Source organism: Furipterus horrens, unplaced genomic scaffold (genome assembly GCF_987537825.1).
Source record: "Furipterus horrens unplaced genomic scaffold, mFurHor1.1.pri manual_scaffold_4, whole genome shotgun sequence".
Lineage (NCBI taxonomy): Eukaryota > Metazoa > Chordata > Mammalia > Chiroptera > Furipteridae > Furipterus > Furipterus horrens.
This window is the reverse complement of record NW_028327174.1, coordinates 164,689,812-164,761,900: the sequence shown is the minus strand read 5'-3', so window position 1 is coordinate 164,761,900 and position 72,089 is coordinate 164,689,812.

Genomic DNA, 72,089 nt, shown 5'->3' with positions numbered 1-72,089 from the left:
AGGGCTGATCCAGGCCTCATGAAACTCAGATTCTACTTATAGATTTAAAACATGCTTGCTAAAAGACAATTACTCAAATACAGTCATTAAGCACAGAACTTAAGGGGAAATAAAACCATAACATCACAGAGTGGAGAGGAGGCAGCACATACTTAAAGCTGGGGAGGAAGAGCTGCCAAATAAAATGTAGGATACCCAGTTGAAATTGAATTTCAGATTTAAAAATGAATAATTTTAGTATATATTTAGTATATAAATATATAAAAATATATATTTAGTATATATTCCAAGTATCGCATTGGACACATTTATATTCACAAAAATTATTTGCGTGTTTAAAAATTGGAGTCCCAAATTTAACCTAAAATCTAAATTTCAGTTGTCTAGAATATTGCATGAAATATACTATAAATTATGATTTTTCTGCAATTCAGATTTAATCAGGACCTCCTGTATTTTTATTTGCCTAACCTGGCAACCCTTAGCTACTAGCTTCTGTGCCGTCTTCACAGAAGAGGTGGGAACTGAAGTGGAATCACTGGAGAGCCAGGCGCAGGGCCACGCTCTTCAAAGTATGGTGCACTGCCCTGGGCCAGAGCCCAGGCTGGGACATCAGCAAAACATGATCCCATTTTCCTTCAATGGCAAGTTTACGAAAAACAAAAAAAAGGAAAGAAAAGAAAATGTAAAATAACATGCCCTACATTGAGTAGAATGCAAACTTTGCAGAAATTTTAATATAAAGCTGGGCTTCTCAACCTCAGCACTTCTGACTTTTTGGGATAATGGATAATTTCTTGTTGTGGGGACCTGTCCTGTATGTTGCACAGGGTTTTGTAGTGGTGCTGGCCACTACCAACCACATGCACACCAAAAATGTTGCCAAATGTCCTCTGGGAGTGGGGGTCGAAGTCACACTTGGTAAAAACCACTCACACTTCCAAAAAAATTTGTGGTTGTGATGGACCATTTGGGGCATTGTATCCTAAGTGTCAGTAATGAGCATGAATTCTCCTCAGCACCGAGGGCCTTCTGTGGACAACTTTGAGATATACCCAAAGAGGGCATTTCCGATGGGGAGAGAGATAAGCACCTGACTGCCAATTCCAGTCAGGATGTTACTTTTCTTTCTAATGTACTAGTTTTTCCTTCCCTCTAATTTTCCAGATCGTACACTCCTTGGGGCAGGCACAATTCATTCCCCAAAGCATGCTATGCACAGCACCTGACGGCTACTCCCTCTGTGTGAACTGAATTATAGAATAAGTTTTTAGTTTCTGTTTTGAAAATCCTGGAGATCAGTGAATGAGAGAGGAAGGGAGAACAGCTTTTAAAATGACCTTAGGTAAATTGCTAAGTGTGGGCAGCACAGTCAATATTAGCAACATAGAGGATTAATTTTGCAGTAGGACTTTAACATTAAGCAACCTTGCAAATAGATTCCCCCGGCACTTGCTGTTTGGAATCATTGACATAGTCTCCTTATTTCCACAAGGAAATTTCTTGCCTCTCTTCACCTAGTCAGGAGCAATAGTCCCCTAGGCTTTGTGCCACTGTGGTTGCACCAGCCGTCGATTACCACTGCCGAAGGCCCCCTTTTGTAATCTGCTGCCCACTCTGCTCTTCTGGCAACAAACACACCTCAAATGAAAATAAGCCTCTAGGTTAGTGCAGCATGCTGATAAGAAAACAGCCAAGCTTTCAGCTCCAGGGCTGTGCAACCAATTCCTACATGGTGACAGGAGCATCCGAGAGAAGGATAATGTTTGCAAGAAGTGTGAAGATCCATGCGGAAGCAACTCGAGTGGGGAAGAAAGACTAAGCCTTCATGTGTGCGTGCACTTCCGTGTGTGTGCGTGCGTGTGCATCTGTGTATGTGTAGAGCTGTTCTCACATTGAGAGACCAGTGCAGCCACTAGATATTTTTTTTTCTTAGACCTAGTTTAGTTAAGAGCTGTTTCCCATAAAGGTCATGGGCACAGAGAATGGATTTTACAGGCATGAGATGTGCCTGACGGCAGCTTCCCCTGCTTAAATGGATTTCTCATTCTTTCCTCTTCTGTTTCTTTCTCACGTCTGTCCCCATGCTTATTTTCAACTCCGTCTTTGGCCATCCTCTCTCTTTCTTGGGCAGACTGGAAGGATGTTTTTGCTGACCTGGGCCACTGCCATCTCACATCCTTGGTGCTTGCTATCTTAAGTTCTTCAGTGGCTGTGGCACTGAGGGTAGGTCTCAGGAATGGGAAAGATCAAACTATACCTTCTTAGAACCACTGAAATGAGGGAAGGCAGATGCCTGACTCTCTTGATGTCCCAGACCCAGAGTAGACATTGCTCACAATTTTTCTAAACACAGGTCCTCTATCAGCCGGTTTATAGATCTAGTTGGAGTAGGCACCCAAGATCAAACTCCTTTGTAATTTCTGTCTGAGGCCATAGAAAATGGGAAAGAGTGGAAAGTGGGGAAGAAGTCCTCAAGCATACAGGGGGTGTGTGGAAAAAGGGGCTTCAACCCTGAGGCTAAGAGGGTGAAGCACACAGAAACCTCTAGCTATGAGGGAGGCACACCTCAGAATTTTTCTGTAAACAAACATGTGTGATTCTTGGTATGGATTGGGCTGTGTGAGCACATGTGTAGTTATGTGTGATGGGAATAAAACTACATAAAATGTTAGCAAAGGCTATAAACATTGACATGATTGTAGATAAGGGTAAACTAATAAAGAAAAGATAAATTGTGAAACTTTGGCTTTGCTACATAAGATTAGTAATAACTATAGCCAGGTACACGAACTGCGTACTGTCATAGTCTTTTTATTAGGCAGCATGACAAATGAGCATATTATTGATGGTGTAATACATTAACTTTGTGGTATATCTCATTGGATCTCAAAACTTAGAAACAAAAGGCATTTATTGTTCTCTTTGTTTTTCTAGAGACAGCGCTTTGCTTACCTAGCTTACTGAGGTCTTACCATTTGCTCAGAGAACATGGCCACCAATTTACAAGTTAGAAGAGACTATAACACATGATAATACATCTTTCATAAAACTAGGGAACAGAAGATGTAAAACCTGATTTTCTACTCTTGGAATCTAGCCTCCAATTGTTACTGGTGAAGTACTCCTGTTACGAGTCTGTCTTCTCATTTTTACTGAAATCTCTTCTAAATTTATTCAGATTTTCCTTGGTCCTGTCCCAGTGGGACACTGGTAACTATTTTGGCTAACTCCCTGTAATGCAAAAACACTAGGTTTAGTTCTCTTCACTCCACTGAGGGAGAAAAGCAGGCATTGCTGCTGGATTGGCTTGGCTTTTTCACAGGTATAATGAACAGTTAAGGTCATACAAGCTTCAGTTCATGAACATTCCTCTTTCTTAATTCTATTTCTTTTCTTTCTCTCTGATTCAAACTCTCATTTAAAAAAAAAATTATTGGAAGTTTTCTTTAACTCTGTCTACAAGGTCTAATATTTCAATTCAAGTATTTGCAAAGCCTACTGATTTCAGACATGTGCCAGACATGCAGAACACCCTAGTAAATAAGACATGGTGCTGGCCCTCAATAATCTTATGGTCAAATTAGAAACTAGAAGAATTTATTGATACTTTCCATATTACATGACATGTGTTAAAATAGAGGATTTTGAGAAAATACAGAGATTTCTTTCTATCCCAACTTGGCTTCTAGCTCAATTTCCCATAAAACACTGCTTCTTTCATTAATGGGCAGCTCCTGTCAAAGGCATATCCAACAGTTATCACCCCACTTCCTCTTTGTTAATAGAATCTTAATTTTATTTAGACAAATATGATAAATGATTACTATGGACTGAATGTGTCCCACCCAAATTTATATGTTGAAACTTAAATTCCCACTGTGATGGTTCGGAGGTGGAGCCTTTGGGAAGTCATGAGCATGGAGCCCTCACTAATGGAACTAGTGCCCCTGGAAGAAAAAACACAACAGAGGCGATCGCTCTCTATTTTACAACATCTGAGGACACAGAAGAAGATGAATGTCTGAAAACCAGAAAGAGGATTCTCCCCAGACATTGGATCTGCTGGTGCCTTTATCTTGGACTTTTTAGACTTCCAAACAGAGAAATAAATTTCTACTATTTATGCCACCCAATCTGTGGTATTCTGTTATAGCAGCCCAATGTGACTAACGCAAATGATCTAAGCCAATAATGACAATTGCATTATCCTTTGCAGTGCAATGATGAGGCCATGTGGCCCAATTTTAGCCAATGGCTAGTCTGCTGAAGAGCTTCTGAGAAGCTTTTGCTTCCTGACAAAACATTACTGATATGGAGAGAGAGTTTGTTGGTAAAGAGCCTTTCCCTTCTTTTATAATGAGGATGCTGTTAGGAGGACAGGATGCTTGGGGCCATAGGAGCAATCTTAACACTATGAAGTAACAAACATAAATATGGGAAGCCAGTGTGCTAAGATTGGAGGAGCCAAAGTATGGAATGAGTCTGGCTCACTGATGAGATTGTTAAACTTCTGAATGGATCTTGAAATCTCCACATTCAGGTACCTTGTTAACTATTCTATGAGATTCCTTATAGTTCAAGCTGATATTCATCAGCTTTTTGGGTTCCACATAGTCCAAAGTACTTCAAACTAATACAGTCTGTAATCCTCTTGGTAACAAACTTTAGTGACATTGTGTTGTCTAGTAAATATTATCCAAATGAGTCAGCCACTTTATCAGTTTTCATTGCTCTGGAGGAAATCTCCAAACTATGCCCAGTGGGTCCACTGCCTGTTTTTAGATGGCTTGTGGCTTAAAAATGGTTAAAAAAACATTTTTTTAATAATTGAAATAAAAATAAAAACAAGAACAATATTTTGTGATAAGTGAAAATTAAATGAAATTCAAATGTTAGTGTCCATCAGTCACATTTTATAGAATTAAGCGACTCTCTTTTATTTACATATCTTCCATCATTGCTTTCATGGATGCGGAGAACAAGTGGGCCACAAAGCCTTAAAATATTTACTCTCTGGCCCTTACAAAAAAATTAGCTGACTGCCGCTCTGCCACATGATCCCCACTAAAGTCAGTTTGATCCTAACTGTGTTTTACGTACTATATCACTCTCTCTTCCCATGCACGTGGTCTCCTCAATTGGAATTATCCTTTATCTCTCTAAAAATTTCATATTCATTTATTATTATCTTAAATTTATAAGTCACTTTTACAAATATTAGTTCATTGATTTTTATAAGAACTTCTTTGAGAAGGTAAAGCAGAGGTTATCACTACTATTTTATGGAACAAAAACTGATGCCAGAATGCAGTTCAGTATGAAGAATTTTGGAACTAGATTGATCTAACTCTGATGTTCAGAATTCACTCAGTAGCTGTGTGACTTAATTTCCCTGAGTCTCAGATTTTCATCTCTTAAATGTAGATAAAATACTAACGTGTTCTATGCTAAACCATTATGTGGCTGGCACAAATTTCCAGAACTGGAAAGATCTAAGGCTAGAAGTTAGAATCCAGTTGATAATCTCAAGATATGTATAAATTCGCAGTTGGCTTTGAGAAATAGCATTAGGAAGATAAATGTTAGTCCAAACATGAATAGGAAAATATGCCAAAATTTCCATTTCTTAGACTGGAACTAATAAAGCAGTTAGGAAGCTAACCTGCTTCCCTGGAAAAATAGCATCTTAAGAAAAAGAGAAAAAGGGAGAGAGGAGAGGAAATGTAGTGTACTCTCAGATCCAAAGTATACATGCTTTATATTAATTAATCAGTGGTCTTTCAAAATGGCGTGCATGCAAGACCCTCCAAGCTTCTAACATTCTCTCTTACATGGTATTCTAGTTAAAAATACCACAAAGTAAAAGACTGAATTCTTTCACTGAACTCCTTAGCTCTGAATCCCCGTTTTTCTTGCCCAAACTGCCTTTACCTCAGCCCCTGGCTCTCTCCTAACTCCCGTGGTGTATTTTGAAATAGCATATTTCAATCACCTATATGTGCTAACCAAAGCTGAGTAATGAGGGTCTGGAAAGTTTGCATAAGGTTATTAAAAGTTTCTTAATCTGCCACCAACTTCTCTTTTAATATTATTTGTAGATTTCCTAAAGCACAGAAATAAATTCCCTTGACCCTTTTACTCATTAACTTTGAGAGGATGGCAGAAAATCAAAGGTTCAAGGCTGTTAGGGTATTTGGTCTTTTTTAATTAATAACCTCGTGACTGTAGCATCCAAAAGATAAGTCTGTCTTGATCAAAAAGACAAGAAAAGGCAACTACAGTAACACATACATCATTATGCAAATAGCAGTTTTAAAATCACTGCCTTTCAATTCATTTTCCTAACAGTATCTTATAATTAGGAGGGATATGAATTACAAAATAAGGGATAGAGAAAATGGCAGCTCTAAGAATGTCCTTAGACTAGTAGGGACTTTGAGTTGATCAGCCACCTAAGAAAGGGTGACAAAAGATGGATTCATCTTCAAGTGTGGGTATAGCAAGCACAGAGTTTTTACTTAGATTGCTCTTATTATATGAAGAAAATAGGAAGAGGTGAAGTTCAAGGTGAAAGAATAAGGTTTGTTTCTAAATTCCACCATTCATTAAGTCATTTAATTTCATTGGGATCTGATTTCCTCATTTACAAGTTGAAAATAACAATGCCACAAATAAAAATAATATCCATCTTCATTTGAAAGATACCTACGGTGTATGTTAAAAATTTAATCGTAAGACTTTGAGCTACTACCCCGTTTTACAGGAGGAAAGTGAAGCTCAGATAATTTAGCTGTTGAGTCAAAATGTATTTGGCCAGTAAGTGCTGGGGTGAAGACAAAACTTCTGTGCCTGTACAACAGAGCTGTGGTGAGGGTCTAGTGGAGGGGAAAAAAAGTGTGCTTTTCCAAATTGAAATTGCCAGCCTGTTGTCCTTTTTCAGAAGCACCCTCCAGAGGATTTTGCCTAGAATGTTCAAAGAGAAGGTGGTTCAAAAAGACGTTCTAAACACATTCATATTTGGGGGAGTGAGAGAAGGGAGGTCTGTGTGTTCTTTTCAATGTGTAAGTAATAAAGAATAAATAGAACATGTCCTTTTGGTTTGTTTAGTTTTCAAATCATTCCAGCGCAATTTGCAGTAAAAACTGCTTTCAGTTTTAAGTGATCAAAGCAGTGCGTGATCCAATCAGGTCAACAACTGCAACAAGCCAGAACAATGCAAACATGCCTAAGCTCCCTGTTTACTAAAGATGTCCACAGAAGATAATGATGTGTGCGTCCCTGGATATTTAAAGACAAATAAATACATACCGAGGAAACCAGTTTGAAGATGACATGAGGCTGGCGAACATCCGAAATGAGCAATTGTCATTTTACTCTGCTCGTTTTAAAAATCATACTTGAGAAAAGTAGTTGAAATTTATTCTTCCTTTCTTTCCTTTCCTCCTCTGGAATTTCTTTTCTTTTTCCCCAAAGGGCAGTTTACTGCTGAAGAACCTAATTTCCTTTGAGTCATGGAGGCCTTTCATGGCCCCTGGAGGAAACTCCTGCACATTAACAAAACCCTCTGGCTTCCTACGTCCATTTGGGTGTTGGCAGGGCAATAGGACTCAGCCAAAAGGTTAAGTAGGCCACCAAGAGCTTAGCTTTAAGCATTTTATTTCTTAGTCACACCTAATCCATTGGTGGATGCGGTGGGACAAGGATAATGGCTGCGGTGTGTAGGCTGGCCAAGTGCAAACAATGCTGCCCTGTGAAGAGCAAAAGTCAAAATTAACTTTGTGGGCACTGTATTATTTGGAATTTTTAATCCAATTTTTTCAAGCAGTTGCATTCTTGTATTCTCACTTGTCCCTTCCAAAAATATTTAAATCCATAGAGAAAGTTTAGACCTAGAGAGGCATGAGCAATTGCTTAGAGCCAATTGGTGGGTGTCAAATGCCCGTATAATGCCTACCACACAGTAGGCCCTCAGCCAGTGGACACCATTGTCATGATGAGCGACACTAGTCTCTTCTATTTACAGTGGAGGAACTGAGACTGAGGAAGTTAAGTGGTTACAGACTGATAATGTGTCTTCACATGGGCATCACATTCCCTACTATATTTTTTACCTGTACGTTTTTTATTTTAAAATTGTGCTCTGTAGATGTCATAAAGGGAATCAATTTGTGAATGAATTTCCTGGGAAAGGTGAGTAAGAGGGACCGTCACTGCTTCCATCCTTGACCACTTTGAAACCTTGTTAAGAGTACCCATTAGCAGATATTCTTGCGATGTAAGAAAGAACTGGTGGTTTGGGCCACAGGGTCTGGAGTCTGATTGGATTCTCAATACTGCCATTTGCTGCTAGCTTGGTAACCTCTGGCAAGCTGTTGAACCTCTCTGTCCCTGATTCCTCCTGTGTAAAGTGGAAAAATAAAATACATTACAGGGTTGGTGGGAGCATTAAATGAGATAATACAGAGGGCACTTTACATAGTATGTGAAAAGCAGGAATGTGCTAATCAAGGGTAAGTGCCATTAATATTAGTTTTGTTGTTGTTTTAGTCATCATTATAGAATAACATTGTTTAAGGTGGGTTTTCCCAGGATTCGCTCAGGTAAGTACCAAGATCACTTCTTCATAGGGTATTTCACCTACACCATGTTCAGGGTATTCATTTATTCATGGTTATCAGACTGTCCAGTGACCAACAGGAAATATTTTCAAGTGTGACCAAAGTAGTTAAACAAATGAAATCAAGGGAGGAATCAAGAATATATAACTTGGTAAAGGAATGAGCATGTAAGTATCCAGAAGTAGGAGGAATTGTTTTACGCGTAGTTAGGGACATATTGAGATGCTAAGTCCGAAGTTGATGTTTCTATTATTCAAGACTCTCTCTATTGTAAAGTTTTTTGTTTTTCTCAAAAGATGATGTGGTAGAATTTATGGCTCATGTAACTGAGGAATCCAAGATTTAGGCATGACTGCTTCTCAGTGATCAAATGATTCCATTACATCCTGAATTTTTTCTTTTCATCTCTTGGTTTATTTTATTCTGTATATTGGTTTCTATTTTATGGAAGCTCAGGCTAACATGCTCATAGACCCAAGTCTAGCAGAAATAAAGATTGTCTCTCTTCTGTTTGTTCCAGCAAAATCTTGTCATTTGTTTGTCTCTAACTGGGCACGTGCCTATTGCTGATCCATTTACTGAGGCCCAGGGAAATTAAGGCTGTCATGGGCCAGGTCTGTGTTTCATGCCTACCCCTAGAGCCAGTTATGGTATTGGCCCACATGAATCAAGCATTTAAGAAATGTGGTTCCCCAAGGAAAATATAGGTTTTGTTCTGAAAAGTTGTTTTCTGGAGAGACAAAAATAACACATGTCCACTCTAGCATCCAAGTTGGGCGAAGTTATATTTTGTGGGCATATCCCAAATGGGTACCATGTCTACATATATTGTTTCCATTCATAGTCATTCTTTCATCTTTAAATAAATGAGATCTTTAGCTTTCCTACTTCTATAGGACTTTAATTTTTCTAATTGTCATGCCTTTAGCATCCATTGCTGAAACCATTCCTTTTTACCTGTTAGCAGAGCTGGCTTGAGGAGAGATGCTACTCAGTGAACCCAGCTGGCCATTAGACATCCATATCTCACACTGTCTTCATTATATATAAAATTGGAGCTTGAGGGATCCCTCCGAAGAGTAACCTTGCTCACCCAAGTTTAGGAAAAACTGAGAGAGAGAGAGAGAGAGAAAGAGAGAGAGAGAGAGAGAGAGAGAGAGAGAGAGAGAGAGAGAGAGAGAGAGATATTCAGGCTTCAATAAAGAAGATTAAATAGATAAAAATTTCCCTTTTTTTTTTTTTAAATTAATAAGGTTTGGGGAATGCAGATATATGGGCTCGCTATCCCTCCCCTGAATTGAATGAATACTCTCAAACTGCAGGTCTGATCTGTGGGTGGTAGGACCTGCCCCACTAAACTTACCCTACAGAAGAGTGCAAACTAATAGACATCTGTGTTCTCTGTAAGCAGGGAAATCACAAAAAGGAAAAGAAAGGTCAAGGGACTGATTTAAGAATCCTCAACCACTCCTAAATTTAACACTACTCTAACTCCGTCTAGATCAGGTTACTCAGACTTGACATGATTGATATGTTGGGCCAGATAATTCTTTGTTACAAGGCAGTGATTGTCAACTTTTTCATCTCATAGCACACATAAACTGATTACTAAAAAATATTAGATTTTTTGCTGATCTGACAAAAATAGGTATAATTTTGATTCTTTCACATGGGACAGTTATTGTTGTGTTGGCTGTTGTCATTTTTTTTTTTTTTAATTTGACAATCTAAGAGAAAAGAGGTCAGTGCCCTAACTAAATAGCCAGGTATTGCATGTTTTTAAAAATCGTTCTTTATTTTTTATTTTACTGATTGATTTTAGAGAGAGAGAGGAAGATAAAGAGAGAGAGAAAAACATAGATTTGTTTTTCCATTTATTTATGCATCCATTGGTTGATTCTTGTTATGTGCCCTGACCAGGGATTGAACCCGCAGCTGCAAACTTGGTGTATTGGGAAGAAGCTCTAACCAACTGAGCTACCTGGCCAGGATAGGTATTGTATGTTTCAAAAATTCTTGTGGCACACCAGTTGAAAATCACTGTTGTAAGGGGTCATCCTGTGCATTGTAAGATGTTTTAGGTGCATCCAAGAAGAAAAGGAAAGAAGGAAGGAAAGAAGGAAGGAAGGAAGGAAGGAAGGAAGGAAGGAAGGAAGGAAGGGAGGAAGGAAGGAAGGAGGGAAGGAAGGAAGGAAAAGGAAGAAATAATGGGTTCTTGAACTACGGTTAAAAGTTTTAGGAAAGTAAGTGCAATATTTATTTGTCAGGAGACTTAAGTAAATAAAATAAATGAGACCATAATAAACTATATGGAAACCAGGAAATTAGATTCATAAAACTGTTCAGAAAAATGTGCCAGCCACTGCCAAAATTACTGGGAAAGCTCTAAATGTCAAAATTTGAAACAATGTTTAATTTGATATGAAGATATGTCCAAGAAATGTATGACTCTTAACAGGAATGTCTGTATTAATATTTCTGAATTCACAAATTTGGAGATTCCAAATATCTTAGTCAGTAGCTCTCCTAAATATCAAGTGCCTATTCTAATTACATATAATTAACCACTGCATTTTTGTTAATTCATTATTTAGGTCTGCAACACTGCTGTTATTTTGCCTTCACCTTTATTCATGTTGCCTTTTAATCATGTTTCAAAGCATTTCACAAAATCACATCTGATTAAATTCCAATAAAACTAGTATCAGGAAAAAGTCTAGGATAAAAGCGATACCATATAATTCCAGTTGTCAACAATGTATTTTTTTAAGTTAGCAAATTACTCTGAGGTTTGTTCCTTCTGGCAACTTCTGAAGAATCTGGAAACCCCAGCGAGAGAGTTGTTCTTTTGGGGGAAAATGCTGGTGCTGTCTTTATGCTTGCCACCTGCAGGAAAATGAATGCCTAGGGCTTCCGTTACCTTTTCTCTTTCATCTACAAACTCCTAACACTCCATTTTCCAGATTTTCTCACTCTTTGGAACGGGTACTATAGAGTTGGTAAAAATAATAATTATACCACATATTTTCAATGTGGTATTAACTTTTCAAAGTGCTTTTGCATCTACTTGAGCTTACAGGTAACCAGGAAAGGGAGTTATGTCTTATTTTGTATATGAAGAAATACACTCAGAGAGGTTTAAAATTTGTTGAAGCGCTCCCAAGGCCTGCTGTTTATATCACCCTTTCGATAGGCATTTTTGAGTACCTTGGCCATTTCCTGTGATGCATACTTAAGTTCTACGGCAAACTTGGGTCTTCCATGGTTTAGAGCATTGGCTAAGTGCTCAGTGGTGAGGCCCAAGGTGAGGGGGTAATGAGTGAAATAAGGGGTATCTCAAGATAGCTGGTTATAAGAAAATATTTTCTTGGTATGCATTCATACATTTAATCATTCTTTCACTTAGTAAATATTTACCCACATACACCATGTATCAGAAATCTAAGTATTTCAACAATGCAACACCATCATCTTCAGCCTCTTTATGAACAGTACAAAATAATCTCTCCTTACAGTCTTAGTGTGTGATAGAAGTAGGTAGCTCACTTTGCAGCTCATAAAATCAAGAAGTCTCACAGGGCACATATGTCAGGAGACTAATTGTATGTGCACCTAAGGCAGTATAGAAATATACTGTGGATTGTCTGTTGGTTGGCTTTGTCAGTCACACTCAAATACAAGAGCAGCAGTGCTTGTCCCTAGAATCATAAATGACTCTATGGGATTATGTTATATTTGTCAAAAGGATATTTAATGCACTGGTAAAGCAATATGGAAACAAATTTGGCTATGTGTACCAAAAACCTTAAAAATACATAAATTTTTTCACTTTCTAAAAAAATTTTCTGGAAATATAGCCTCAGAAAGTTATTCTAAGTGTAAAAAAATCTGTTTACATGAGATGCTAAATTCTTAATTATTTATTCCAGTGAAAAATTTCCTACAACCTAGCTATCTAAAAATAATAAAATTATTAAACCATTATTTTTCAAAGTGTGCTCTGGGGAACACCAATGTTGTAGAATGCTCCATGGTGAAATGGTTCCATGTTTAATTAAGTTTGAGAAATGAGCACACTAAGCTCCTCTCCTGGAGTGTCACAGTGCATAGTAGTAAGGGGGGATGTTATAAAGGAACATTTTAAAATTTTACAATTAGGTGTATTTCAATCTATTTTTGGATCCCAATTATTGAAATAATATATTTTAATTTTATATGGACTTAATGCTATATTAAATGAATTATAATCCACTAAGAAATAATAGTCAGTCATTAAATTTTATTTTTAAAGCAAATAATAATGTGAGAATGATAAAATATAATTTTACAGAGGAAAAATAAGATAGAAAATCTGTATATGTATATAATTTATAAATATGTGACTATATATATGAATGATTACAATATAATGTAAAAATGCAAAGTAATCAGAAAAGAACAAAAAGGGCAAAAGGCCATACTAACATTCTTAAGGTGGTCATAGAATTATGTTTTAGGTACTTACTGGTTCTCGTTTCACTGCTTTCCAAGTTTTTAGCAGCACAGTTATATTACTTTTATGAAAAAACCTTTCTTTTAGACTCAGAAATAAAGGAAAATATGCACCTACAATAAATACCCTGGTCAAGCTCAAAAACACAACTTTGTGAAGTTAACATATTCCAGTATGTGTGGACAATGAACAAACCAGTAGACTAAAACTTAAATGACTATATAGGTATAATCTATAATTTTGCTTATCCCTGATTGAAGATCAGCTAATTTCAACAAATGAAATTTAGTATGATGTATGCAGAGAGCCTAGTTGACCAGCTCTCTAAGTTGAGCTGATAGTCACTCCCACATAAAAAACTGTGTCTTTAAGTGTTTATTTTATTCTTTTCTCTCTCTCCCCTCCCCCTCTCCTTTATCCATCTCTCTTTACTTCTTACAGAATCAGCAAGCATTTGTTACCGAATGCCCATACCACGGCATTCCTGTTAGAGTACACTTGACTGTACTTATCTAGTATCTTGGAAATGTGCACCCTTTGTTTTAATTTTGCACATGCTTAGTACTTATAATAGAAGGAGGCAGGAAGCAAGATGTTTGCTTTTTCTAGTGAGAGAAAATAAAACAAGAAGATAATCCAAAGGAAGCCATAGTGAGATCGCCAGTAGATAAACATTTCACAAGAGAAATGATAACCACTATTATGAGAAGCAAATGCAGCTTTTTTTTCTTGGCCATAGAACTTTAAAACAGTCTCTGAAAACATCCCGTTATCCCTCAGCTAGCAGACACACATCTTCCAATATTTGACAAATACCATCTTGAATCTTTCTTAGTGCAGGTGGTTCTAACTATGTCATGCTGTTACTCTCTTCTCAGTTGAAGTTTCATTTCTTTTTCACATTCCTTCTGCACAGCAGAAGAAAACCTTAGCAGATGGATTAGGGTAAAGGAAATAGTACATAATGAATCACATTTGAAACCCCAGCATGCAGATCAATATAGAAATATATGTAGCTCTCTTCCTCTCTCTGTTTAGTGAATCTGAGTATGTCAGAGTCTCAAGAGGCCAGAATCCTGCTCTATGCTGAGAAAGATTCTCAGTGCAGCTGTGCCTCTTTCTTTCAGGCTGACTTCTTTACGCCCCCTGCCCTTGTGCTAGAAAGGCAGTGGTATTTCCTAGACGAAGCCCTCTGTAAATTCAATGTTTGTGTCCTCCTCATTCTGACCCCCCAAAGAATTCATATGTTGAAAGCTAATTTCCAGGGTGATGGTGTTGGGAGGTGGGGACTTCTGGGAAGTAATTAGGTTATGAGGGTGGGTTCCTCGTGAATGGAATTAGTGCCCTTAGAAAAGAAACATATTGGATTTAAACATTTTGACTTACTGGAGATTGTCATTACCAAGCCTATGTGAGGTCTAAACTTGCATTTTAGTGTTACCAGGGCTAACTTTTAGGTGGGAGCATCTGTTTAATTGGCCAATTTGTAGAATCCCACAACTTTTGAAGCCAACCAGTGGACTAGTGTTTTTGAGCAATTACTCTTTGAAAAATAATTTATCCTTAGTCCAACTGAGGAGAATAATGTATACATATATAGGGAAAAACAAGTGCTGCAGTAAATTTTTTAAATGAGAGAATTAAAAAACCCCAACAATTTACAACAATTTTGTGATAAGCAGCCTATAGTTCTTTAATTTTTAGGTTTTATTTTAACTAAATGCGCTCTTTTGCTTTCTTCTCTTGATATTACTTTTGTGTAAAATGTATTGTAAAGAGTTTTGCTATCATTTTTTCCTCTTCCATTTGATAACAAAGCTTTTTAGAAAGTTAGAGTGTAATCTGTATCCAATTGCAATACACCAAACAATTTCCATTATGAGTTATCATCTATGGGCCTCTTTGAGTCAAAACTGAGGCAGAAGTTACCAAGTAGACAAAGATGTGGATGATGGTACACACGAGGAAAGTATTTGCTGTGACTAATAATTTTGAAGAAATAATCTTCATGCCATAGTAGATAAAGCTGTGAGAAAGCCATGACTCCCAGGGTCAAGGGTAAAGCTGAAGGTAATTCTTGCTGCATATGGTACCAATAATGAACAGAAAGACCGAATTGTGTCAGGAGGTCAGGTTTTTGGATTACCATTTAAAGAGCTTTGGGGGTGTGGATGGGATAAAATATCCCATTAGAGAAGGTCCACTCATACAACATGTACACATTTCATCCTTACTTTCACACAAAAATTAAGAGCAGACAAAGCTGGTAAGATGTTTGAAAATACACGCACACACACAGTGACTTAGTGCTTCTTTTATGAGTGTTTTCATAAATAATGCTAAGAAAATTTGCAACAGAAGTGTGTGGGCCACTTATAATTTCATTATACTTGTAGTCAGTCTCCTCCACTACCACTCCAGTTGGTTCCTTCACTCTACACCAGCAAGGTAGTATTTGGTGGAAAGGTTACCCTGAGCTTCCCATTGAGAGGCTGAGTTTTCCATGGAAAGCAAATCAAAACAGCACAGAAAGAGGACAAACTCAGGTAGTCCCAAACTTGATTCTTTCAAAGCTTCTTTGTATGTATGTGTAACTGTCTCCTTTTCTCATTTTAAACTATTTTTGCCTTTATGTTGCTTACATGTTGAAATCAAATACAGCATTTTGGCTATTAATGGAAAATAAAATCAGTGGTAGTGGTGGTGAATTCTGAAGAATGGCTGAATAAGGGCAATAAGAAGTTTGAAAATTTGTAAATTCTAATAATTGGGACTTTTTATGAACAGAAAGTAGTTATTTCTAGGAATTACTTTTCAGTGTTTTCTGGGGTTAGGAGATGGTGGTAAAGTCAAATGATAGGATTGTCGCACCCGAGTTTGATTATGTCTGTGGATAGACTTGTTTAAATTAAACCTCCAACTCTGGGTAGTGACGTGCTGGTAAATGCGTAACAACTGGCTCTCTGGGGAGAAAAAATGGGACTGAACTTAAATGTATGTAACTTGTACTTTATTTAAGAAACACAATGCATTCACCAAACAAACACTTGTAGTTTTTATGAATATATAGGTACAGGAGCAGGTACAGGTGCACTAAAAGAGAGGTATAGAACACAAGACTTAGATGAATGGATTTTGAAGTCAGAAAATACTGACAGTGGGATTCTATAGACAAATTATGTGCTGAACTTTTCTAAGACTTAGTCTTCTGGTACTACTTCCTTGATATACAAGGAAGGGACAAAAAACATCAAGTCTTGGATTGTAGTATTTATATTTCCTATGATGTAAATACTGTCCCCATGGCTGATGTCAGGCCATGATGTCCCTGAACGCGAGCTGGGAAGAGATGTGCAGCAGCACGTCATTATGGTAGTTTCCCCAGTGGATGCCTGAAACCATGGATGGCACTGAACGCTACATATGTTCTATTTTTTTTCCTATGCATACATACCCATGATAAAGTTTAATTTATAATTTAGGCACAGTAAAAGATGAACAAAAAAAATAGAACAATTATAACAATCTGCTTCAATAAAAGTTATGTGAGTATGGTCTCTCTCTGTCTCTGCTAAGTGATCTGATAAACAAAATGGCTACTAAGTGACTGAAAGGTGGGGAGTGTACACAGCATGGATGCCCTGCACAAAGGAATGATTCACGTCCTGGGCGGGATGGGGCGTGAGTGCATGGAACTTCATTGCAGTACTCGGACTGGCGCGCAATCTAGAAGTGAAACCTTGGAAAGCAAAATCTGGGTAAGAGGGCACTACTGCATATGGCATTTTGCACTATACAGATACACTAGACACAAATAACCTCAAGAGCATAGATAATAGTGCAATGAAGCCAGAAGACACCTGCAGTGGAATCCTACTGCCAAATGAATACTCAAGGATTATCCGTAGAATATTTAGTTTTGTAGTGAAATGTAGTAAGATATTTGGGAAGTGATGAGTTATGAGTATTTGCCTTTTAAAAACATAATTTCATTAGGAGTTTATATGCATTGATTTTTAATAATATCTATGCTTAACAACCAGTATATAGAATTCCTGAAAAATTGATGGCCAATGGCTGTGAGCCTGAAGCAGGCTCCCACACTCTACCACGCCTGGTTAAGTCTGAATCCGCCTTTTCTGTCGAGGAAGAGGGTGTCAGTGGGAGCATCACTGGACTTGACTTGTTAGACACAGAAACTACTCTTGTTAGACCTACTTCACATATGTTAATACTTACACAATTAGCTTCTTCAGTTTAAAAACAACAATCCTGTCACTCCCTCAGGCTGTACTTAAAATCCGAGATCTGCCAAGCCCCACTCAGATGGCAGCGGCCCATAATTTATGATGGGATTAGGAGTGAGAGTGAAGAAAGGTTACTTGTTAATTATGACTGCGAAGACCACACACACATAAAAAGAAACATTATGTACAAGTGAAAGGATTCCCAGTTAGCCTGACTTGGAGATAAGTGAAGTGAGCTAGCATTTCCTCTGCTCTCTGCAGCCCCACCTAGGGGCTTCCTACTTGCCTTTTTCTAACTGAAAGCCCATCAGTGAACTGTCTTAGCAGAAACCCTAGCAACTGTGCGGTTCTCAGGAATAAGCAGCTGACAAAGGCGTTTACAACACCACGTCGTGCCGACTGTTAAAGGAATCCAGCGCCGGTGAGAATGTGTATATTCATTCTGTGTAAATGATTAAGTTCAAAAACCATACAATGAATCATGGTAGCAAGGCCAGACTTGCTTTGATTAACTACACTGGTATAATGAAACCCAACAGAGCAATCACTGAAACATTTAGCTCCAAATGTAAATCTTCTTGAATTATGAAAAGAAAAAAAAAAAAAAAAGAGCATGTTAGGCAATGAGAGGTGTTGTAGAATACAACCATATTTCATATCATGAAAGCAGAGGCAGTTGTAAAGGGAAGAGAATGTTAAAAAGTTGTTATGCAGTGTTTGGCAAAAATGAGTCAATTTAAAAATGTCAATCATGATAATCCAACATATTTTTAATCTTAAAGTCAATAGAAGCAGTTTCTAAGGTGGTACAATAGTTATGCCAAATATGAAAGCAAGCGGTTATAAGATGATTTCAAGTGTTAATACTGAACCATAATGTGTCTTGGAGAATTACTCTCAGCTCTAAATTGCAGAGCATGGATTGATCAAGGTGGGAGAATTTTTATTAAAAATGTACTGAGATAGCAGGTGACAGGGACATGTCAGACAAAGTGCTCTGTGGAGTTCTTATCATTCAGATGTGAATCAGTAAAGATGATGTGGTGTTTTCTATGGGTCGTAATGATTTCTCTCTTGAGGTGAGATCTTCATCTGCTAGTGACAGTGTCTATAGAATGAAAACTCTTTCCTTACAATAGCCTAGACGTCATTTTCTCAAAGGCAAGAGAAGTGCATGCCTATGAGACATGGAACCAGCACTCTATGATGGAATGGCCTGCCCTTTACGAAAACCCAGAATAATTTGAATCCCTGCATGTTTTCATTTTTGTGCTTGAATAGCTTTCAAATGTGCCTCAAATGTGCTTGGGTCATGTTGCACACGTATGCATTAGAAATATTTGAAAAGATAAAAGCAAAATTATGTTCTGTCTTCAAAGTTTATGGGAACACGTGTTCTTCCTTATAGAGAAAGTGATTTCAGAGCAGTTGCTACGTTGGCAGTATTGGGCTTTTATCTTGTGAATTTCATATGTAGAGGTTAAACATATGAGAAGTTTTATACGGATATAGAAATTATGTCCGAGAAAACAATCTATAGGAGGTCTGAGTCATCGGAAGTCCACTGGACACATTCTGTTTCATAATAAACGCTTACCAAAGTTATTAGGTTGCATAATTTAATCTGTTATCACAGGGAACTTGGAATTACCCATAGCTGTAGATTGTAGTAATAATTCTATACACACACCCTTGGTTTACACAAAAGCTCTCTCCGAGTTGGTTGTAGACTAGCACGAGGGTATTCTCTTCTGTTAATCCTCACAAATCTAACAGATAACTTGTTTGTTACCACATGAATTAAAACAACTTTCATACTTAAAAATACCTAGCACAGGTACCTATGCCACCCCTTCTGTTAACCTTTCGGGAAATTATTTTGCATAATTTGTTAGTTCACAGACATTACGGAGTTTTAGTTGTGTTTTCAAAATGCTTCTGGTGATACGGTTAAAAAAAACAATAACAAAAGAAATCAATGATGAGGGAAGTGCTCTATCATATTCTGTCCTTCCCCTGGGAACTTTGTGGGACAAAATGATTGCCTGAGATTATTACAGAATACATGAGAAGACAGATATTCGCACCCTCTGGTACTTCTTGTTACTTTTCTTCCTCCTTTCCTCCCTTCCTCCTTGGTTTCTTGAAACACGTCATTTATCTTCAAAGCATGAACCTCACAACCATCATCGCAAGGAGCTCAATGTGTCTGTGGTAGAATTTACCCACCAGTCCTTATATTGCATAGTAGACATGTGGGTGCATAGTCTATCCTGTTGTTTTTTATTTCTGTTTTTTCCTCAACACAACAGTTACACATGCTAGTATTAGAAATATTGGAAATATCAGAGAAACAAACAAGAGAATGAAAATGGTATATAACCCTACCTCATAGAGAAAAACACTGTTGAAATTTTGATGTATATATTTTTCTGGTGTCTTAAATATACACATATTAAAAAATAAATTTGGGATCATATTGTGCAGGGTTCCCATAAAAGTTTGAAAACATAGGTGAAAACGAATATTATTATGTTAATATGATTACAGACACAGTTTATTTTATTGTGCTTTGCTTTATTGAACTTCACAGGTGTTTCATTTTTCAAAAATTGAAGGCAAGACCCTGCACCAGTAAAATGATTATTTTATGACAGTGGCTGGAACTAAACCCAGAGCATCTCTGAGGCATGCCTGTATTAATATTATTGTATTTGCTGACATTAGCAAAGATATATTAATATTATTCCATATTATTTCATTTTTCTTGCAAATCAAAGATGTCATTGATGGCATTATATATATTTACATATGTTTCTATACATTTATGGACACCCGTTATATGAATGGTATATATTTCTGGACAGTTGTTCTTTTTCTGCATCATCGCAAGTTCCATTCCTGAAATGACTATGAAAGTTGCTCAAATAGGTAATGGTCATAAATATAGAAATATTTATACTTGCTGTTCCAGACAAGGAACATTTCACAAATATCCTAGATTGTTTTTCTAAAAGACCAATTCACAAACTCTGCAGATTTATCCATTTCAGACTCACTGACCACAATATAGAAATATACTTGGCCAAAATCCAAGAACTTGAGACATTTAAAAATAGCATATTTTTTCCCCATTAAAATTTTTTGTTTGTTTGTTTTTCTATTACAGTTGTCCCACTTTTTTCCCCCTCTTGCTTCCCCACACCCTGCCCCTCCTTCTCCCACATTCAGTCCCCACCCAGTTGTCCATGTCCATGGGTCATTTATACATGTTCTTTGACTAGACCCTTTCCTTTCTTACCCCCTTCTCTCCCTCCCCCCACCCCCTTTAAAAGTAGCATATTTTAAAAAATTCCTTCACTTCCCCCAAACACCACTTATGGTAGAAAATTAGAGGAGAGGGAAAGGAGGTAGGGGAGAAAGTGCTAACCTTTCTGTCGCTCAGTCACATGTGAATGCAGAGGACAGCAGATTGAGAGATGCTATGAAACCAGTCCCTTAGAAGGGGTTCAGTTATACTGACCTTCCCCAAACACATCTGTCCTGGCACGCTAATAAAGTTGTTAAAATTTATTGCAGGCCCTTAGAAAACAGCTGCAGGAAAAGGCCCAGCCTCCATTATCTTCTGGGGAAAGGCTTTACTTACTTCACAAACACCATTGATCAGAGCAATTATAGACTTAAAGCAAAAGTGTTTCAGAGCTCTATCTGTCTCAATGATTCGCTTTACTAGATATTTATCTTTTGAAAGAAAGTTATTACTGAGAAGCTGTGGTTGTAGTCACATTCTTTGGACTGTGTTTCCATTTGGCCTGGCTTGTAAGCATTCCAAATTGTATATTGGGAAAAATTTTAAGCATGAAATGCATTCAAATGTTTGGTGCTATCCTAATTGTGGGAGGTATAAATTTTATATGGCATCCCCATCATTGCTGAAGAGAAAGATATGTTTCTATATAACATGAGCCCATTTCCTTTTATTGTTCTAGAGCCAAAAGCCGAAGGTATGAGTCAAGTATCTCATCTGTAGGCCAATGATCAGAAATGTGAACAATGGGCAAAAGAGACATGGGCCCCTCTGTAGTGCCAAAAGAGGAATTTTTCAAAGTGCTTTGAAGTCACACACATAAGAACTCTCTGTTGAATTTGCATGATTCTAAAACAGATATAATATTTTTGAATTCTCTCTTAATGTATAGTCCTTGGTGGGCAAGCCATTTTCTCTCACTGCATCTCTGATGTCACTCAGCAATGTGGTGATCTGAGAAGGGGCAGAGGATGCTGAGGCAGTGAATAGACAGGATAAGAAGTGTGCCTGGGTGCCTGGCCCTCCCATCTTCTGAGCTTTATTGGATGGACCCAGAAGTTTGGTTTGCCCTTTGAGAGGAAGGAGATGCTGGAGTGAAAGTTAGGGATCTCTGAGGTCAAGTATCAATTGAGCCCCACCTGTTACAAAAATTCTTTTGGGGGATTTTTTTCTGACCCACACTTTTGTCACTATTTTGAACACGCAAAATCTCCTTATTTGGGTTCTTTTAACTCTTTCAATCTTATCTAGCATCCAGTTGATCAGTTAGAGTTGGAGACATTCACCTGGAGATGTCCTTCCCAGGCTACAGAGTGACCCCTTAGCAGGAAGAGCCAAGGTCTGAGAGTCATTCCCATCAGCAGCTGCAAAAGAGGTTCTCAATAAACATGCAAATGAACAAGAGACAAAGGCATAGAAGATAGAGAAGTTATTCCTACTTTGCTGTTGGTATTTCATATTTGTTGGTGTAAATAACCTTCTAGTATGGTTTGACAGCTAAGCAAGCATAGCTTAATCCAAAGCTTTCAAACCAAAGAGTCCATGAGCAATCTGACACATAATCTGCATTGTTCTTCTGATGCTGAATGCATGTTCCATGTTCAAAAACAGAGAAGATTATGAAGCAGAGTGAATGAAAACCTCTGATGTGCTCTAATAATCCCCAAGCTTCATTTTAGCACCTTAATCCCCTCATCGATTTTTAAAAGTATTCTTAGCCTTCCTATTGATCAGATCAATGAAAAAAGGAGGAGAGAACAGATAAGTAATTATTGAGCATAATTCAGGAGAATTATATACATTATCTTGATTATGCCCCAGGACAATCCTGAGAAGTGAAAAAATTTCAACTTCTGAAAAGTCTGTCTTCCTTTGTTCTTGTTATTATCCACATGCCAGAGAGAACTAAGCAGAATCAGAGAAGGTAAGTTATTTGACATCACCCAGAGAATTAAAGAGAAATTGGAAGTAAAACATGGGTCTCCTAATGCCGAGTCTAATTTTCTTTCCACTGGACAGTGTTTCCTGAGACTAAAAGCATCATAGTAATTGAGACTCAGTTATGCAACCTTCAAATATAGTCCTCGTATCCTTCACTGATGTGCTGGTACTTGAAGAATGTGCTTCTCTGGGTTGCAAAGCCACTGAAGTACATCATATAAAAAAATGAGTTAATAGTGAGCACTCTGCTTTGGAGAACACATCTACACACCTTCCTTCGTGCTTTGGTGACAGTTTTCATTTCCAGCAGTTTCACAGGTTTGATCACTTACTTGAATCTGTTGCTCAAGAGACAAGAAAGGAAGGAACGAAGGAAGGAAGGAAGGAAAGGAGGAAGAAAGGAAGGAATAAAGGAAGGCTCTACTATTCCCAAGGACCCTTAGTTTGTGCTGATGAAACCTGTATAATAAAGCAGATGGCCTCTGAGCAGACAGTAAGGTGAATGTTAGTTTCAGTTCCCCTGGAGAAGGAAGATTGCACATGGGTTGTGTTTTATGCTGGGACTGGACAACAGTGGACCTGACAGAAATACACATTTGCAAGCAGGTTATACTCATCCTGAAAGAACGATATCTTCCCAAGGGGGCATGAATACTTCACTATTGTGAGTCTAACAGGGACATCTACTGGCTGAATTTTGTGCTTCTAGACCAGTCTCTGCTGGACCCTATGATCGACCAACCTTCATCTCTTAACAGCTTGTAAATAAATAAAAATGATAATAATAATTATTATGTTTGTTCATACAGAATTACTAGTTGCTTACTTGGCATGCATGCAAAGGTTGATAAAGCCAGAGAGGTCTGGATGGGCATGGTTGATAAAGAATCAGCCATTTGCATGTTGACTTAAAAATTTTTTTTATCACCTCTGATCAAGGAATGGAAAAGAGACTCCAGTTTCCCTATCTAAACAAATAAAATCAGAAGTTCAAATTTGAGAGTAGAGCACCATGGATAATAGTTTTTCTGCTGTACAGGACCAGCAGATTAGAGGTAGAGAAGTGTGTGTGTAAATTAAGAGTTCCAGCAAGATTAGTCCTGCAATAAAGTCTGAAGTGCCCCAATTTATGCGCACATTGAAGACGCTGATGGATCTGTATTGCGGGGAGACACAGTTCCCATGAGCAGAACCCCCACGGCAGTTGTGCTGGCAGTTTGCGCTACGTGTCGGCTCCTCCACGGCCCCTGGTGAGATCAGGCCAATATCGGCAGCCTGAGGACTGGGCCCCTATTAATCAACATGAACAAGCCTCCCGATCTTTACCGGGAAGGATCATGAATCGGAGGACTAAATATAGGCGAACAAATCCAATAACTAAACCCTTGCAGCCAAGACCTAAGCAAATATAAATCCCACTTGTGTTATTATAATGCCTACCAACCTAATTGAGAACATTCATTCTAAGCTAAATAAATTACTGCTACAATTATATAACCTTGAGGTCACCTCCTTTAGGGGATGGCCAGCACTTGTATTAACCATTCCACACTGTGCTGTAAGTGGCCTCAGCCAATCAGTGCCAGATAAATGCTTTAAAAATATGCATTTAATTAACTCAGCCCTTCATTTATTTGCTATTTTAGCCTAGGGATCAAGAAGAAAGTGAAGTTAAATTGTGTGTGTTCTCAAACAAGACTGTAGAATGGAGAGTTTTTCCTATCCAGTCAAAGCACTGTCTTCCTTGTTAATCTGGCCAAGAGAGCATTCTTTAGACTTTAACAGAGTAGTATATCCATCTGGAGGGTTTGCCTGTGACATTTATAACCCTACACTCGAGGAAGTAACTCCTTCCATTTTCCTTTGAGAGACGGTTTGTTCCCTCTTGGACCATGAGTAATTATTATTATACCATTCCAGCCACAGGGATACAATGGCAATTATATGACTAACTTATGGATTCATGAATGACTCACTGTGTTCAAGGTACAGAGCTGTTTTTGGCTGTGTTTTGGAATAGTCTGCCCTTTCTCTCTTCCTAGTTATATGCAAAAAATCCTAACAATCTTTATTTAGTAGGTAATATGCTTTTAACTAATTTCTTCTTTTGGTTTTGATACTGCTGTTACAGGCACATTATTATTCACTGAATATTCATCTGCTTCCCCCACATATCCCAGATGTGTTAGTTGAAACCATGTGACATTGGGCTGTGAACAGAAGTGATGTGTGTTACTTCAGGCTGAAGCATTTAAGAGCCGATGCACAACTTTCTACCTGTCTCTTTTCATTGCATGCTGATCTTGAAGACTGAAATGGTCTAAAATGAAATGGTCTAAAATGGCAGCAACACAGCTTGCCGAGTCACTGTGCAGAGAAGAGCTGCTTTGAGGAGTCCTCAGACTGACAGAGTCTTTTGAATGAGAAAGATACCTTTGTGTTATTAAATCACTTTGTTTTTCATAGCATAAGCTAGCTTATGCTGACAAATACAATTGGCTTCGACGGTAATAAACAAATCCATAATCTGTAGTACTAAGTAACCATCTAAACTCTAGTAAGCTGGATCTAATTTGCATGAATATTAATTTTTTTAAACAAGAAGGGAAAGTGGTGGTATTCCACAGACTTTATACCTTCAGAATAAGCCACTTGTTCATTAATTTTTAATGAGAAACATTCATTATTTTGAATTCTTTGACAAGACTTTGATTTTCTTTCTTTCTTTATATATTTTTTATAAATGATGACCATAATTAAGCTCCTCATAATGAACAGAGCAATTTCTAAACAGTACAATTTATATAATGTTTCTCCTCTGGGAGGCTTAGTTTTCTTAATAAGAAGCAACAGCAGATCTATGACTAAGTTTTCATAATACATAAGGTTTGTAGTTGTTACTACATTCATCTCTGACATTCATTCATTCATTCATTCATTGTGTTGGTACATATCCTTTCTGTGCTTTTTTGTAGAACTGAGTTTTATTCAGCCCAGGACCCAATTTGGGCCAGGTCTAGTTGACATTAACCCATTGTTCTCTTTTTACAGGTCAGATGTCAAACAGCATTCTGAATTCCATTGAAATTTTACAAAGTCATCATTTTCAGGCACTGTTTCCTTAAAGCTTGGTCCCTTTTAAGACTTTTAATAGCTGAGTCTTTCACTGCTGTGCAATTTAATACTATTAATCACTCTACTTAGCCTCCCTGATGCCCTAATCATACTCTATTTTTCCCCCATAGCACTCTTCACTTTTAAAAATACTATGTACTTATTATATTTGCTATCTATTGTCACTATCACATTGGAATATGTTTCATAAGGAAGGGTAATGATTTTTTTTATACCTTTGGTTTATTGACGTAAATGCTGGTACATAGACTATATTTAATAAATATTTTCAAGTACGCTAAAATATATTTTAAGACTTATTTTACTAACATCTCTCTCCCCTTCTAAATTTAATTTTGCCTCTGACTGCCTTCTTCCTGAATTTTGTTCATTCTCCAACTGACATCAGCTTGTTACATGGGTGACCTGCTCCATAATTCTCAATATTTCCTAGTTAACTTCTTGAATCCAAGTTGTCTTCCTTTCCTTGCACGATGTCTTACTGGACAGAAGATTTAGATAATTTTCTAGTATGTTACCATGAACAGCCCTGGCCAAAACGGTGAGGCCTTATGAATAAATTTTGATGAATATTATAATTGTACTTAATTGAAATTATTTAAAACCTAACTTAAAAGTCAGTTTTAAAAATTTGTTTTATAAAAGTAATACATGATAATATGATTTAGAAAGGAATAGTACACCTATAATTCTATTATAAAATAAACCCACAGTTAATATTTTAAATTGCATTATTTATTATTTTTCTTTTTAACTGAACTATTTAAGTTAAAACCAACCAATTAATTCATAAAAAGAGTTCAAGTGATCACATTTTATAAAATCTCCAAAACTTACGAATGAATACAACAAGAAAAGGGACATAAATAGGGTGCTGGGAATTAGAAAAAGAGAGTGTTTCATAAATGAAGGGCAAACTTGCAAAGAATTCTCTGACCCCAGATCACTGTTAAACAAGTTGAACTTGTTCACATACAGTGCTGGAATCTATAAAAAGAGCTTTGTGTGGAAGTGATTTCAGAGAATGTTAGGAGAATCTAAATTTAGGGCAAATTAATCACACTGTTCAGCAGTGCTACGATGACCAACTATTCTGGTTTCCCAGGGACTGAGGAGTTTCTTGGGATGCTACTCCCTCCGTGCTAAATTCAGGACAGTCCCAAGCAAACTGAGACAATTTGGTCACCGGAATAGTGTCTCAAGCTGAGTGGTCCTCTGGGAAAAATAAAATCTAGACGTTTGTATGTAAAGCTTGCCTTAAATAATTACTTAGTATTCGGTCCATAGAGGTGTTATTGGGGAATTCTTTATGATTGGAATTTAAAATAAAATAAAATTTAAACTACCAGAGAATGAGGGTAAAAGACGGACCATTCATCAAAAGTAAATCAAAAGAATACCATATGATCTCACTTATATGTGGAATGTAATGAACAACAACAACAAAATCCTTACAAATGAAATAGAAACAGAGCATGGATGACACATGGAATGGTCTGACAGCTGTCAGAGGGGAGAGAGGTGGGGGACTGAATGAAAGAAGGTGAACATATCTGCATAACCCTTAGACCAGCGGTTCTCAACCTGTGGGTCACGACCCCTTTGGGGGTCAAATGACCCTTTCACAGGGGTCGCCTAAGACCATCGGAAAACACATATATAATTACATATTGTTTTTGTGATTAATCAATATGCTTTAATTATGTTCAATTTGTAACAATAAAAATATATCCTGCATATCAGATATGTACATTACGATTCATAACAGTAGCAAAATTACAGTTATGAAGTAGCAACAAAAATAATTTTATGGTTGGGGGTCACCACAACGTGAGGAACTGTATTAAAGGGTCGGGGCATTAGGAAGGTTGAGAACTACTGCCTTAGACAGAGACAATAGTGTGGTGAAGGCCAGAGGGAAGGGGGGCGGGGCTGGGTGGAGGTTGGTGGGGAGGAAGCACGGAGTGGGATTGGGGACATCTCTAATAATGTCAACAATAAAAATAAAGAAAACAACAACAACAAAAGAAGAGGGTAGAAGTTGGTATCAAGCGTACAGAAGCACCTTTTTCTCATTAAGCTGCAGGAAAACAGTGCCTATCAATATCTTTGCAACTAAATGCCACGTCGAGTCCACAATAAGGGAAAAATGTAATTCAGGTGATGTGGATGAACTGACATGCAAGAAAAACCCCCTTTTCTTGAGACCCTGATGGGAATGAAATAGTCAGCGGTGGCATCCAAAGCAGGCCTCACACTGAGTCAATCTTAAGTCAATTAAGAAAAATTGCATATTTCTCTGAAATTGTTGAAGGCAACTGTGCTGTCCCTGGTGATGTGTGATAGGTAGGCAGTGGGGGGAAAATTCTGAGCCCTCAGAATGCCTCCCTCTCTGTGTTTGTTTACTAATTTCCACCCACAAAGTGACTTTCAGAATGATCTACCCATGAAGCCAACTTAAGAGCAACTGAGGAAAAAAACAAAGCTAGGGAAAAAATCCTTCAGCTTTTGGGAGAATTAAAAATTTGAATTTAAATTGAGAAGAGGTTTTCCAAAAGTCAAAATTTCAATGTTTAAAAGAAAGGAAGATTATAAAGTTATAACACTGTCATTACCAAATGTTTTATTAAAAGGAGGAGGTGTTTGAAGTAATCTAAATACTAGTTATATGTTAGATATGTATTACTGAGGTGTTAAAAAGTACCTTTTTAAGGAAATGAATACTTACCTGTTGTGTTCAGAAAGTTGTAAAACATGATTGTCTTGGAAGAAACACTTTTTGCTACAAGAATTCTCTAGAGCTATTAGAGTTATACTAGTAACCCACAATTAATAAAATACAAACAGGAACTTAAAGACAAGAAAAATGCTAAAATCAAATAGATTACCCAACCCTGCTGAGTTCAAATGCCAGTTCCCCCTTAGGTGATTATAATAATTCACATTTGAATATCACTTACAAATTTAATCTCCCAACTGTTTTGTGATTTAGGTGTTAAAATTATTCCCATTTTATAGACAAGGAAACGGAGGCCAAGGATATTTGTGGCTTATTCCAGTTTACACTTCTACCAAGTTCAGGGGCTAAGATTGCACTTGGGTTCTTTAGCTTTCGATGTTATCCTATAAAAATAAAACAAACGCTCAGTTCAATTGTATAGTCATTTGACTACGAAGGAGACAGCACCTTTTTAAAGATGATCTCTGCCTTACATCAGTAGGTAAAGAAAGTCCAGGTCACCCATGCTAGCAGTTGCAGTGACCAGAGACTTATTACTTCCTTCATGTTGAGACACTCATGACATCTCAGGTGTTGTAGCTGAAAAATCAGTGCCAGATGGCTGTGGGATAGATACCCCTGAAGATTTTGCTACTGCCAAGTCGCCCCAACAGAAATGTCCATGATGCTGATAAAGATGGAGATAACACATGCAGGCCATCTGGTCCAGCCACATGGCTTTTAACAAGGAAATCTCTTAGGGTAAAATGAATGAAGACTAGATACAGGCAAAGGGGCATCTAGGGTACATTCTTGTGTGTCTTCTGGTCATTAGCTAATTATGGATGAAGATAATTAAGACAAGTCTCCCAAAGTTGCCTCATTTGTCAGGATAAGTTACTATTGCTGAACACAGAGAAACATGTTGAATGGCGAGAAATCAATTTTGTTGACAAATCTGCATCAAGGAAGTCCAAATAAGTGTCACCATAATTTCTTACTGAAATGTATTATCCTGCTTTTTTCCCCAAATATATTTGAGGTGGCTTCTAGCAGAAGACATAAGTGAGAAAAATTGGATTGGAGAGGCCAAACCTGAAGATGATCAGAAATGATCACTGCCAGCAACAGATGTATTGCAACCAACTGGTGCAGAATGGTGATTGTAACAGAGGACTTTGAAATCCAATTAGGGAGCATTTCAAGCATTTGAATCTGTCTTACAATCAAGAACATGCTTAATAATGTGATATGAGAAAGTCCAAAATCCCTTGGCTTTTCTTTGATATGTAAGCCATATATGACTTCCTTCCATGAGCTTCATCATGACATTGCAATCCCACTTGGAATCCTGGAAACCAGATTTCCAGGAAAATGTGCAAAGCAATAAGTTTTTTTTTTTTTTTGTTTGTTTTTTTTTTTACCTAAAAGTACCTTCCTGGAAATGTATCTCAGTGAAAGAGATCATTGTTACAGGTGCCCATTGTCCTTCATTTATTGGTATATTTTGGCAGATTAGGAATGTCAAGGCTAAAAGGAAATTTGCTTAGGGTCTCTTGCATTTTGTTTGCTTTAAAATATAATGAGAATTTCTTAGGATATGATTCCAAGGAATGGAGTCACTCAAAACTGATTTAAACAAAAACATCTATTTAAGTTTCAACTTGGAAGCCACATTCAGTTGCTCAGCAGCAGTATTTCTGAATAGCTTTTCATTCCCTTCTGTTGTCCAAGTTTTTGGTAACAGCATTTCTTCTTGTCATCACTGTCACAGAGTGTGTCAGGACACCAACAATCCGGCACAAAACAAGTAGATTTTCACAATAATTCATTCTGGGGACTCAAAACTCTTCAACTCACCACAATATCAACTCTAACACCTCCAAGAGCAGAAGTTCCTCAACTCTGTCAGTTCATGGAGACTTTAGTGTCTTAGCAACCTTACCATAATGTCCCTAGGCCAAAAGAAATACTTGACAGTTGTGCATGAAGTACTTAGGTCCAAACAACTTAATATGTATTTCTGTCCTAACAACTTAATAACCATCTGAAAAAATAATGCACATAAGTTGAAAGACAAAAATACTATTTGCATTTTATCCTAGATAACCACAGTTACTAATAGGGTGGGTATACCTGTTGCGCACTGCACAACTTCTCAAATTTGGAACCAGGTTTGACACTGCCACCTTCATTTCTTGACACACTGATTTTGTACAGTACTTGCTTTATATCACAGCAATCACTAAATACCCAGCTACACAAAGATAGGGCATCATCAAAGAAATGTACGTAATGTAATGTTGAAACTGTCGACTTGCTGGAGCCAGTAGTTAGCATAGTGTCCAAATTTCTTGTGACTGAGTGTTGCTATGCTCCCCCACCAATATGAAATATCTTGTGGTGCCCTCTGAGTTCACTGCAGAGGCTCAGGTCAACTTCCTGGGGAGGTGGGCAGCTACAGTTCCAAAGAATTATGAGCAAAAATAATAACACTATTATTGAAATAGTGTATTTAATCTTTGTGTTTTGTGTCAATTTCTTTAGGTAGGCATTCTGTGCAAATAATTATGTTTAATCACAATTCTTAAAAAATTTAGCCTTCTAAACATGTGAGTGATATCTCTCTGCAGGCCATCTCACAGTTTTGATGTTCTCTGAACAAATGATTCAGCAGCAATTCATGTTAGTGTTGGAAAAGATCAAAACCATAAAAAATGATTTGCTGAAGTCTAGAAATTCAGAGAAGGCATGTACTAATGAGACCTCATCATTTCTATGTTTCACTCTGTTCACATTTGCTGAAGAGCTTTGAGGCCAGCAATCAATTGATGAAAACAAGACCTGGGCAATGATTAACACCTAAGTTGGTTTTTCATTAAAAAAAAAAAAAAAAGATTTTATAATAACATGTTATTCAGGAAGCTTTGCTGGGTCACAGCTGTGTGTAAGAAAACAGAGTACTGTGTTGTGATGGGACTTAATTTTTGTCCTGGCCAAACTGCCAATTAACTTCATGGTCTTAGGTCAAAGCCATCTTTCCTACCAGGACCTCACTCCCCTTACCCGCATGTATATATATCGGTGGGTTTAGCTGTCTGAAGATGTGTATTAGCTGTATCTACGGCTTTTGAGTTCCAACACTGAATACTCGATGAACTTCCCTGACTAAGATGTCTTCTGAAGAGCATAAATATCATTGAATCAACCAGTCAAATAGTTGAATTAAAGGAAGAGGGCATTATTGCAGAGTTTTTTAAAAAAACTTAATTGTTATGAAAACATATAAAATTTACCATCTTAACCATTTCTAAGTGTACAGTTTAATAGTGTTAACTATATTCACATTGTTGCTGCAACCAATCTCCAAAACTTTTCATTTTGAAAAACTGAAACCCTATTCCCATGAAACAATAATTTCCCCTTCCTCCAGCACCTGGCAACCGCCCTTCTACTTTCTGTGTCTATGAATTGAACTTTGTAGTTTATAGAAGCATAATCATACAGTACTTGTCTTTTTGTGATTAGTTAATTTCACTTAGCATAATGTCTTCAAGGTTTATCCATGTTGTTACAAATAGCATGATTTCCTTCTTTTTTTTTAAGGTTGAATAATATTCCAGTGTATATATATACTACATTTTGTTTATCCATTCATCCACTGATGAACGCTTGAATTGCTTCTTCTTTTTGGCTTTTGTGAATAAGGTTGTTATAAATCTGGGTTTTAAAGAAGGATTGCATACTTATTTTTCCGGGGCCCCAAGGGTATTGTAGTACTGTCAATATTCTTCTCATTTCATTTAGACAGTTTCCAGAGGTAAGGAAAGTAGGTCACCAGGGAGCTTAAATTCAGGGGCCCATGGTGGGATTATTTGAAATATCATTTCCAGATGTGTTTTAGGGATAACATATATTTCCTTCTTTTTTATTGGCGGTCATTAAGGGAAACAATGGGGAAAGAGAAAAACAAAGTTATATCTTTCAAAATGTGAAAGGTCTTAGCCATTGGGACAGTTTTATTGTGAACTTGAATCTCCATAGGCAAGTCTTATTTTTAATTAGTTACAGATCCAAACTTTTGTGAAAAACAGGTCTCTCAGAGATTAAAAATATTTAGTCCCACGTATTATTACATCTGTCCATTTCAAACATGTTTACACAAAAGGATATTAATATCTGTGAATAATTTACATATTTAAGTCAAGCCTGACCTTTTTTTAAGCAACAAGCTCAGAAGTCTTGATGAAAGGATTTTTTTTTTGAAATACAGTTACTCCTTAAGCCAGATTAAGACTCCTACTTTTAGATGTTCAATCACTAAAATACAGAGTGTATATTTTTGACTTAGAGCAGAAAAGTGTTGCCTGATAACTGAAACCACTTCTGCACTTCCCGTATTTCTATTTTGTTTGTTTTTGTACATTCTGCTACCTTAAGCACTTTCATTTCCTGAGCAAGTTCTATAAACCCCATGTTGAGTGCATCTAGAAAATCTTTTAATGAAGAAAGGCTTTCAACCTCACTGAAAATATTTTTTCTATCATATTCACATACAAACATTTTGGGGAAATATCATCAGGGGAATCCATTCCAAAATAGATGTTTACTTGCAAATAGGAAAACAAATTTTACTAAAATAAGAAAATAAATCACTCAGAATTCATAATTATCATTTTCTTGTATTTGTGAAAAATATAGGCATGGAGGTTCCATGCATGCATCATTCTAGGTAAAACTCCATACTTAAGGCTTTTAGATTATTAGCATTGTCCATAGAAATGTAATGTTAGCTATATATGTCATTTTAGCTTTGCTAGTAGCTCCATTAAAAATAGGAAGAAATAGGTGAAATTAATTTTAATGATATATATTATTAACTCAATATATCAAAAATTTCATTTCAAGATGTAATCAACATAAAATTGCCAATAAAATATTTTACTTATTTGCTATTATATCTTCAAAAACTTGCTATTCATTACTCTTACAATACATCTTAATTGTATGAGCCATATTTCAGTGCTCAATAGCCGTGTTTGGCTGGAGGCTACCATGTTACCTAATATGGAACAAGCAGTATCAGATGACTGTTCTCATTTAAACTGTTTTACCTTTCATAACAGTTTTATATACATTTATATTTATTATATTTATATTGCAATTTATGTTCATATAATTTATATTTACACATGCATTTCTAAATGTTCTAAACTTTTAAAAAGCCAAGTGTTCAGACATTGATGAATATATATCTTACCAAAAAATTATTTTTTCATTCAAAAAGCAACTTATCACATGTTCCTTTGAAGAGTAAGAACTTCTGGTTTATTTCATCTGATTTAACTTATAGAAATGTAATTTTCAAACAACTTTTAAGGAGCTAAACAAGTATTATATAAACAGAGAAACACCTGTATATCCTTACAGTAAAGGAATCTAATTGGAATTCAAACGTCAGTCCTCCTGGGTAATGGAGAAGAGGTGAAAAGGGAGTCAGGATAACACGTCATCTGGAATACCTATTTATTGTGGCTCTCCCTTCACTGTGAGAGGACTGTGTTTTATCTTTACTCAGACATTTAAATGGAACTTATTTTATTTAGATCAGTGTAGATATTTTCTTATGTTCAAGATGTACTGTATCTTCCCTTTGATTCCAGGACCTCTCTCTCTCACACACACATGCACACACTAGGTTAAAATTAAACAACATAAATATAACTTTATAATTTTCAGCTGTTTGTAGAAAGAATGATAGAATGTTGAAGTGTTGATTTTATACACGTATATTTTCTATTTCAACTTCCTCAGAAAAGACCAAGAATTACTGACTGACTTGTAGATTACCACACACTCAACACCTTTTTATTTAACACCTAACCTCCAATACTTTAATTTTACTAGATATAATGTTTCCTCTTCCCTGTCTTGTTCTCCTTCCCATCACCTATCTTGGTCTTAATCCTAGGCCTAGCATTCTTTGGTTGTCACAGCAAATGCCAAGCCCAATGGATAGTGATCACATCAACCCAAATGGATTCAGACTGGAGGAGTTTAAGTCTCATAACAACTTGTTATTTGTCTGGTCACAATTGGCAAGTTTTGATGTCTTCCAAGGCATCCCAAATAAGATCTGATTTTTCTACTCCTATTTCTCCTGGACACATTCTAGGGACATTAAGTAATCAGCAAGCACAGGCAGTGAGACTTTGTTACAGAGGAGAAAAAAGCAGAGGAAGGGAATTCCCCAAAGAGATAAACAAGGAGATATAAAAATGCTTGGCACACTAAAGAAGAACAAAGAGTCCAGTGCCAGTGAACCATTGGATCTGTGTCAAGGAGTGGTGACAGAAAAGCCAAGGTAGGTGGCAGGGTGACCAGTTTGTAAATGGTCTTGACTGCTGGATTAGCTACTGCATTTGCTCTGCAGACAACAGGGAAGCAAACACCGCTCTGTGTGGGTGCATAAACAAGTGCGTGCTTTCACCAGGGTATTGACATGTGTAGGCTGTGTCCTAGAAAAATGTTGTGTTAATAATATAGCAGGGGGACTTGAAACGAAAGGCCAGATGAGAAATGGTTTCAGTAGATCATAGGAGAGCTCGTCGTGATCTTAGTTGATTATAATATCTAACATTCATTGAGATTTGTATGCATTGTTTCATTTAAATCTTACCACAGCCATGCCAGGAAGGTTCTGTTATTATTTCCATTTTTACAGTTAGGAATTGAGAGAAGTTACTTTTCAAGGATGGTTGACTGGACCTATCAGTTATGATTAAGCATCCTTTTAAAATCATGAATTAGTGAAAGAGTTTTGAATTTCCTTTCCCAACATAGGTATTTTAATTTATACATTTACATATGTATTACTATCTATCCACACATTAAATATTTATAAAGCTTATTATTTTATTGCAGCCCAGTGGATTTTTTGATGTATCCACTGGTTTGTATTCACCTCACTTTGGAGACCACTGATCTATATAATTGAATTTGAACGTCTTTATACGTTGCGTGAGATTCAAGTTGACAACAAACTTCATTCTTCTTAGACCAGGCTGCTTCACAAACTGACGTCAACTTTTTGGTCCCTGGAGGCATCTGAGTTTGAGACTATATTATTGCTCAACATCGAGCTAAACAACTATTTGTATATCCCACCTGCATACAACCCCTGATTTACTTGTTTTTGACTTGTTCTTATAGAAATATTTTAAATGGTTGTGCTGCTTAAAGCTTTTCCTAGTGATAATTTAGTTTACCTGACTTATACTCCAAGTGAAAAAACTAAGACACAGGAGTATAACATAATAGCTATTCAAGTTAGAGCCAGAAGCTGGTAGAGATTTAGGATTGAAAGTCAGATTTCTAAAGCTCAGTGTTTTCCTTTCAGATACACAAGCTGCCTTGCCAGTGGCTCAATATATAAACTGCTTGAGTGTCCAGATAGTGTTTTACCTGATTGTTAATGTAATTTGCTATAGAATTAGTGAATTTTAATGATTATAATAATTATTTAGGACAGTGGTTTGTAACTCTGTTTCCATTAGAATCACGTGGGGGAACTTAAAAAAAATACTAAAGCACAGGCCCTCACTTGAAAGGTTTTTTTTAAATCATTCTAGGATCAGTGATCAGATATTCATACTTTTGAAATGCTACTCAAGTGATTTTTATTAAAATTTTTTGTTTGTTTATTTATTTTTGGAAAGAGGGAAAAGGAGAAAGAGAGGGAGAGAAACATCAATGTGTGGTTGCCTCCTGCAGAACCCCAAAGGGGACCTGGACTACAACCCGGGGATGTGCCCTGACTGTGAATTGAACCAGCAACCTTTCAGTTTGCAGGCTGGCACTCAATCCACTGAGCCACACCAGCTAGGGCTCAAGTGATTCAACTATGCAAGTAGGGTTCAGATCTCTGATTAAGACCTATCCTGATTTAATGCCTGTTTTAGAACAACTAGGAGACACAGATGACTGTTAATATCAGGCATGAAATGGTTATGAATTGTTTTTGAGCCATATTATGGAGATAGAAGATAAATAAGATATGTAGATTTTAAGAAATATAACTCAAAGGATTTATTAATAGATATACATTTAATCTTCCACTTTATAACCAAAGAACATACATTTAATTTTGAAATGACTACAGAATACATAAAAATTATCATATCCTAGAATTTCAAAATAATAAAGATATATACCACTTAGTAATAAATCCAAGAAGTATGTGGAACCAGCAATGAAGACGATCAAAAAAACTTTTCTGATGGACATTAAAAAGTGTCTAACAAAATGAATGTTTCACGTTCCTTGATAAAATACTCAATATTTCTTAAGTTGCCAATGTCCCCAGTTTAAGAATGTTAGTCAAATCAAAATAACTTTTTAAAGTTAATATGGAAAAATAGGTATGAACATCAAAGCAAATTTAGATATAGAGAAGGATTGCAGTTGTTAGAAAGAGTTGCATAGTTAATTAAAACAGTAGGTACTGTACAAGAACCAGATAGATCCATAGATCTGAATAGAGAGCACAGAAACAAAATGTATACATAAGAATTTAGTGTATTTAAATAGCATCATTTCAAATTAGGGGAGAAAGGAAGCATATCCAATACCAATTCTTAAGAAATTGGTTTATGATTTGAAAAAAAATTATATCTCTAAATCATGTTACACCAAAATAAGTTCCAAACATTAAGAGTTAAATGTATAAATGGAGCTATTAGACAATTAGAAAAAGCAGTAGTGAGAATCTGATATTAGCAAATATGTAGGCATCTCTAAACACAAAAGGAAAGTAGAAAATAAATTTAGACTATATAAAATGTAAAAAAAAAAAATTGTACATCTAAAACACAACATAAGCAAAATTAAGAAAAACAACAGGCAAACTGTGGAAAAACATTCGCAATCAGATGTCAGAGAGTATATAAAAAAATTTTATGAATCAGTTTTGGGAGATCCCCACACTTAGTGAGTTTTACTTCCAGGAAATCCACCAGATTTTTCCAGTGAAGAACCAAGAATGGTCCCCTTGTGGCTCTGTCAAGAGAGGGGAAGACTAATCATTGTGAAATACATCCAGAGGGTCCTCTGTAAGAAAGGTCTACTATCTTGGGAAAAAGGCTTTACCAGAGCTTTATTCCAGCTGGGAGAAGAGATTTCCTCCCACATTAGCCCCCTCTGGACTTCCTATATCACTTGAGGTAGGTTGAAAAAAATAAGTTATATTCCTGGAGAAACACCTGTGAGGGTCATGGACCAGATGAAGTTACCCACTGAAAGACTGAGATTAATCATAAGATTATAAAATACTTCCCCTCCCTCTCACCTGACCCTGACACCATCAGAGACTCAGCGTGTCTGTCTATGCCTCCATCTTGGCCGGAAGTCCATATTACTTCTAAAATTAGAAAAAAAGCTTTATAATATTCAAGTATATATATATATATATATATATATATACTTTATTTAAAAGAAACTATTTTTATGTGATAGGCTTCCAGAGGGTAAGACTAATATTCTCCTCTGTTCTTTCTTCTCCTTACATTCCACCTCCAGATTATTGTAGTGCCTTGCCTCAAGTACTAGATCAATACATGCATGGTAACTGATACTAACTAGTTTTGTTGACTTAACTTATCCCTCTGAAAAATTTTTAGTTTGGTATTATTATTCAGTTTTAATGAGATCAACTATATGGTCAAAATATGCATGAAGAAATGAGTCAATAAAACATGAAAGAACTCAAGATGAAGTCCAACATGTTTAATTATTGGCTGCCTTAGACCTGATTTCTGTTTAAAGAGGGGCACCTAATTGAGGATTTATATGTAGGCTAATTGACAGGGCCAAGTTCAGCTATACGGTGAATTATGTAAAATATCATAAAGAAAGACCCTTAAATAAAGTTCTATTTCTTCCAGAGCTAACTTTACACTGGCCAAGTTGAGCTATTTGGTGAATTACGTCAAAAATCATAAAGGAACACCCCAAATAAAATTACTGTGTCTTCCAGAGCTAACCTCACAACCTCCAAAGGAGTCAATTCTATAGTGGGCATTGAGAGAATTATTTCAGTATAAATCACTTTTTCAATGAGAGCATAATCTTCAGAAACGTTGGGGACCAAGTCGTCTTGCCCCAGTCCAGGGCTAACTTCTTTGTCTGCTTTGTGGGGACAGAGAGTTTGTACAAAATGCTACTGGCCATGTTTCTGTTATGTGAGCAGCCCAAACCAGACTTCAGTCACAGTTGTCTTTATTTGATGAAGATTTAAAGCCAATGCTGCCCTCATGCCCTTCACCAGTGTCCACAAGAAAGACTAAAGCCAACAGCAGGAAGCCCAAACACAGCAAGGCCACCCAAATTCTTCCAGCTGCCTGCCAGTGGTGAGAACACACTTAATTCTGCGATTTACTTCACATTCAGGAGCCTAATATGGGAAATGTCTTGGGCTTCAGGGTGTGCATTGTGTGTGGATGTGTGAAATAGCCTGTGACCTTTCTGCCCCAGAAATGACCCTTCTGCATCTCCCCCCGCCTTTTTTGTAGAAATAAAATGCAAACAGAGGGAGCTGGGTTATAGGCTCATGGGTATGAGGCTTGGATAATTGCTCGCACCTGCTGGGGAAAGAAATTATGTATTTCTTAGGTATTCTAGAGAACTCCATATTTGGTTCCACTGCTGCCTTCACACCCCCAACTTGATGTTTGAAAATAATTGTTGTTAATAGTTCTAGTAACTTTTTCTTTTTCCTAGGGGTTTTGGCAAAACTAGAATTAAGTTAGTTGAGATGAAACTCCCTCGTCTCCATTGTGAAGAAAGAAAACTGACCTAATGTTTCTATCTTTTTAAATATTATATATATTGATATAATCTAAGAATACAAAGTAATTTGCTTATAATGAAACAGTATAAAGTCAATGTCTGTGCCCAATTCAAATCACTTCTCACAATAAATCCTTTGTCGGTTTTCCACTCGGTTGGCTCACTGCATTCTTGTCTGTCGCTGCCGCCCAGACCGGCTCACTTTCAGTCGTATGGATGCCTTCACTGTCAATTTTCTTCCCCATTCAGCTTAGAAATTAACTTGTTAAATTAATTTCATCTTCATTTATTTTACAGTGTCTTCATGTTTAAATGCTGATTTTATGAACATCTGTTTTGATCACAGTTGCAAACCCATTACTTTTATGAGCTATGCATATTTTATAGAGATTTACTGTTGACCTTTGTTGGTAAATTGAATGTTTTTGTTGTCAGTAACATTTCTGTAATTGATGCCATTGTTCCTGCTGCCCATATAGCAGTTTCAAATGAGATATGTTTTCATAAATCTTTTTACTTAAACACTTTAAATCAGACAACTATCACTTTAAATTTGTGTGGCTTTGGGAAAAAAAAGAAGTGTGTTAAATCTCACAGCATGAGGTGAAGGTAAACAACCACTCAATTTTCCACTACTTTTGAAATACTTTTAAAATTTCATATTTGCTGAAAGTGATGTTTTTTTCCCTTCTCCTGTACTTGTCATTTAATAATACAATTGGGGGAAGTGTACTACTTACAAAATCACTATGTGACTGTTGATTAATCTGTCAATTAAAGAAAGATGAATTGTATATTCAGCTTTCCACCCCCTTAGGAAAAAAAATATTGTTTTTCAGATTCAGGAGTAGAGCCAAACACCCTAAGTGTTTGCTCTTCGGTCTCTGGGGAGATGTTTTAAATTCTCTTCTGTGTCAGGGATCTAGCAAAAAATGAGAGAAATTTTGTCTCTCACAGCAAGATGATGAAAGTGGCAGGGTGTTCAGAATATCTCTCAATTTAATGAGCATGTAGGCTGAAAGGTAGAGCTGGAGTACTTTAAAAAAATGGGGTGGAAAAGCTAGACCCATCAATATGACAAGTTTATTCTCTAATCCATCTTAGAGAAAACTTGCCTCTATTTGGTTATGGTCATTCCCGTTCTGTACACAGTCGTCGTCGGCAGCCGTCCGTCTCGAGAGACGATGGCGTAGCTTCCTGAGAGTCTATCTGCACCGCCGAGAATGGCTGTGCAGTCCGATTCGGGAGTGACAATCCCTGCCGCACTTGGTACAGGTGAAGGCAGATGGCCATTGTTGCTGCTGTTGACGCTGCTTCCGCCTCGATCTTTTCTGGACCGCCTCCTCGTTGCGCGCAGCCTCCGCGCGTGACGTACCTTGCCTGACCGCGAGCCTCCAGGCTAGGCGGTCGTCTGCTTGAACTTCCCATGTACACAGTGGCATATTCCTAATTCTGGTACCAGAAGAATTTGTTTTATTTAAAAAATTATCTACAATCATGGGTCAAATTTTCCAAGTGACTCTTAAGTAAGCTCCTCTGATAGACAATGCATTTTCTTTGCTTCTATTTTGGTGCTTTCTTAAACCTTACATAATGAAAGAGTCTTGGATTAGCATATAGTGGGTTGCTAATTGTCAATTTATATTTATATTAAGTTTTTCCATACCAATAAAATATCGTTTTTTTTTACTCTTCACTATCTAAAACATAGAGTAATACCTTTTTCATCCTTTAAAGCACAAGAAACATTGTAAATTACAATGATTATAATGTCTGTTTTGTGTTTTTAACTATTTGCATTATCTGATAAGAAAAAAAAGAGTGCCTTGCTCTTACCTTTTTATTACGCTGGCCGAAGTGCTCTCCCTTTTCCCCACTTCCTCATTATAAAAACAGTACATACTTATTGCAGATATCTTGGAGGACATATAAAAGTACCAGAGGAAACAAGATGGCGGAGGAGTAAGTGGAAGCTACACTAACTTCCTCCCAGAACTAGTCTGGATTTACAACGTAATTTTGGAGAAATCATCTGGAATAACCAACCCGAACACCAGCTGGAGAGAAGTCTTATAACCACGGAGAGACAGAAAAGGCCGCTACATCGCAACGTGACCGGTAGGGAGCGCGGAGATGCGGAAGGGCTGGCTGGGCTCCCACGGGTGGCAGCTGAAGGGACTGAGAAACAGCTCAGCAGCCAGGGATTCCCCCTGAGAAGGGCAGGGTCCAAACCCCCAGCTGAGCTTCCCAGCCTACAGCAACAGAGTGGAAAGTAAAATAGTATCAGCTGTGAAAAGCGAAAAGCCACAGGGTTTCTTGCTAGGTAGAGAGAAACAGCTGGAGAAAAAGCTCTTAAGTGGATCACATACAAAAATATTTTGGCCTCCACTTACCCTGGGCTCAAGCGGAGGAAAAGGCAGAGAGGACTGGAGATGCTTGGGGAGAGTATGGTGTGGTGGCTTTGAGGGGAGAGCTGGGGAAGCGGCCGGCCGGGTCCCAGTGCTGACTCATCCCCAGTGCTGCAGGCAGACCATTCCCGGCCAAGTGGCGGCAGCCTGAGGGGAAGCAAAGGCCCTGCCTACAGGAATTAAGCTGCCACACCCACGATCCTTAGGCCTGACAGGTAATCACAGATTGAATAGATTAACAACTAAGAAGCCAGACAAAGGCAGTAGATCCCTGGAAGTCTCCAACAGGCTGCCTAGGCCCAGGATCTGACGCCACCAGGGGCAGATCCAGGAAGTGCAGATCATTCTAAGAAGCACCAACAAACAATAGGAGTCACAAAAATGGGGAGACAGAGAAACAACCCCCCATCGAAAGGAAAGGTAGAGTCCCCAGAAAGAGTGCTAAATGAAATAGAGTGGAGCCAACTATCAGATATGGAATTGAAAGCACGGATTATGGAGAAGCTCAATGAGCTCAGCGGAAACTACAAAGAACTCCAGAAAAACTACAGTGAACTCCAGAAGAACTATAAGGAACTTACTGAGAATTATACCAGCATCAAAAAGGACATGGAAGCTATCAATAAGAGCCAGGAGGAAATGAAGAATACGATCTCTGAATTGAAGAACACAGTAGAAGGAATTAAAAACAGGCCAGAGGAAGCAGAAAATCGGATCAGCGAGCTGAAGGACAACGTAGACAAAAACTCACAGACAGTGCAACAAAATGAAAAAAGGCTGAACAAGACTGAAGAGGCTCTAAGACAGCTGCAGGACAACATGAAACGTAATAATATCCGTATCATAGGAATTCCAGAAGGAGAAGAAGAAGAGCAAGGAATAGAAAACCTCTTTGAAAAACTAATGACAGAAAACTTCCCTAACATGAGGAGAGAAAGAATCACGCAAGTCCAGGAAGCACAGAGGGTCCCAATGAAGATGAACCCCAACAGGCCCACTTCAAGACACATCATAATTAAAATGCCAACATTCAAAGACAAAGAGAGAATCCTAAAAGCAGCAAGAGAGAAACAACTAATAACATACAAGGGAGCTCCAATAAGGCTATCATCAGATTTCTCAGCAGAAACACTACAAGCCAGAAGGGAATGGCAAAATATATTCCAAGTAATGAAAAACAAAGGCCTACAACCAAGAATACTCTACCCAGCAAGGCTCTCATTCAAAATGGAAGGTGAAATAAGGAGTTTCCAAGACAAAAGAAGGTTAAAAGAATACATCTCCACCAAACCAGTATTGCAAGAGATGCTAAAGGGTCTGCTTTAAGAAGATGAAGAAATAGAGAGAGACAGAGAGGAACACAAGTACAAAGGGGGAAAATGACAATGAATAAGTACTGAAAGAAAGAAGGAACTTCTACCATTTGCAACAACATGACTGGAACTAGAGAGAATTATGCTTAGCGAAATAAGCCAGGCAACAAAAGAAAATTACCTTATGCTATCACCTGTTACAGGAAACTAATGAACAACACAAACAAATGAGCAAAATTGAACCAGAGGTATGTAAACGAGGAATAAACTAACAGTAACAAAGGGGGAGATGGGAGGGAGAGAAGTGGTAAGAAGGGGAAAGGTCTAGTCAAAGAACATGTATAAATGACCCATGGACATGGGCAACTGGGTGGGGACTGAATGTGGGAGAAGGGAGGGACAGGGTGCAGAGAAGCAAGAGGGGGAAAAAAGTGAGACAACTGTAATGGAAAAACAAACAAACAGAAAAATTTTTAGTGGGGGGAAAAAATAAAAATATAAAGAATAGAAATGCAAGTTCAGTGAATATTAGAAGGACAAGGTTTTTCCTTCACACTGTATATATTTTCTCCCTATCTGATCCCTCCAGAATTTGGCATTCTAAAGAAGTAAGTAATGACCTAAGTTTCTTTGCATAAAACTAATAAGATCAGTTGTTAATAACGATTTTTTGACTAAGACTTTGACTGGAATGTCATGCCTAAAGGAGACATGCTTGGGCTTTGGTTGTTACCAAAAAGCCCTGAGCAACTGTGACTGACTTTCAAAGGTAATAAAAGTCCACGAGATAAAAGGCCTGGTACCTTGGATGGATGAGCGGTCCATAGCAATCTTTCTAGGGAAGGAATGAAGGTTGTTTTCCTGAAAGATGGCTAGAAGGGACCTTAAGGCACAATGGAAAACCAGGAGGACCTGGAAAAGACAGGTGTTTACAGGCAAGGCTGAATGCCAGGTATGTGGATCTGCTTCTGTGCCCTGAAGGGCAGACTGAAGGTCGTCCTAAATGTTCCTTGCGTAAGTTCCAGCAAAGCAGAACTAAAGATCATAAGTGATCATGTGCTGCTCTTGTTGTGTTTATGCAAATGAACAGGATAAATTAAAAATGAACTTAATGCAGTCCCTTTAATGACAAGGAGGGTAATCTTAGGGAGAAAAATCAAGATTCAAGGAAGATCACAATGCCCAGTGGTAAACTATAAAGTAGTGCAGCTAACCATCTTTAAAGTTTCTTTTCATTTAAAATTTGTTTTCATTTGAAAGTTAAACTATGTCTGTGGCATTATCAAAGATGTTTAATTTACAGGCAAGAAGAATGTCAAATGCCTTGCAACTGGATGTCTTTCCTATAAGACAGTCCTACAGATCTATTAACTTGTGTGTGGGTTATGTTACATAAATTAACATGTGTTTTCTGTTTTCAAAGGGCATAAGCCTACGATCTCATTACCTGAGTGATTGTCTGTACGTATAGACCTCACTTAATCCTGTCTGCATTGCTGCCTCCTGAGACTCAATGGTTTGGCTGAACTAAGTGGCTGGGTTGGTGAAGAATGGGGTGGTCTGTGGGCTTCACTTTAAAACTGGTTTCTCTTTTCTATCCTAATGGCTTGGACAGAAAGAGCCCAGAGGCCTGAGAGGGGGGAAACCTAAAATATTTCCCTCAGTCCAAACTAAGTATAATGGGCAAAAGGGTTCTGGACAGGTGAGATGTACCTGGCATACCTTCCTCCAAAGAAGCCCTTCTTTTCCCTAATGTGGGACATTGAAAAACTAATACCTGTCTTTTGTCATCTAGTGGTTACGGATTGAATGATGTCCTCTAACCCTGTTGCCCCCAGAATACAACAAGGATGCCAGCCTGTTAAACCAAGCATGCCGTTGTCCAGAGACAGCCAACCAACCTGGAGTCTGCACGATCCTTCCCCTTGTAGGAAGGCCACCCTCCCCTCCACATCCCCACTCTTATTAGGGATTTCTTGACCCAAGGATAGGTAGGACGACGACCATGTCCAGCTTGAAGCAGCTAGAGGAGCTCGAGATCTTCGTCCATTGTCCTTTATAAGATTGTAAAGGGTCTTAAGTCTGAGAGGGAGGGATTGTTATTTTTTATTGTTAAAATATTTAACTAATTAATTAATTATTTTTTTAAAAAAGAAGAAGAATATATGAAAGGGTGAGCCATGGGCATCGACTTAGGGGGGGATTGTCGCGGAAGGGGGGTGCTGGGCGGAGGGGAGCAAAGGGGAAAAAATTGGAACTATTGTAACAATATAATCAATAAAATATACTTAAAAAAAAAGTACCAGAAATAAATCAAAATTTAATGCCATGTAATGTAATTATTTCAAACATTATAAAATACTACCTTTTAAACATGGTTTTGTATCTGGATATTATCACTAAACATATGCCTTTTTATGTTATAGAAAAATTTACAAAAACATAAACTTTGATTCTTGCATATTATCCAACAGAGGATTCAAAATAATAGATTTAACTATTTACCTAATTTTTCACACATGGGTTGATTCCGAGTTTTTGAAATATCACAAATAACATTTAATAAATATTTTTGCCTATAAATCTCTTTGCACGAAGTTAAATTTTCCTTTGGGATACAAATTTGAAAGTCTCTAAATTTCCCTGAGAAAAGGTGTACTGATTTATAGTCCTATAGCAGAATATGATAACAATTACTTTCCATGCTTATTTATGGTGGCTACTGGATCTTTAAAAATCCCCAAAACTTAGAAGGATAAAAAGCATTTTACTATGGTTGTAATTTGCATTTGAAAAGTACTTGAGATTTAGCTTTCTTCTTTTGTTTATTAACATTAATATGGTTCTTTTATAAATTTACTGTTCATTTCTTTAATCCATATTTTCCATGTCTTGTTTCTTATTGAATTGTAAGAGCTCTTTATAAATTAAGGATACAAACCTATTATATTTATGTGGCAAACATTTTTTTTCCATTGGTTGTTTGCCTTTCTACATATAAGCTTCTATGTATAAAAGTTAATTTTTATGTCATCAAATCTACTCCTTCATTTGTTAAGACTTTTGGCACCCAGAGATGATCTAATCATTGTATAATTTTTCTTCTTTTTATATAAACCTTTAAGTTATCAGGAATTTACTTTGTGGTATGGTATGATATGAAGATTTTATTTGTTTTCCAAGTAGTGAACTATTTTCTCCCGTTCAATTTATTTGCTACTCTTGCCCTAGGATTCCACCTTTACCATTACATAATTTGTACATATACCAGAGTCTTTTGGGGGCTCTCCTTGATGTTTCACTGACAATTTTTATTTATTGTTATTGCATTTTGATAGTCATAAATTATATTTATTAGAACAAGTTGAAAAACGTTTTCCACCTCATCCTCAAGGATACTGCTCCCAAAGTAGCTAGCATTACAGTATTGTTCAACATGAACATTTCCATGTTCTTTCATAAAAATTTATTTCATTCATTATAAGATGCACTCATTTTAATTTCACCTATGAAACTGAGATTTGTCCTGTAGTCCATGTTAGCAAACAGTAGTCATGAAATATTTATTATTACACTCACCAGTGTGGTCATAGCTGGCCATATTGCTGTCAGTGCAATTAAATTTTGTGTCTTGCTGGTATTATATGTATGAGTTTGTACGATTTAAGATCCTCACTCTGCATTGGAAAGAAGTTATTGTGTATACAGAAGATGTGAAAACTAAATAGAGGGTATATTTGTTGTTGGAAGAGCAACTTAAATGTTATACTATCTGGCAAGAGAAACACCTATGTACTTTATGTAACCTAAGCAAGGCAGATGCCTCCAAGTAGATGAAGCCACTACTAAGATGCAAGAAAAGGATCACCTGTCACACACTAAGTAATGTAACTAAAGACATGAGAAATTGCCAAGACTTATGGAATAGATCAAAGAAATTTCCAAGCAATGAGGAACATATGTGACTAGTTCATGAATTGTGCAGAACTATTTGTAAGATATCGTCGTTGTCGTCGGCAGCCGTCCGTCTCGAGAGACGATGGTGTAGCTTCTTAAGAGTCTATCTGCACCGCCGAGAATGGCTGTGCAGTCCAACTCGGGAGTGACACGGTATCTGTCTCCTCCCGTGTTGAATCGACATCTTGCGATGACGCTGGAGTGTCCTCTCCAGTGAAGCTGAAGCTATCAGAAACTTCTTGCTGACTTTGAATGGAAGCAGCTCAGCCACCAGCATCATTCAATTGAGTATAAAAGTGTTGGTATCAAAAGTTGCAAATTAAGGTCAAGTTAATTGGAAGAAAATATTGGAGGTAATTAAAAAAGTGGAGCACTTTAAAAAAAATTACAATCCTCTTTAAGTCACCAGGGATGCTATGGTGACAATATTTCTGTCTAATAAAATCTAAATAAGTATAACTTTTTAATTTTTTTGAGAAGAAAAGGTCACATTAAAATTTAATTGTCAGCTTTGGTACACATAAAGTAATGGCACATCTTATGATGGATACATACTATCTTAAATTGAATAAAAAAACAGTAGTTTCCCTGATGCTCTTCTTTAGCAACTTAGTGTACACATAGGGTGAGTCTGCCTTTGTCTTATGGAACTCTATGAGCAGAGTTTGAAGTTCCAACAGCTATATTATTGCTCAAGTTTTTGAAGGATGTAATAGCACTGCAACTTCCATGTAGAAAAACCTCTATCTCATAAGTAAGCCCAAGAACTTAGAAGAGGTTCTTCCAAATCCAGCTCATATCTAGGTCTCAGATTCCCAGTTCTTTTTGCTACCAGCAATTTCTTAGACAGCATCAAGTCAGTTGTGGCTATTTGGAGTGTCCATCGTCCCATGATTCCAATCCTTACTTCCTAAGAAGACCTTCAGTATGTGAGTTCCCCAAACTCTATTTCTTCTGTGAAGTCTCAAAAGACTCAGAGAATTGATGACCTCTACTTACTTATCCTGAGAAGAGTCTGAATATGTATATCTATTTTTTTTTCATTCATGTACTTAATGTAGACTCCAAATGGAAATTTTATCTTTGCTGTTCCACCTTTACTAATCTCTATTATCAGGGCTCCCTATGGCTTTGGCTAATTCTCCCCTGTCTCTGGTAGTTGGTGTTCTCTTGTTGCCAGGGACCTCCTCTGTGTGACACCTTCCTGGATTTTTCTGGGATTTCTCCATTCCCTTCTGTATTATCTGGCACTTCAGCCACTCTTAAAAAAATATTTCACCTTTTGCCTTTTTTCCTACCCCATCTTCCTTTGTACTAAATTTGCAATCTCTGAAACATGGTCATTACCCAGAATGCCAAATGTAGGCCAATTGAGGTTGCTGTGAAAAGCACTATAAAAAATGGAAGCGTACAGGGTCTTTGTGCTTATTCCAGAGAAAATACAAGATTACGATGCTGCCTGGACAAAAAGGTGACCGAATGCTCTAGCTCTTACTGTGCACTGTCGTCACTCCAAGAAAGTATTAAGAAAAAGCTTAATATGTTGTACACAAAATGTAGCCAACATATTTATAATATAATTAAAAACAACCCTTTCTTCTTTTTTCTACTGCCTTGAGATACCAGCGTCACTACATGCATAATTCTTATAGTTACTGTATTGTCATATATTCTGTATTATATACCTTTGGTGAAATCTTAGACCATATGTATGTGTAAGGAAAAGAATTGCACGAGGGTAGGAGGACTCTTGCTTCTTTGTAGGTTTGTTAGTTTAAAAATATATGCATAACATTTTTGATTACTCTCCCAGTATGATGTGAAACCCAATTTTTTCCCCTTGAGTGGGGTCTAGATTTACTGACTGGCTTCTAACAAATAGAATATGATACAAATGACAGTATGCCACTTTTGAGACTAGATCATAAAAGGCATTTATTTCATTCTCTGACTTGCTCTCTCTCTCTTTATCACTCTGGCAGAAAACCAGTGCCATTTTGTGAGGATGCTCAAGCAGCCCTGCGAAGAGGTGCACATGGCAAAGAACTGAACTCTTGCCAACAGCCATTTGAATGACCAGTTAAGCCCTCAGATGATTTCAATTCCTGCCGACATCTTGTCTGCAACCTGAAAAAAAAAAAAAAAAAAATTCTGGAGGAACCAGAATAACCAGCTAAACTACTCCCAAGTTCCTGATCCAAAGAGATTGTAACATAATAAATGTTTGTTGTTTTAACCTGCTAAGTTTTGGGTGTAATTTTCAATAGACAATCAAACAGAAACAGGTGATTGTAGCCAAGGTAGGCCACACCTCCTAAACATTTGCTGGTGGGAATAGCTATAGTCCCAGAGGGTAGGCTGCTGGGATGTGGCCAGCTAGAGCCTACCTTGACCACACTAGTTTACCCATCTTATCTCCAACATTTCAATCTCCTTCCCTTATCACTTGGTGTTGGGAGCAGCCTCATGTTTCACAGTCATCATTTGAAAGAGGGAAAGTAATCTGTTCTATCCCAAAAGTCAATCTATAAACAATATGTTATGTAGAGTCCTGGGCAGCTATTATCCATGTTGAAAGATGAAGATTTCAAGGCACAGAGTGCAGCTAATCTAAATTGTTACACAGCACTGGCATAACTATAATGTAATTTTTGTAATTTGTAATTTGAACTATAGCTACTTTCAGCTAGGGTTCACATTGATGCATATACCTTATCAATGATAATTATTTAAGTGTAGGAATAAATCCAGAATAAGAAATTGGGAGAAAAAAGGAACTAGAAGTTATTGAGAACCCACTTTATTCTATGTATTGGGCTAGAAGATAGCCCAGTAAATACAATGTAAAAATAAGTATACCAAAAAGAAGGATTGATATAGTTATTGTATTGGTCTATCTCCTTTTTCCTTCACTTTGACGATAGTAATTTATTTATGTCCTTAATTTGCCCTCTAATGGCCTGCACAGTCAATGTTATCTTGGCTATAGACCTTAGTGGAGCTACTTCTTGCCTATGCTTTTCATGTCTTCTCTGGGTTTTCTGATTAGGCAATGATCAAATAGCAACACTTCTCATTGGGTGTGCCCTCCATCCCCATTTCCTTTACCATATTTTTGACTACGTGAAGCTCTAATTTTTATCTATCATGACCCCTGATTACATTCTGTCTACTTTAGACATAAATGCACTAGTAACAGACACCATGTGGTTTTATGGGCACTGATAGAAAGCAACATAATTTAAAGAAGGGCATTGCAATGACTGTAATAAAGAAGAAACACTGGTAGAAATCCAAAATATATGGTTCTTGTGAAAAAGTTTATTAACTTTCAAATATTCTCATCATACTCTTGCACATGTTCCATCTGATTTTGAAATTACTACTTATCACTCAAGTGACTCAAGTTCTTTCTTTATCTGAAATTACGATATTCTGCCAATAGTCAGACCTGGCTAGGAGTTTGTGATACAAACAGTCATATTTGAGGACAGGTAATACTGAGATTAATAAGTAATTTTCCCACTTGATAATTGTTAATTCAAATAAAAATATTTACTATATAAGATAAAATTGTCAATGTCAAAATGCAAGTTCTTAAAAGAAATATAAACATTCAGAGCTGCTCTGAGTTACTGTAAAGTCTAACCCTGGTTTATCCCTGAGCTTGACTTGACTGTTTTTCCAACTTAAATTTGTAAAGTTGCATTCAAATTCTCCTTGGTGTATGTATGTGGCCAGGGATTTGGGGCTTTGCTGTCTTTCAAAGGAAAGCTTTGCCTACATTTCATAATTCAAAGGCAAAGACTGAATTTTCCTTTGTAACCTTGCTACTTAATAAAACCATTACTTTAAAAGGAAAGATCACCTATGTTACTGGTGAGACAGAATAAAAGAAACCAGTTCCAAGTGTTTTCAGCCTCTCACAACCCTCAACAAACCACGTTGGAAAGCAAGGAGAGGAAATATTTGCAGACTGTGTGTGTTCTTAGGCATACTTTTGCTCAATAGAATCTTGCTAACGGAGGAACAGGGAACTTGAAAGGAGTCAGAGAGGTTAAAATGCACCACATATTAAAGAGGCCGCACCAGAGACAGATCAGCGATGATACAAGAGATGCTGCATTAGCAGGTTGAGCCCATTTTGGAGAGTCGGACTATGGGGAGAAGCAGGAACTTGGGGCAGCTACCACATGGGAAAGCAGTTCACAGGATTAAAAACAAAATATTTGTATAGTTTTTTCTGGATGCGTTCCTCCTTAGATGCATTCTTTTTAAATGGCTGCAGTAAAAATTTACATTGCTTTTCAATTATTTTGAACGCTAGACTTCTGCTTCTTTAACATGAAATTATGTCCACAAGGCACCAATGAAATGGCTGGGCTTTGAGTAAAGAATACATTTTTAAAACTTCTCGTGTGTGTGTGTGTGTGTGTGTGTGTGTGTGTGTGCGTGCGTGCGCGCGTGTGGAAATGAGAGAACTGACTCTAAATTGCTCTCATCTTTAACTATCTTATACCTATTATTATGCTTCCCTTACCAACAAGCTATACACCACACACTTGCAATTAGTTTTGTAAGATTGAAACTCAGGTGGTAGCCAATGAAAAACAGTTTGCAGATGGAAGGGCAAATCTTACCTTTCCAAAGTGGTTCCATTTGACTCTTCCATTCTGCCGCGTTCTGTGACCCTTACTCCATCTCTATCTGTCCCCAATAATCTAGCCCTAGGCTTTGCCACTTGGTATTGTTATTCTGTCTCCTCTCATTCATGGCATTTCTGGTTATTTCTTAACTCTGGTGGCCTCTGGCTTTGGGATTTGTTAGTGGGTTATAGCTCCCTCACAAATGATCATATCAGCCATTTTCCTGTTTTGGTTTTATCATTATATAGTAAGGCCCTTGGAGTACAACTACTTTCTCTTTCTAAGCAGCTTTTGAAAGTGCTTGTGGTAAAAAACAACAACAGAAACAGTAATTATTTTTCCTGGAAATGCAATCTGTTAAGATCAACTCTATCTTAGAACATTTGATGGAGAAATAACAAATAAATAGAAATTTATAGGGTTTATAATAGAGATGCATAGTGTTATTATTCATTTATTTTTTAAAGTAAATATATCAATGGACAAATTACTTAGTATATATCATGTATTCAGGTAAGAGCAAATGTTTGTCATTTGTCAGAAGCCACAGTTAACTATTGGCTTAGAACCAAACTTCCCATTGTAATCACATAAATTTGACAACTGCACAATGAATATGGCCAAGTGAATTAGGTCATGATGAAAAAAAAAAAAAAAAAAGGAAAATGTTTCATTTTGTTAACATAGGGTATCTAGTGAACTAAAATAAACACTAACTTTTTAGTGAAAAAACAATATTCAGACATAATATTCTCTCATTAGGAGGCAAGTGACATGATGGCTGAAGCTTTCTTAAGAAATTTTCAGCAAAAATTGAGAAGGAACGTACACACCTCTATTTCATAATTGTTTATTGAGTTTAAAGTTTTTGATAAACTTATAATATATATTGCTTGTGTTCATAGAAACACAAGCAATCAGTTATGAACCTGAGAGACTCTTGTCAATGTATTTTGTGAGTAGGGTGGGGTGAGGTTGGGGTCAATGATATAAAATACAGCCCTGATATATATATATTTTAAGTATGTTTTATTGGTTATGTTGTTACTGTAGTTCCAATTTTTTCCCCTTTCCTCCCCTCTTCCCAGTACCCCCTTTCCCTCCAGCAATCCCACTCCCCTAAGTTCATGTCCACGGGTCATGCATATAAGTTTTTTGGCTTCACCCTTTCCTATATACTTTTTATGTCCTCCTGTCTATTTTGTACCTATCAATTATGCTTCTTAATCTTGCACCATATCCCCATTTCTCCCCCTCCCCCCTCCCAGATGATAACCCTCCAAACAATCCCCATACATATGATTCTGTTCCTGTTTTGTTTGTGGAGTTGGATTTTGTTTTTGTTTTTCAGATTCAGTTGTAGATATTTGTGAGTTTGTTGTCATTTTAGTGTTTATAGTTTTGACCTTTTTTTCCTTAAGTAAGTGCCTTTGACATTTCATATAATAATGGCTTGGTGAAGATGAACTCCTTTAGTTTTACCTTGTCAGGGAAACACTTCATCTGCCCTTCCATTCTAAATGATAGCTTTGCTGAATAGAGTAATCTTGGTTGCAGGTTGCCTTTCATCACTCTGAATACTGCTTGCCAGTCCCTTCCTGCCTGCAAAGTGTCCTCTGAGAAATCAGCCGATAGTCCTATAGGCATCCCCCTGTAGGCAACTCTCTGCCTCTCTCTTGCTGCCCCCAGGACTCTCTCTTTATCTTTCACCTTTGGCATCTCAATCATAATGCGTCCTGGTGTGGCCACCTTGGGGTCCAGCTTGCCTGGGACCCTCCATGCTTCCCGGACCTGTATGTCCATCTCCTTCACAAAATTTGGGAAGCTCTCCTCATTTTCTTCAATTCTTGCTTCCTCATTCTGCACTGGTTGACTGTTTTTTTCTTCCTTATGTTCCAAATCATTGACTTGAACCCCAGTTTTCTTCCTGTCACCATTGGTTTTGTGTGGATTTTCCTTTGTTTCACATAGCATAGCCTTCACTTCTTCTCTTATGCATCTGCCATACTCAAGCATATCTGTCAAGTATGTGGGCATCTTTATCGCCAGTGTTTTAAATTCTGCATCTGTTAGGTTGTCTATCTCCTCAACTGTTAGGTTGGCTATCTCCTTGTCATTTAGTTCTCCCATTGGAACCTTGATCTGTTTCCCCTTTGGGCCATACTTCTGTGTCTCCTCATTCTGACAGGCTCCTGTGTTTGTTTGCCTCCGAGTCCCAGGTAGAGCTGTTGCTCCTGTTACATTGTAAGGGGTGGAGCCTAAGGGATTCGTTAGTACAGGGCGACCTGTTTCAGCACGTTGTGTTGCTGTATGTGGGGGAGGGGTCCAAGAGGGAACAATGCCACCTGCCCAGCACTCTCCCCCTTTTCAGGCATTTCTCCCACTTCTATATGGAACTGGTGCCTCTCTAGCTGCTGCTCTGGCCGTCGTTCCCAGAGAGGATGGATCTGTGGACGTTCTAGGACCATGGGGGCCCTTTGAACAAGCGGACTCTGCTAAGACTGGCAGTTTCTGCCTCCACCTGAACCCTCACTGGTCTGCACAGTCAGAAGCAATGAGGCTTGATTTTCCCTGGTGCTGGGACTGTGAGCTGCAAGCTCCAGTGAGGAGCTGTGAACTCTCCCCAGGTGTCCCTCCTGACTTTTTAAAACCTGTGACTGCGCTTTCTGCTGGCCTGCCACTGCCGCCACTGCTGCTGCCACCACACCATGTCCTCTCTGCCCCTTCTACCTATCTGGATGAGTATTTCTTCTTTATAGCTTTGTTTGGCTGGACTTTCATGCAGTTTGATTTTCTGGACCTGGTTGTTTCTAGTTTTGAGGTAGTTGTATTCCTTCTTAGTTGTGGAGGGAGACTCAGTGTGTCTCTCTATGCCTCCATCTTGGCCGGAAGTCCCCAGCTCTGATATTTTTGATAGCATATACAGGAAAGATACTTGTTCAAACCTTGCCTCTGGCTTTATTACAAATAACTCACTACTTATTTTTAAAATATTTTAAGCTGGAGCAATTAAGAAAATAATAAATGAGCTCCTGATGAAAACATATGCACATGATTGCAAAAATATTATTAATACATGTTATAATTTTTGTTCATCATTCTCATCTTCTATAAAGCTGATGGCATTACTTTCTGTTCTTCATAAGATGTATGTTGCTATTATTTTTAGAAAGTCAAAAATGTGAATACAAGACTAAAGATTTAAAAATACATATCACTTAATTTAATTCCTTAAGACCCCCTAACATTTCAGTGAGACAAAATTTCATTAAACTTGATCACCTTTTTCTGCAACCTCAACTCACTATGAGAGCTATCAAGTGGTTCCTGGCTCAGAGAAGTATGCAGACTATCTCACACTTTTAGATGAAAGGGATAGATTGTGAAAAAGAGAGACTGTATGTAAATCTGTGTGTATGTGGGTGTGAAAGAGGGGTAGGAGGGTAAGAAGGAGAGGGAGGAGAGAGAGAGAGAGACAGAGAGAGAGAATGAAGAAACTTAATAGGAGAAAGAAATGGAGTCAACTCTCAATTTCTGGACTAATGGAGTGTGGAGAAAACAAAATGGCATACCATCAGCTAATCAACCTGAGAGTTTCCTTCTCACCCACAGAAATTTCTTACTTTAACTGGTAGAAAACTCAGAACAGAGGAGAGGTAGGCCTAGGAAATGATCTGAAGTATTTCTAGACTAGTATCAGGTAGGAATCAGATTTTTTTCTCTTTTTAAAAATGTTAGCTCTCTAAAGATTTTTAAATACAATTTTTTTCCTTTAGGAAAAAAGAAAATACATTGGTTTCCTTCAACCTTATTCCATGTTACAGTTACATCCCTGCCCATCCCTACCAAAAATAATATAAAGGAAAAAGTGTGGCTACTGATATATTGTTGTATTTCCTGTAACAACAATTTAATTTTTGCTATTGTCAAGTTTTATTTATTAAAATATTTGGAGGAATATATAGGAAAACACATATAGAGGGGATGGGAGCCAAGCCTTAAAAATGTAATTCTAATCACATAACAATTCTGAATAACCCAATGAGAAAAATAAGAGGGAAGCAATTACAGAAATCAGTATGGGCAGAGGTACATAAAAAATTCTCTAGGAGATTCATCTTTTCAAACAAACAGTAGGCAAGAGAGGAGAGCCAGATAACCAAAATAAAAATACAAGAGAACCCTTTTCTTCAGGATGCCATGAAGAAAGGCATCATGAAGGCTGCAGCTAGAGACAGACAAGGAAGAAAATGAATCCATGTAGGGGTCATATATTTGTTGTCTACATAGCATTTATTCTCTATGTCTCTTGTCAATCATACCCCAATGTTCCTTTGTTGAATTCACTTTCATACATGAGATTTGTATGGGAATGATCCCATTTTCAGTACCAGAGATAAACCGTGAGTCATTTAATCCAATCACTACCCCATCCTGCTGATTACCAAATTTAGTTCAAGGATAGATATCTGACCCAGTTAGGGCCAGTGAGAAAGGATAAATCCTAGGACATATGCAGGAGCTATTAGGCAGTTTCCCTTAGATGAGTGGTGTGAAGATGACAGGAAGTCTTGAAGTGTTTTGCCATTTTTTTTTATCCTAGTGGAAAGAACCTTGAAATTAAATGGAGAAACTGAACAGGTGAGTTACTAGTTCATTTTTCTCTTAGAGCCAGAATTACATCTGGAATTTTAAATTTTGTGAGATAATAAATACTCTTGATTTTTGAAGACAGTTTGAATTTTCCTCTCACTTGCAACCAAAATATTATTAACTGACCAAAAAACAGGGAATATGGTGTAAGTTAACTGGATGCCACATTTTTTGAGTAACCTTTATTTTCTGAGTACTTTAACATTTTAATCTTCACAGCATCTCCAAGAGTAGAAAGTACCTGTATAGCAATAAAGCCTTAACCTGAGAGGAGATGCCCACTTTGGAAACTGACCTTGAGAAGCAGGCAGAACCCCTTGGACTTATTTTTGCAAGAATGTGTTGATGAGTGTTACCAGTTACCTGGATGTACTGGATAGGAGAGCATTGTAAAGCTAAAAGAGTCAAAAAGGAAAGGGAAAGAAAGGAAAGGAAAGGAAAGAAAAGGAAAGGAAAGAAAAGGAAAGGAAAGAAAAATGGGTGAAAATGGCAAAAGAAGCTTCTTTGAGAACTTGAAAGTATCTTCACAATAATTGGTAGATATCTTGGTGGTAGAATGTCCTTATGTAGTTTTGAAGGAAGCTTGTCTCTCCAAAACAGAACTGATACTGTCTCTTCTCATCTATGAAGTCTGTGTGAAGTTGGCTGTAAAAGGAACTATGCCTCTTATCTGTTGGTCTTTCTATTAATCACAATAGTGTTCTGATTAAACATTGAGCTGTGGAATATTATTAAACCTCACCTTATGGTAGAGAAACTGCATGTCAGAAAGGCTAAGTAACTTGCCAAAGATCATACAATGGGTTAATGGTAGTTCCAGGGCCTGATATTTTGACCTCCTACCTTCAAAGCCCATGTGTTTTCCAAAACATGATTTTGCTTCTTTCTTCTCCTTAGGGAGAATACTTTTCAAACTGGGAAGGTAGATAAAGCATTTCAAAAAGGAAATTAAAGTATTTAATGGAGTAGACTTGAGGAAGCACCTGGACATGCGAATTGAGTTTCAGACTTCCAAACCCTGTTGAATTATATATTATGGGTCAGACAGACTTGTAGATGTCTTGAACATTCGAGAATCTTCAGAATAGAGTTGGTAAACATTGTTCTCCAAAGAGGGATAAGGTGGATTCTGAATTTATAGGCCGGTGATTTATAATACCGGGCCCAGACAGCTTCTTTGGATTTCAGTTATATATACTTTATCTGTGATATAATAAATGAAGTTCAACTGGAATTGGTTAAGTAATGTTTTCTAAAAGAGTTGAATTTTTAGTGGTTAGTATCTGTGTCATGCCACACTTTTTATTTTTTAAAAAATTGTATTAGTGAGGGTTCTCCAGAGAAACAGAATCAATAGGAGGCATTTTCTATACACATTGCAATTTTGGAGGCCAACAAGACCCAGGATCTGTCGTCAGCCAGCTAGAGAGCCAGGAGAGCTGATGGTGTGGTTGCAGCCTGAAAACAAGCAGGCTCAAGGCTCAGGAAGAGCTGATATTTCGGTTAAAGGCTGAAGGTAGGTTGGAGAAGTTCCTTTTTTTTTGTAGTATAGGGTAGCTCTTAGCTCTACCCTTAGAAGTAGAAGTGAGGAAAGAAAGGGAGTTAATAAAATCCTGAGAATTTTTACTAAAAACCTCAAATAAGAAGACAAGCAGGCTGAAGAATAGCTCTGGAGTAGTCAAGAAGAAATTTCCCTACAGAAGTCTCTGAACACAACCACCAGGTCATGGCATAAGCAGCAGGCGCATGAGAGCATAACACATTCAGAGACCTATAATGAACTAGAGCAAGGAGATGAGGGGAGAGAAATAGCCTGAGCTGGGCAAGAGGCCTTGAACAGAGGTACCTCCACAGAGTTTTTTTATTTCTCACACCTCTAGGTGAGACAGGATGGCTAGAGGGGGCTGGAGTTGGGTATTTCCCTTCCTCCAGATTGGTTAGGCTTTGATAAAATTACAATAGGTTAGGCTTTGGCAAAAATCATTTCTCCCGAGGGCAGGCCTTGTTAAGGACAGAATGCACTGGTGTGTTTTTTTCTTTTTGATTGAATTTGTTGTGGTGACAGTGGTTAATAAAATTATATACGTTTCAGGTGTACAATTCTATGATATTGTATTGCGTGTTTACCACTCCAAGTCAAGCCTTCTTCTATCACCATTTATTTCTCCTTTACCCTCTCTCACCCCCTCTCCGCTCCTTATGGTAATCACCATACTGTTGTCTCTGAGTTTTTTTGTTTCTGTTTTTGTGCTTAATCCCTTCACTTTTTTCACCCAGCCCCCCACCTCTCTCCACTCTGACACCTGTCAGTGTGTTTATCTATGAGCCAGTTTCTATTTTGTTTGTTTGTTTATTTTGTCCTTGTGTGTTTTATTTTTATTTTTTAAAAATTATTTATTTCACAATAGTTTTTTTTTAATTAATGAACTTTTATTTTATTTATTTGTTTTTAGAGAGAAGGGAAAGGAGAAAGAGAGGAAGAGAAATATCACTGTGTGGTTGCCTCATATGCACCCCCAATGGGGGGACCTTGTGTTCAACCTAGGCATGTGCTCTGACTGGGAATTGAACCAGTGACACTTGGTTCGCAAGCTGACACTCAATCCACTGAGCCACAGCAGCCAGGGTTCTCCTTGTGTGTTTTAAAGTGGTCACTTTTTCTTTCCCCTGTGGGAAGCCAGAGGACATTTTCTCTGATCTTCACTGTGAGAACCTGGTAGAGCTCCTGGAAGTAAAATTCACTAAAGGGTAAGGCCCCCTAGGAATGGTCCTCCTGGAGTTTCTATCTCTCTTCTTCCAACAACTTGTCAATAACAATTCAGTTTTCTACCCCAGTGCTGGTTCCCATGGAAATTTCTGGTCTCTGGGTTTCTGCTCCCGTAAGTGATTCTCTGCATCTTCTTGTCTGTCTCTTCAATTTTGGGGACTGCAATTTGCCTTGTGACTTCCCTCCTCTGATGCATCTAAGAAGTTTTGTTGATTGTTAAGTTTTCTTCAGTGTTTTACTTGTTAAAATAGAGAGGTGATTTCTAAGTTCCTTATGTGCCAAACCAGACTCAGGAAGACCATAATTTGCTTTTTAAGCTAAAGCAATAGCATAAGATTAATCTGTTGCATAAAACTCATGTATCCAAAGTTCAGAAATTTCTTCAGTTTCTTTATAGATTTTTTTCTGCTAATACTAAATTTAATATATTTTAAATAAAAACATTTGTAATGTTAATTTTTTACAAAATTTTTCTCATCTACTCAAACACTCATTTATCTTTTTATTACAATTTGTGAAGAAAAAGGTGTATGAATAATGTTCCTATTTCTGGAGGGTGGCATTTTCTGAGATTTCTCACTTTCTTTGTTTTCTAAAATTCTTATTCAAAAACATTATGCATATATTGGTTTTACTAAACAATAAGTACATTAAAAACTACCTTCATAGGTTAGATTTGTGGGTTCATAAGATAAAGAGTAACAAGGCAAATGTAAATTCCTGCTTTGAGCTGTAAAGAACAATAGAGCTAACTCATAAATGGCACTCTCAAACCATCTTAAGGCTTCTGTGTCCCTGTTCAATGTCACCTTCTCATCCAAAACTTGTTACCAGCAAAGAAAGCTTGCAAGGCCCTTGACCGGAGCCCTGAAACTTCTGTAAGGTGGAAATCAATTTATGTTTATCATCCTTTTCTTTTTCAAAATTACAAGGATTGTAAGTGGTACTATTATTGCGAAACTATATTTTTATTTCAAATGTCTAGACAAGAATAGAAATAATACCATGAATAGCCATGCATTTTTCCATTTACACAATCTTAGCATTTTGTTTTATGTGCTTTGGACCTTGTTTTCTTAAAAAAAAGATATGGATACAATTACAGACTCCTGAGAACCTGTCCCTGATCCCATTTACCTATCCTGCTCTCCAGAATTTAATTTTATTTGTTGTGCCTCGACTAATTTTTGGTAGAAGTCACATTCAAATAGCATCTTAGTAATTTGTTTTTGAAACTTCTAGGATACATTGTAATTGTTTGGCCCCTTCCCACTCCTAGTAAAAGCATTTTATCTACTTATACCAGTCTGGCTGTGGGTTGTGACATATGGCTCTATCTGTTATAAACACTGAAAATACCAGAGAGATTATTAATTATTGAGTCTAACCTTGAAAACCCCCACTATTAATTTTTGTTAAAATTCAAAAATTTCCATTAAGTATTAATAAAATTCATTCCTGTTTTGCAGTTAGCACAAAAACAATGAATTTCATTTAAGGAAGAATGAGAGTTGGAACCTATTTTCAGGTTTTAATCATCCTACAGGACAACATCACTTTTATTTTGTCTGTAGAAATCCCACTCATATGAAAAAAAACAGGTGGAACCATCTGTCTTGCTTAATAATATATGAAGAATAAAACTGGGCAGAAATGACAGGCTTAAGGCAATAGGCCACAAGTGACCTGAACAAGTGGGAAATTTGTCTTCGTTTAGAAGGGCACTGTCTCTATCCTAATGACTTATCAATTACTTTTAAACCAAGGAGGTCTAGAAGATTTAGAGAGTCATGTATAGACCATAGGACCCAATAATCAATCTGCCTTTGCTGGATTAGAATCCCACTGGTGCCCATTAAAATTTAAAGTTGAAAGTTCAAGAGAGTACGAAGGAAGATCAAGCTGTCTCTGTAGTCTGAAACATCCTTCGACCAAAGTCCATAGGTGACTGAAGGAAATCCATCAGAGGATGTGATAAATGCATGACTGAGGTAGGCTGGGAGAAGGTCAACACCACAGACATCCAAAGATGGAGAAAAAGAATAAGAGACTGACTCTTCCTATAAAAAAGATCAGGAATATCTCAGGAGAAAAGGCCCAAGTTCTGAGTTACATGGGAGTGGCGTGCAGATAAATCAGAGAAGGAAGATGAATAATGGGGCCTGAAACTTGTATTCATGGACTGCCTTCCTCTGAGTTCACAGGGTTCTATGGGTAACATCTAATTAAACTTTACAGCATGTCTGGAAGTGAGAAATCAAGTGTGATTTCCCTGTTTTACAGATAGGAAATGTTCTACTCTGGACCCCAGCTCACTATTAGAGCACATTAGAGAGGGAGCTTTAAGTCTGTCTTCTGTGGCCATTGTCTTTTCTTACTGAGAATATCAAGAATTTGAACACTGTCATAGATATTAAGAACAGTATGAGAAATCTGAATGAATCATTATTTCCATTTACTGAATGTTTCTCCTTAAATGGATGGCTTTTCTGTCCACATGCAAAACACTATAATTTGAAAAATAGCCATGCGATGTATGAAAAAAATTCCCATTTCACAGAATGGACTACAACCATTGCAGCACTTTCCACTCTGTATGTACAACTGCTCTTTCTCTCTTGTCCACAACGCAACGCTTGGCATTAGTAGGTATTCAATAAATTCCTATTAAACAAATGAGCCCTGAACCCTCAATTATATCACCTGCCCCTCTCCAATTGGCACCAGAACTTCACCTCCTTACCTGGAACCAATCAGGGACGTACTCTTAGTCCGAGAAGTTTGGGGACAGTCTTAGTCTCCAAGCTGAAAAAGAGACACCTGGCATCTCCACAGAGCTACCGCATGCTCATAGGAAGCCTAGGCCATCTGGAAGGTCCCTTTGATGCTTGGTGAGATTACTCACACCCCCACCTCTGGTTCATCCCCACCCTGGACACTAAGCGAGCTACCCAGAGCCACCCATCCTGACTGAATGGCTCATGATCAATCTTGTTCTCATTCTTCTTCCTTTCTTTAAATACTTTATTTATTTGTTTGTTTGTTTATTTATTTATTTTTAGAGAGAGGGGAAAGGAGAATGAGAGGAAGAGAAATATCAATGTGTGGTTGCCTCTCTCTCATGCCCCCTACTGGGGACCTGACATGCAACCTAGTCATGTGCCCTGACTGGGAATCGAACCAGCGACACTTGGTTCACAGGCCGACACTCAATCCACTGAGCCACAGCAGCCAGGTGTTCTCATTCTTCTTAATTTGCTTTTGGAAATCCATTTATGTGACTCATTGGGAATTAGACAGACTAACTCAACACATTGCTCTTCACACCCTCACCCCATCAGGTCCATATGAAGATCTCCATGTTACCTGGAATGATTTCAATTGATCTCTGACTGTTGTTTTTATCCCTTTCTCCATCCCCTTTCCTACAGGTTCTTGTTTCTGCCCTAATTTTACTGTTTCTTCTGATTGACTTCCTACTAAAGACTCTTTCTATGAAACCTCTGCGTTACTAAAGACCCCAGCTGCCACCAGGAACTTTCCCCCGTTTCGCAAACACCTCACTTCGGCAGGTTCTTCACTGTCCTCTACATCCACTGGGAGTGTAGCAATCCGGCCTCAATGTGGCCATGAGAGCTGACAGCTTCCTTTGGCTAAACAGCCTGGACAGAATGTGTTGCAGACAGCAGGGCTGGTTTTAAACTATGAGGCTCAGGGTGAAGAGAAATGACCAAACGATTTAATTCATTATGGACTCCTTCCTTGCCTGCTTTGGTGATCATTTCAGAACAGCCAAAGCTAACTAACATTTTCATTTGGAGGAAAAGAAAATCCCCAAGAACTCAGCAGTCACAGACTTAATAAAGTATATTTAACAACATGTAGTTTTTACATATTATATTAGCATTATTCATAAGGGAAGAAAGGCTACAAAAGTAGTGATGAAAGGAAATTAATACCTAAAAAGAAACTTTTCCTAACATATAAAGTAAAATCATGAGTGTTATCACATTTTATTGTCTTTTTTTTTTTTAAATTTAGAAATGGCATTATCCTTTTTTAGTAACTGTAACATTTAGTAACATTATCCCCATTCTTCCAACCATAATTGACTGAGTCCCTATTATGTATTGGGAATATCTTTAACACTGTATAAATATCAAATCCATAAACAAGTGAGTGAATGCAAACATTTATAAAGTTTTCCTCTGCAGAGCAAAATTCTTATGTAAATTGTCAAATGGCTACAAGTAATACTGTTTTTATGTTTCTATGCAACTCATCTAAATATTCTCTCTTGCCTGAGTGATCACATCCTTCATAATCATCTATAACATTCTTTTCTTCCCCTTTCATTACTTACCACCCTAGTGCAGGATACTAACGCGTGTCTCAAAGGATCTTTCTGACATCAGAAATCATTCTTCCATGAGGTGGGATGGAGAGGGGATACAAGTATTCTTTCAGTGTATTGGGAATGGAACTACTTTTTAAAGTATCTGTAATCAAGTAATAATCACAAGTTCTTAGCAGGAGCAGGGACCAGCTTTAAAACTGCCCCATGTGAAATAACAGCATCCCCAAAAGAGGAAGAGTTGAATTTTGTGTTGCAATGTGCAGAAGCATTCAGAAACAACTCAGAGTTTGACCACCTCTGCAGAACTCAGACAGAAACAAGATGAATTTTCCTCTATGTTTGATTTGTTAGAAACTAAATCCAAGGAGATTTCATAGCTTTTTAGTACTCATAAGCCTTTCATTTTGTCCCTGTTTTATAGCCCTCCTCGCTGACACTGTAACGCACAGGGGAGACCTACTGAGACACCTGAGCTCATCAGTCCATGTGTGCCTGTTGACAGAATCCATTCAGTGTCAGTTGCCACTTCTGCATGGAGGAGGAATTGTGACTCAGAATATTAGGCAGCACAAGGTGATGAGAAGAGACGGACTTCAGAGCCAAGAAGACCCGCTGCCAAAGCTATGTAACCTTTACCTGTGACCACATAGTTTTTATGAGACTCAGTAATGTGCATCTCACGGATCGCAATGGAGGAGTACGAGCTTTTTGTTTGAATCTTTCCAGCTGTGCACCTCTTTGCTTCTGTAAAATGGAGCTAATGATAGTACCTACCTCATATGGTTACTGTGCATATTAAATGAGTTATTCTGTGAAAAGTGCACAGAATAACACCAGGCACATAATATAGGCCCTCATAATAGGATATGTGAAGTCTCCAACATGGGGTCTACCACATAAAGGATGTCAACCTATATTAGACCATCCTACCCCTCCTCTATTTTAGGTAGCATTTTTCATAACTATGTGGTGCTTAGCACATTGCAGACCTTACCGTGAGTATCCATAGAGTGATATGACTGACGTAGAAAAAGCCCCAGTTTGGTCTCTGGCACTTGCACTTCCTGTACCAGTCCATTAACCCTCAAATTCATCAAGCATATCATTTTGCTTTGAGTTAGTAGCTGTGGTTTTTGCTATTTATGGGCTGTTGGCTGCAGATTAAACTTTCACATACACACTACAAAGATGGTCACCTCCACAGTGGGACCACAGTGAATGTTTAAAAATATCTCCCCAAGTTTTGTCAAAATGTCTACAATTCTTGGTATTAGAGCTGTCAGTGTCGGGTTAACAAGAAAATACATTACCTGGAATAGGACAGAGTCAGGGCTCAGAAACATACTGGCAATCAAAGTGAACATAGGAAACTTAACCCATCTTGACAAACCCAGCTCCTCCCTATCCTGGTTTCACCTCATGCACTTCCCTGCTGACTCTTCAAAGGTTTTTACAACCCCTCCACCTCGCCATCTGGGAAAGAGACTAGGAAAACGAAAAGAAAGGAAGAAAATGGGGCCACTTGACTCATCCAAAACTGTGCCCAGGCCTCATCATCACCTTTTAGCTCTTCTGTCTCAGAGTAAAGTCTGAATGTCAGAAACTATCTTTGGGTCAGACTTCCGCAAATGCAATGTTGGTGGCTGTCTGATATTCAACTTTTGGGTTCTACGTACATTTATTGGGCATTGAACACCTTTCAGGTACTGTGTGCTTTCACAAACTTCTGTTGTTATTGTTACTGTTGTTTTCATCCTCACAGCAGTGGGAGGTTTGCAGGAAGTTCATGACTTCCCCAAGTCAACACAGCTACTGTGTTGAGGTCCTAGCTCTGCCTCACCACAAGGGATCTGATCTTTGCTTTAAAGTTGCAGGTGTGGCCATTTCTTGGGTGTGGGGAGTAAATCTTGGGGTGGAACTGAGGATTTGAAAAATGTGGAAATGTAAAAATTGTTCGGAAGGTTGTAATACACTGAAATAGGACACTCTGCAAGGCTTAGTTGAAGTTTAGAAAGCATAATTTCTTGATTTTCTTCAGTCCTTCTGCCCAATAGTGGAAGTGGAGAAAATAGTGAGTGAGGGACTAATGACTTAAAATTTTTAAAGAAATATGAGGTCAAGACAAAATTTCACAAGCAAAGAATATTGGTAATTTTCAAGGAATTGGACATTCTTTGAGTATGAGAGACTGAAGGAGACAGAAGTTAAGGAAGTGATAGTTAGAGAAATACAGAGAATTTTGAGTGAATTGACCAGATCCCAGGTATAAGTTATCAGTGAGAAACTTTGGTGACACAGAGATTACAGAATGTGTTGAGGAGGATGACAAACTGAGAGGTCGGAATGTCAGGAGAACTGTCAGTGTAGATATATTGAAATTGCTGAGAATTGTAAGGAGAGACGAAAAACAGTCAGAAACTAAAGGTGTTGGCCCATATTTCTGTCATATATTTTTCTCTATATTTATCATATATAATTCTAAGAAATATATCATATATCATTTTCTTCAAGAAAAACAGAAAGTATGTAGCTATTTATTTAATTGGGGGATTCCACATTGCTGATTATTTAGGCTTATGTGATGATCACAGCAAACTTATTCCCATCAAATATTTCTGTCTGTCATGTTCTATATTCTTGAGGTGAACAAAAGGTGGCATTATTTAAGCCACTCTTCTAAACCATGTTGGTGGGTAGACCTAATTTCTTAGTTATCTATATAAACTGAAGAACTAATAGTTACTCATCTATTATGAACTAAAGCTGTTTACTCATATCATGTAATTTTTAAGACATAAGGTTAATCAATATGGTATTTTCTCTTTATTTAATTTTCCCCTTACCAGGAACCGAATGACTTTTGTCTCTTTCATCACAATTAAATTACATATTTAAAGCTACTCACTTTTAAAGATGCAGACTTGTAATTTCAGTATGTTCATAATTATTTATCATATTTATGTATAAATATTGGAAGCAGTTACATGAAAATAATAATAATAATAAGGGTAATGATGGTGGGCTATTATGTTATATTTTTCTTTAAGAATTTTCAAAATTTTAAAAATATTTTCAATAATGGCAATGTGTAATGTTTATAAAAAGAAAAAGCCAACAAATTTGTTCATGGTATATAATAAATGTGTAAATATAATAATAGTTTTACTTTCATCTAGATTCATTATGTCTTGCAAAGGACACTAGTAAGAATTAAGATATTGTTCAAAAAAGAGGAACTGGAACCTATTTGGAGCACATGCTGGATTAATAACTGCTCCTTCAGGGAAACATTGTGTATGTGAAGAGTAGCCAATAAATCTTCTGTCACCTGGTATGCAGTGTCGGAAATAAATGTTTGAGAGTGACACACCCTCACAGGCAGATGAACTACCTGAGATAGACCTTTCACAACAATGATGATGCATTATCTCTCCCAGTTAGGCACTGGCTCAGATATGCTAACTTAATTAGCACTGTATCTACAGCTGTGTTACCTGGTATAATGGGTTGAATTGTATCCCCTTAAAAATATATGTTGAAGTCCTAACCCCTGGTACCTGTGAATCTCACCTTATTGTTTTTGCAAATGAGATCAAATTAACATGAGGTCATTAGGATGAGCCCTAATCCAACATGACTGGTGTCTTTGTTTAAAATTTATTTTTCAATTACAGTTGACATACAATGTTATAATAGTTTCAGGTGTAGAACCTAGTATTAGACATTTATATACCTTACAAAATGATCACCCAGATAAGTCTAGTACCCTTCTGACCGGTGTCCTTATTAGAAGAGGAGAGGAGACACTGAGACAGACACAGGAGGGGAAAATGCCATGTGACAATGGGGGCAGAGATCAAAATCCAACAGCTGCAAGCCAAAGAACCCCAAGGACTGCTGGCAAGCCACCAGCAGCAAGGAAGAGGCCATTGCCCTGCCAATGCTTTATTTCAGACAGCTAGACTCTGCAACTGTGAGACAATAAATGGCTATTGTTTAAGCCACCCAGTCTCCGGTGCTTTGTTATGGCAGTCCTGGGTTACAATTATTTATTTAGAACCCCAAACATTTACTTAATAAAAATCATTTTTATAACTCTGTTCAAAACTGTGATTCTTAAAAAGGTATAGAAGGGAAAAGTGGTTAAGTGAGCTGGGAGTCTGCCATAGACATTAGTAGTGTCGCCTCAAGCTTCTGTGTAGATTTAAATATTCAAAGTAAAAAAAAAAAAAAGGTTAATTAAAACTCGAGGCACAAAAGGGCAGTCAACAAAGGAGAAGTACTGAATGAAAGAAAACTTACTAAATTAAAATCAAAGTGATGGATAAATCATAGTGCTAGGCTATGTAGATGAAAAAAGGTTGAATTCTTAGCAAAAGGAGACTAAAATGGTTTGGAGAAATACCTCAGGGATGAGGTGAGGAGGTGGCAAAGGGCTCAGTTACCACTGGGACTAAGAAAAAAAGTTCATTTCATGTTCTGTGCCCTGTGTGATTTCTTTCAGTGGTAGGTTGCAGCCAGGAGCACTGTGTGGAGCAGGATTCTAAGGCTGATTTTAGGGCCAGCAGGAAAGAATGCTGAGATTGATTATTAATGTCTGACATGGATATGGTTTGGGAAAATGATGATCACAAAATACAGTATATTTCTGTTAGGAGTTACTTGAGTAGCTAAATGATCACATGCCACTGTTGAACAACATACTGCCTAGCTCCTGATAAAACATGAAACCCTTCAGTCCTGGGACACTTTTACAACTCTAAACCTAGTAAGTAGGAGAAATAGTTAAACATAATTTATTGAGTGAGTAAAGGAAATAAAAAATGTCAAGATAATTCCTTAGGGTTTCCCTAGTATTTCAGTTTATTTAGATTCTGCTCATTTAAAAAAAATGAACAGTACTAGACTAAGGTTAATAATTGTTGACATTTGTTGTTTTAATAGCTATGTTGCACCCCCCCCTCAACCCTCACCCCAGGAACAACCACATGGAGTGGAACAGCTAGCCAAATCCTTCCTGATGTAGTTCATTGTGAATATGGGAAGCCAGATTACTTGGAGTACAAGCCTGATGTTTGTTCACCAGCATGTACTTGATGGCTGTGTGTCCACATTTTGATTATGATATTGAGGATGGAAAATAATTTCTCAGCTGGGCCTTGGAAGTTGAAGCCCCAATGTGGAAGATGGAGTAAAAATGAATTCCAACATATCAAAGCACAGGGATTAGGAAGAAGCTTACCGATTCCAGTTTAGCATGAGCAGCACGTAGCCCTCCATCTATTGGTGTCCTGCCTAGAAGTGTGTCTGTGCTGAGACCTGGTAGAAGCTCTGTGCTTGGGCTGTTGGGGTGGGACCCTTCCAAATCCCTTCTACTCCACTGTTCTCCTTTCTATGGTTGAAGCTTAAGAGCAGCTTTATCAGTGGGGGATCAAAAAGACTGTTTGGATACCAAACAGGCTTAGCTTAAAGGTCAGGTGTTTATAGTAACAAATGGAAAAGTTGGTTACCCAGTCAATGTGTGGAGTTTCAACTTCTCCTACTTCCGGAAGGTTATCTCCAGCCCTAAGTACCAATTTTCAGGCAACTCAGAAAACTCTTGGGGACATTTTGGGAGAGATTTTCATAGAGAGTATTTCTGTTAAAAGGTAAAGGCTCTTTTCTAACAGGTTTGTCTCTGTGAAAGGCTTATAATTTCTGCTCCATTGGTATATGACTTGGTATTGTGACTTGCTTTGGACAATGGTATGTGTATGGAAGTGACATGTGAGACACTTCTGAGCAGTGGCTCTAAGAGTAGCCCTTGGCCCTGTCACGTCTCTTTTCCCTCTGCTTTGAGACTGGCATCTTCCAGATAGGGGCTTCTCCTTCAGACTTTGTTCCAAGATAAAGAGGACATGGAGTAGAGCTATAGCCAACATGTAATGTAAGTGAAAAATAAACCTTTGTTGCAGTAAGGTGTTAAACTTTTGGGTTTGCTTATTACTGTGGCACAACCTGGCAAAAGCTGACTACAACATCACTCTGAAAAGGCATGTACCAATTAAGGTAGTTGTGTACCAGCTTCAACCTAAAAGGCAATATCAGGGATTGAGGTAGAACCGAAGGGTGAGCAGTCAACAAATGGAAATTAGGCTCCAAATTGGTAATTCCAAGGATGAAGTCTCTGGGACAGTTATCTAAAGGTTGATCTCTAATTAGGAAAGACATCTTTGAGGGAAAAATAATGTTAGACATTATTGATAATACAATTATGTGCTGCTTAACAATGGGTATATGTTGAGATGTGTTGTTACGTGATTTCGTCATTGTGTGAACATCAGAGTGCACTTACACAAACCTAGATAGTATAGCCTACCCCACAGCTAAGCTATATGGTGTAGCCTATTTCTCCTAGGCTACAAGACTATATAGCATGTTATTACACAAAATAACATGAGATGAAATCAAGCACAGAGAAAAATGATGCAATCAAGAGACACAGTAAACACAAGGTATGTGAGGCTGCTGCCACCATAACACAGCACCTTGTTTTAATGAAACTTTTTTATAAGTAGACAGATTATACTCTAAAATAATAATAATAAGTGTAGTATAGTAAATACATAACTAGTGATATAGTTGCTTATTATCATTATCAAGTATTATGTACTGTACATAATTGTAAGTGCTGTATTTTTATAAGACTGGCAACACAGTAGGTTTGTTTACACCAGCCTGACCACAAACACATGAGTAATGCATCACACTATGATGCTAGGACATTATGATATCACTAGGCAAAAGGGATTTTTTAGTTGCAATATCTTTTGGGGACCACTGTCATATATACAGTCTGTCACTGACCAAAACATCCTGATGTGGAACATGATTATACTATTAATAAAAAATCAATATTGACCTATCTATGGTGAGAGAGACAAAGAAAGAGAGAGGGAGCAGGGAGAGAAAGAGAGAGAGAGAGGAAGGGAGAGAGAGAGAGAGAGAGAGAGAGAGAGAGAAGAAATCTTATTTAAGTGGGTCCTAGGAGAATTAAGATTGGTCGGCCTGGCAATGGCTTGTTTTCCAAAGAAACTGGAGTGCAAGCATCTAATCATCAGATTTGGGTGATGAATGGGGCATTGATTCCACTTAAAGAATAAAGGAAGCCATTACTGGAAGGCTATAAATGGGAAGAGGGCCAAGGAAGAAATGCAATAAGAAGGAAATATGAGAAGGGAACTGTCACAGTTTTTGGCCAGTGAGAAAGAAAGCAAACTCAGTCATAAGGTCCAGATAGGAGCCCAGTCTCTGAGCAACTGGGAGGCCAAGGTTAGGGAAGATCTTGGAGTAAACTGGATCAATAGCACAGCAGCAAGGTACAGACTTTACATTTTTCTCCAGGAAGCTGCTTGGAGTCTGGAGTGGGTCAGAAGCTGTAAGATAGAGTTTAAGTGGTTCTATCTGTGTAGATTATAGGATGAAATTACATCCTCTGATGTTATATGATAGGATAAAGGAGCTGGCTAATGATTATTGCCATCTTTTAACAGATGTAATGAATCACATGGGGCTAAAAACTCTTTCTCTGTTTCCCTAACTTCAGACAAACTTCCCGAAGCTATGGGAATTCTGAGTATACAATTCAAGATGGACGATGGGTAGAATTATTTTTACTTTAGTTTACAGATTTCTAGAGCCAAATAATGTGGCCTGATGTGCCCCTGTCAAACGAATAATCAGGGCTTTTTGTAAATATAATTTTTCTTCCTTATATTTCCACATAAATAAGGCTTTACTACTGGGCTTGTTTGAATTGAAATTGCAGTTAACTCTTACACTAGGGATCAATCATGTTCAAAGAAAATGATGAGGCAGAGATTGCTATTTGTCCCAATATCTATCCTCCCCTTCATCTCACTGTAATCAAATTCCTAATTTTTAGCTAGGCACATAGCTACCTAAAGCAAAAAATATATTTCTCAGTCTTTCTTAGGGCTTGATATGGGAACATAGCTAAGTTCTGGCCAGTGAAATGTAGGCGAATGGAGGCACATATGTTCCTATGAAAGAAGGGACACCCCCCCCCCCATTTCCACTTGTCCTTCCTCACAATTTGCTGGCTAGACACTGGACAAGGTTATGGGTCATTTTGGACCATGCTGTTGAGGGTAACACTCTAGGGATACTGAAGAAATGAGATTAATGGCTGAACCCATAGCCTCATGATATAAATGGTAAATCAATGTTTAGTGACTCCCCAGAAGACTGTGGCATGCTGCTGTATGAGCTAAAAAGTTAAAACTGACTTAGGAAGAGATGTGTCCCAGGAGAAGGAGACACACAGCTGAAGATTCAGTCTTCTCTGTAATTGAGGAGTGGACACAGGAAGGAGGTTCAAGGGTGGAGAAAGAGCATGTGTTAGAAAGAGTATGTTTTCTTCTACTGACTTCTTTTTTTGCTATGACCACTCCATTCTGGATCATAATCATTACAAAGCCAGTATTTGCCTTTGTAGAGCACCTAGACTCTGAGTTTGATTATCAAAGTCCCCATTTCTTTGCATTGATAGGAGCCTGAGGCCCTTACCCAGTCTTTCCCACTTCTTTGTTATTTTAGCCCCCACTCACAAGAAAAATTATTGGCTCAACACATACAGCTCTGACTCTTTCCCTCCTCTTCTCCCAGTTTAACTTCTAATT